The sequence below is a fragment of the Gastrolobium bilobum genome, unplaced genomic scaffold, assembly GCF_033153095.1.
Source record: "Gastrolobium bilobum isolate Gb01-03AN ecotype WA unplaced genomic scaffold, APGP_CSIRO_Gbil_v1 utg17055, whole genome shotgun sequence".
NCBI classification, from domain to species: domain Eukaryota; kingdom Viridiplantae; phylum Streptophyta; class Magnoliopsida; order Fabales; family Fabaceae; genus Gastrolobium; species Gastrolobium bilobum.
In genome coordinates, this window is record NW_026899394.1 from 369,495 (window position 1) to 441,583 (window position 72,089).

The following is a 72,089-nucleotide window of genomic DNA, read 5'->3' on the forward strand; positions in this document are numbered from 1 at the left end:
AGGGAAATTTTTTTAAAAATTAACAACACCCACAGTTTTAATGATCTCAGATGATTTTCACAAACACAAATCCTCAAATTACGTCAATACCATAATGTCTTTTACCATGTTGCAACTTCCCATACCTGAGGTGCATCGTTTCAATGACCCAGATATCCTCCCACCTTTCAATGACCCAGCCAACACACTGTCTTTTGAAATTCCAATTTTAAAAACTAATTTTAAATCGCAGTCAGATAAGAAAATATCTCAAAAATGGTATCTGTTGTTATGATATATTTAAAATATATAGTTACATTGAAAGTTAATGTTTGAGATACCTTTAAACTTTAAATATTAAAAAAATCGTTTTAAAAAAAGAAAAGAAAATATGGTCTCAAGATACAGTGAGCCAAATATAAATTTAAAATGAGTTAGTTTTAAGTGAGCTGTAACACCCCGTATATATCCGGTAATGTTATCATATCATCGTATTAAGCTGCGCTTAATTAAAATTGCGGAATATCTTTTTCTTTTCAATTATGACGTCATTAATCATTACCAACTTGATTACTTAATCATTTTCAAAACTTTGCCTGTATGTAAATTGCAAAAGACAGCTAACTGAAATACCTCATTTAATTAAGCAACAGATATAAGTCTCTAATCACAGAACTACACATGTAGACCGGACAAATCAACTCGACTCAGAAGTGCTAACAACCAAGTGGCATGGACAAACCTCATGCTCACCAAAATAAGGCAACAAAGCCCAACATAAGTCTCAACAACAACTCAATAATCATAAATAGCAGAAAACATAAACAGCATCCAAATCCAGTCATGACAGCATATAAGCAGTAATAATCATCAACTAAGTTTTGGCCTCCTGCCGCCAGAGGCATCAGCCCCCATATTACCTGAACCTGAAATAAGCATTCCCCAAACGTGGGGTGAGATCTATAAACCAAAAATCTCAGTAAGACAAGGGGTCCTCAAGGATCTTTCACCCCAAGCTCACTTACATGTGCAATATAAGTTCAAAAGCAATTTATCATCGTCAGTTCTAAAATAGTGCAATGCAACATATAATCATGTCATGTGTGTCAATACTATTCTACTGGCCAGAGAAATGCAGGATTTATATACGTCTAATACCCACAAATAGTGCAAGATGTTATTTGCATCCACCCCGGATCACCGTCTTGTATGACGCCACATACTCAGGTTTACCGTCAAAATGGAACAACACATGCATATTAAAAGCCATTACACATAAAGCTCAACAGCATTTCAAATATTCAAAGCATGTAACGCAGCATGCATATAACCATACCCCCATGGGACATGGTGGAACCACAACATGGCTAAACCGAGGACACGAAAGCTTACCTCTTAAGCTAACTATCCAATGCCAAGAGTCCACAAGCTCAAAGCTCAAACACAACAGTATCACAATCTATTATGGACCAATAATATATCAATAATCATACTCTACAAGTATACAACATAAAGACCACGCCTTTCCTTTTACGTTTTACGTCTTAAGGCTTCTAACAAAGCCACAAGCCCTTAATCACCGAATTCTGACTTAATTCAATTATTACAGAAGTTCAACTTCATCAATCTAGGGTCCACAAACCCCCAATAGCCTACTGTATGAACAATGCAACTACTGTTCTTCAAAATCCCAGAATATCCGGATATTTGTCGGGGACATATCCGGATATCCACAGACCCCATATCCGGATATCAATATCCGGATATCATATCCGGATATCCATATCCGGATATCATATCCGGATATCCATATCCGGATATTTCACGACAGAATGCAGTTTCTGCATTTCGTGAAGATATCCTTCCAAGTTCCAACTTTTATCGTATACAGAAGCCTAAACATGCATTTCTAGGTGTGTTTAGCATTACCCAACCTTAGGTTATCAACTTTAATCCATTACATGCATCAAGGTTCCATTTTAAACCATTAAACTCAAGAACAAAGGTGATGATCATACCCTTAGCTCAAAACAGCAAAGGATGATGCTCTTGGAGCTCACTTGAAGCTCCCACAGTCCAGCACACTCAAGGACACGAAAATGGTGGTCAAGAGTGATCCTTTCACACTGAAGGTCACTCCTTGAAGCTTCCACAACCAAGACAAAGCTCCAACCACACAACCTATGAACTCAGTTCCACTCTTCCACACAAAACAACTCCCTCAACTCAGAAGATGGTACCTTTTACCCTCACCAATGCTCACACCCAAGTGTTTACTTGTTTAAAGGTGAAGAAATCAAAGAAAGGAGATGGCTTGGAGGTTTTCTCATGCAAAGGTGACCAAGGAGAAGGGTGGCAGCAGCCAAGCTCTCAGAATTTCACGTAGGAGGCACAATTTCTGACCTAGAAATGTGTGTCATGGCTTTATATAGGCCACTTAAGTTTTAATCGCGCAATATTGGCATTAATATCTACGCTTAGCATTTTAATCTCAAACTCAGGATTCTTAACCTACTCAATTTTACAAGAATTATCATATTTTTCTTATGTTTTTCGTAGCAACTTTCCGATTCGCGCTTTTCCATAGCCAGTATCAGTTCTGGCACCAGTTCTCATTATTTTGACTTGAAACTTGTTTTCACAGTCCTACATATTATTCTAGGAATATTCATGCACTTATTATAATTTTCCGGGATACTTTATCGGTACGCATTTATACCGACTAGCAGAACCAGTATCTGCACTTTTCGTCCGAAAAGCGACTTTCAACATTATTACCCACTTACTACAATTATTAGAGACTTATAATAATTATTAGGGTCAATTATGGAATTATTTCCTAATTTCACATAATTAATTCATTAACTTCCTTAATTAACGGTGCGGGTTCTTACATTCACCCCACATTTTTAGGATTTTGTCCTCAAAATCAGAATATACCTGTCTCGGAAATCGGGATACTGCCGGAGAAGCTCATCCTCTCGCTCCCAGGTACACTCCTCAGGAGTCTTTCCTGACCACTGCACTTTGACCATCGGAATGATCTTACTCCTCAGCTGCTTCTCACCACGATCGAGAATCTTTAGTGGTCCGACGAGAGTTTTCAAGTTCTCCCGAACCTCCACATCGTCCGGTTGCACCACGTGCGAAGGATCCGCTACATACTTGCGAAGCTGAGACACGTGAAACACGTCGTAGATGTTGGCTAGGTTCGGAAGCAAGACGTGCCGGTAGGCAATAAGTCCTACTCTACCAAGGATCTGGTATGGCCCAATATATCGCGGGCTCAGCTTCCTCACTATGAGTGCCCGTCCAACACCGGTGACAAGTGAAAGTTTCACAAACACGTGCTCACCCTCACTGAACTCCAGTGAACGATGCTTGACATCGTAGTAACTCTTCTGGCTATTCTACGTCTGCTTCAACTTTTCTCTGATCATCTGGATCTGCAGGGTGGTATCTTGGACAAAGTCCAAGCCAAACAACTCACGATCCCCAACCTCAGACCAGCAGGTAGGTGTATGACACCTTCTGCCATACAACGCCTCGAAGGGTGCCATGCCCAGGCTAGCATAGAAGCTGTTGTTATACGAAAACTCAACCAACAGAAGGTGCCTATCCCATGCCGAGCCCTGCTCCAACGTGTAAGCCCACAACATGTCCTATAAGGTCTGGATAGTCTGCTCAGTCTTACCTTCAGTCTGAGGGTGATAGGCTATACTCAGTCTCAACTGAGTTCCAAAAGCTTCCTGCAGCGCCTCCTAGAATCGAGATGTGAACTTCAGGTCCCTATCACTGATGATACTCTCGGGAACCCCGTGAAGCCTCGCGATCTCGCGAACATACAGTTTGGCCAACTGCTCAGTAGTGAAGCTCACCTTCGCTGGAAGAAAATGGGCAGACTTTGTCAGTCTATCCACGATGACCTATATAGAGTCACAGCCAACCTGAGTCTTCGGCAAACCCACAACGAAGTCCATGGAAATGCTCTCCCATTTCCATTCCGGAATCTCAAGAGGTTGAAGTTTACCAGACGGCTTCTGGTGTTCTAACTTCACCTTCTGGCAAATCAAACACTTGGACACATACACAGCTATGTCCTTCTTTATTCCTGACCACCAGAAATTTCTCTTCAGGTCTTGATACATCTTTGTAGCACCAGGGTGAACAGTAAACTGTCCCTTATGGGCCTCTACCATAACCTCTTCGGTCAACGGACCTCGAGGAATCACCACAGGATTCTGAAACAACAGAAGTTTATCCTCATTCCAAGACACACCGTCTTGGTTCTTCACGTAGTCGAGATACTCTCTCTGCACTTGCGCATCTTGGATCTTATCCATAAGCTCATTCCTGACTCTCACAGTCTCCATCTCGAGAAGTGCACCCCCAAACAAGGAAGTCACCTTCAGATCTCGAAACTTCTCTATGATGTCGAAGTCACCCATCATCAAAGTGGATAGACTCACGGATTTCCGGCTCAGAGCATCAGCTACCACATTGGCCTTTCCAGGATGGTACTTCAACTCAAAGTTGTAGTCCTTCAGAAACTCCATCCATCTCCTCTGATGCATGTTCAGCTCCTTCTGATCAAACAAATACTTCAAACTCTTGTGGTCATTGAACACAACAAACTCCAAATCTTGAAAGCAAAAACAATCGCAGCCAACTCCAAATCATGAGTCGGTAGTTCTCCTCATGAGGTTTCAACTGCCTCGAAGCAAAAGCAACAGCTCTACCAGACTGCATCAAAACACAGCCCAGCCCCTTTCCAGAAGCATCACAGTAAAGCTCAAATTGCTCCTCAGGATCAGGAAGGATCAACACAGGTGAAGTCGTCAATCTCTCCTTCAACTCCTGAAAGCACTCCTCACACTCGTGAGTCCACACAAATGGAGTCTCCTTCCAGGTAAGGCGGGTCAATGGAAGAAACATCGTGGAGAATCCCTTGATGAACCTCCGATAGTAACCTGCCAAACCTAAGAAGCTCCTCACTTCCGTAACTGTCTTGGTCCTCTCCCAATCCAGTACGGCCTCGATCTTGTTGGTATCCACTACAACTTCATCTGCTGAAATCACATGCCCAAGGAACTTGGCTGATTTGAGCCAAAACTCACACTTTGAAGGCTTAGCATAAAGCTTTTTCTCCTTCAGCACTTGCAGAACAATCCTCAGATGCTCCGCATGCTCCTCCTCAGTCTTGGAGTAAATCAGAATGTCATCTATGAAGACGATCACAAACTGATCCAGATACGGCTGGAAAATCATGTTCATGTAATCCATGAACACTGCCAGCGCATTGGTGAGTCCAAAAGGAATCACCAAATACTCAAATTGACCGTATCTCGAACGAAACGCGGTCTTATGGACATCCTCCGGCTTCACCCGAATCTGATGGTATCTGGACCGGAGATTAATCTTCGAATACACGTAAGCACCCCTGAGCTGATCCAACAGATCATCAATCCGGGGAAGGGGATACTTGTTCTTGATCGTCACCTTGTTCAACTGCCGGTAGTCGGTGCACAATCGCATTGTCCCGTTCTTCTTCTTCACAAAGATGACCGGTGATCCCCAAGGAGACACACTCAGCCGAATGAAATCCTTCGCTGAAAGATCCTCAATATGCTTCTTCAGCTCAGCCAACTTCGGTGGCGCATCCGATATGGAGCTAATGAAATAGGCCCTACACTAGGTAACAAATCAATGGAGAACTATATCTCCCTCTGTGGAGGAAACTCAGGAATCTCCTCAGGAAACACCTCGAATAATTCCCCCACCACAAGAATGTCATTGATATCCTCCTGTGTTCCACTCACCAAACCTTCCAACATGACATATCTGAATGCCCCTGCTCGCAAAGGTCTCCTGGCCTGCAGCAATGAAATATATGGCGAGGAACTAGCTGTAGAATCACACAAAGACATCACCACGCGCTTTTCACAGCAATCAATCAATGCACAATTTCTAGACAACCAATCCATGCCCAGAATAATCTCCAAGTTGGCCATCGGCAATCCTATCAGATCTACCGAGAACTCACGGCCGTCCCACTGAAACGCTACATCGCGATGTACAGTAGTAGAATCACATATTTCTCCGGTGGCGGTAGTCACCCGCAACGGTGGAGAAAACACAGCAATGGGCAACTCAAGCCCCAAAGCAATCGGGGTTGTAATAAAAGAATGTGTAGCCCTGAAATCAAACAATACATCAAATGATGAATCACCAATAGACACAGTATCTCTGACAAGGTTCGGAGCTCTATTCGACTGCTGGCGATCCAACGTGTACACACGTCCAGTAGCAGGTGGCACTATTTAAGAACCCGCACCGTTAATTAAGGAAATTAAGTAATTAATTATGTTAAATTAGGAAATGACTCCATAATTGACCCTAATAATTATTAAGAGGCTTTAATAATTATGATAAGTGATTAAGAATGCTGAAAGTCACTTTTCGGAAGAAAAGTGCAGATACCGGTTCTGCTAGTCGTTATAAATGCGTACCGAAAAAGTATCCCGAAAAATTATAACAAGTGCATGATAATTCCTATAATAATTTATAGGACTTGTAAAACGAGTTTCAAGTCAAAATAATGAGAACTGATGCCAGAAACTGATATTGGCTTTGAAAAGCGCGTACCAGATAGGTGCTCCGAAAAATATAATAAAAATATGATAATTCTTGTAAAATTGAGTAGGTTAAGAATCCAAATTTGGGACTAAAATGCTAAGCGTAGCAATTAAAGTTAATACTGTGTGTTTTAATTTTAAGTGTGCTATTTAAGGACCCTTGCACATGATCCTAGGTCAGCCACCCTTCATTTCTACGTGAGAAATTGCTGAGTCTTGTGAGCAGCAGTCTTGCACCTCCTTCTTCCTCCTTTGAGACCTCGAAGAAACCATTTTCTTGGTTGTTTCTTCATTTAAACACCTTGGGTGAGTGGGAACTATCATGGTGAGAGTGTTGTGAGCTCCATTCTGAGTTGTGATGTTGTTGTAGTGAGCTTGAGGTTCTGTCTTCTTGGGTTGGGGTTGAGGGAGCCTTTGTTTTGGCATTTTGAGGTCCAAAGAGTGACCTTTGTGGAGAAGGAACCAACCATGGTATGCCTTTTTCGTTTTGGAACCAAGTCAGAACCTTGGGGTTGTATTGTGAGCTCCAAGAGCACCTTTTGTGCCTGGTTGAACCTTGGGTAAGTGTTACCACCTTTGATCATGAGTTTATTGGGTTAAAGTTGATGTCTTGGCATGTTTAATGAATTAATCAAGTAACCAACAGTTGTATGAACCTAAATATGCCTAAAAATGTATGCTTTAACGTGTGTAAGTGTTAAAAATGGAACCTTGGAAGGATATCTTCACGAAATGCAGAAACTGCATTCTGTCGTGAAATATCTGAATATTGGATATCCTGATATGTGAATCTGGATATCCGGATATAAATATCCGGATATGGGGATCTGGATATCCGGATATTGATATCCGGATAATGTCAGTGAGATATCCGGATATTGGATATCCGGATATGTCCCCAAGGAATATCCGGATATTCTGGGATTTCGTAGAACAATAGTTGTGTTGTGTGTATAGTAGGCTATTGGGGGTTTGTGGACCCTAGATTGATGAAGTTGAACTTCTGTAATTAATGAACTAAGTCAGAATCATGTGATTAAGGACTTGTGGCTTTGTTAGAAGCCTTAAGACGTAAAACGTAAAGGAAAGACGTTGTCTTTAAGTGTATGCTTGTAGAGTTTGATTAATGATGTATTATTGGTCCGTAACAGATTGTGATACTGTTGTGTTTGGGCTTTGAGATTGTGGACTCTTGGCTTGGATAGCTAGCTTGCAAGGTAAGCTTTCGTGTCTTCGGTTTAGCCATGTTGTGGTTCCACCATGTCCCATGGGGGTAGGGTTATATGCATGCTGTGTTACATGCTTTTGATGTTTTGGAAATGCTATTGAGCTGTTATATGCTAGTGCCTTTATGATATGCATGTGGTGTTCCACCTATACGGTAAGCCTGAGTATGTGGTACATACAAAATGGTGAGGCTGTGGGTGAGGTGCAAGCGGTGTTCCTTGTACTACATGTGGGTGATAGACGTATTCCTGCATTTCTCTAGCCAGTAGAATAGTTTAAACACACATGGCATGAATATTTGTTGCACTGCATAGTTTTGGAACTTATATTGATATAAATGCTTTTAGAACTTATATTGCACATGTAAGTGAGCTTGGGGTGGAAGATCCTTGACGACCCCTTGTCTTACTGAGATTTCTGATTTAGAGATCTCACCCCACGTTTGGGAAATGCTTGTTTCAGGTTCAGGTAATGTTGGGGTTGAGACCTCAGGCGGCAGGAGGCCGGAGCTGAGTTAGATATTGTTGTTATTATATGCTGACTTGTTGGATGCTGGTTATGCGTGCTGCTTTTATGCTTTTAGCTTCTTTATGATTTTGGACTATTATGTTGAGACTTGGTTATTTATGTTATTGATTTGGTGAGCATGGGGATTGTCCATGCCTCGTAGACTTGGTTATGTCTTGTTTTATTTAGAGTTGTATTAATATATCAAGATACTGTCCGGAGTACGAGTTTTAGATCCGTGACTTTGATACTCACTTTATATTTATATATTGAGGTATTTCAGTAGATGTCTTATTGCAATTTACATACAGGCGATATTTTATGAAATTGATTAAGTAATCAACCTGGCTAAGTATAATGACGTCATAAATGATAAGAAAAAGATATTTCGCATTTTTAATTAAGCGCAGCTTAATACGATGTAATGATAATATTTCGGGTATACACGGGGTGTTACACACTGCAGGCGCCGAAGTAGATACCATCAGAACCATCTGAAGTGGAACTGCCTGAACTGCTGCAGCCCTCGCTGTCGACGACAGACAGTCTCTAGAGAAGTGGCCCTCCTTGCCACACTGGAAGCAGACCAGCTGACCCGTAGCACAACGACCAGCATGCTCCTTTCCGCACCCCGCACACCTCGGAGTGGAAGGAGGCCTAGCAAAGCTCCCCTGCTGTGAAGCAGTCCTCTTGAACTGACCAGGCGCCTTCCTAGTCACTAACTGTTTACCTTTGCCCTTCCCAGCAAACTTTCTGTCTCTCCAGGAAGTGGAACCACTTGTTCCCTTGGTCTCGTCAATCTTGACCCTCTTAGCCTTGCTTGTGATACAGACATCCTCAATGTCCTTACACTGCTGAACCAGTGTACCAAAATCCCTCGAAGCAGCTCCAGCAATATGCTCTGCAATCACCTCATTAAGTCCTCTGCGGAACTTAGCAGCCAGAAACGTCAGAGTAGGCACTGCCATCTGAAAATGTGCAAACTTCACAAGCTCATTGAACTTGGCCAGGTACTCGTCAACAGACAACAAGCCCTGAACCAATCTATTAAACTCCCCTTGCTTCCTTTCCTACGCGTCATACGGGAAGTACTTGCCTAAAAAGCAATCCTCGAAGAATGACCACGTCATCACATGACCCTGCATCTCATAAGCACGAGAGGTGTTCGTCCACCACTCATGGGCATCGCCCTCCAGCATGTAGGTCGAGAACATCAGCTTCCGCGGGTCTGTACACTGCATGACCTGGAAGATCTTGTCCAAAGATTGCAGCCATCTCGTTGCGGCAACAGGATCCAAAGACCCATTAAAAGAAGGCGGCTTATGCTTTCTGAAAGCGTTCAGCCGACGGTCAATCACGTCACGGTCCTCAGCAGGCTCCAAATAGGGTTCCATAACCCCAGCGACATGAGTAGCACTACCAATGTGACTCAGGGTCTCATCCTGAACACTAGGTGGAGGCGGTAGCGGCGGCGGCGGTGGCGGAAGGAACTGACCAACAGCAGGACCAGCCCTCATCTCCTCCAACATAACCCGCATCATGGTCATGTTCGCCAGCCGATTTGCCTCAAGAGCATCCTCTGTGGCCTTCTGGTTCGTCTCTCTTACGGCGTCCACCATTGCCACATTGGCCAATCTAGCGGCCTCTTGCATCTCAGCCAATGCAGTCAGGATTGGGTCGGGTTGACCCTCGACAGTCTCTCGTGTTCTCCTGGATCCTACCATGACTCTGCACAAGTTACACAAATTATGAGTTGATCAGGCTCACACAATGTGATCATATACGCATCATCATAATAAAACCCAGTGGAGCAAACACACAAGACATACACAACCAAACATCTTAAGTTATGCAATACATACAGGCTTTTCCCTCGAACCATTGCTCTGATACCATAAAATGTAACACCCTATATATATCCGGTAATGTTATCATATCATCGTATTAAGCTGCGCTGAATTAAAATTGCAGAATATCTTTTTCTTTTGAATTATGACGTCATTAATCATTACCAACTTGATTACTTAATCATTTTCAAAACATTTCCTGTATGTAAATTGCAAAAGACAACTAACTGAAATACGCTCATTTGGTATATTTAATCGATTAAATATAAGTTTTAATCCATTAAATCAATTAAGAGGGAGATTTAATTGATTAAGAGGATATTTAATCGATTAAATATTCAAGTCAACCATTTTTGCCAGTTTTGACCATTTAATCGATTAAATCTTCAAGTTAATCGATTAAAGAGGGACAGATTGGTAAATAGTTTCGAATAAAGGGCAAAATAATTATTAATTAATTAATGAAGACAAAAGGGTCAAAATGCCATAGACCTTTGCAAATAAAGTATTTCTTTATGTTTGTCATTTATATATGCGTATTTTATATTTCTTGGTAGTTGAATTTGAATATGTTATTTTTATACATGTTTATAGTTACTGAAAAATTATTATTCTCTTAAAAGTTTTATTTTTTATTTTTATTTCATCTATTTATTTTTTAATAAATTAAAAATAATATTTAAAAATATATTAAGAATAAAATAGAAATCGAGCACCTATTAACAAATCTATTAATATATAAAAAAATTAAGAATTTTACATTTTCCAATCTTAATTTAATTACATAATACAAGTGTAAAAAGAATATAACAATGTTGATCTCAATTTTCATTTTTTTCACAAGGCAATAATTTTTTTTTCTAGGGAAACAAATTTTAGTGGATGATGAACAAAACACTCTTTATATGAAAAAACTAGCTTATTCAGTCTGATATTTTTTGTCACATTAAGTTTTTTTTTTTTTTTAATATTGTTGTAAGGGAAAAGTTCACAAACCATCCCTTGTGGTTTAATTTTTTATTATCCAATATTTAACAATAGATTTATGGAAATAAGAAAAAAATCAGAGTAAAAAAGTGATAGGAAAAAAAAAAGGATAAGAGATTAAGGGGATTGTATTGGATTGAGATTTTAAAAGATTTTAATAGATTATTATTGTAGCAAAAAAATCCATTGGTATTCAATTAAGATTTTAATGGATTGAAAAAAAGACATGTGGTATTCGATTAGGATTTTAAAAGATTATTTTAGAGTCTGTTCAAAATTTATTGGTATTCAATCAAGATTTTAAACAATCTTGTGATATTAAAAAATCTAACGATTTTAATGGATTTTATATTAGTGTATACTTCGTGAGACATTTTAGTAAGAAATATAAATAGGATGTCTCTCACAATCTCACCCTAACCCCTAGAATTTCTTAAAATTTCTCTATTGCTATGTTTTCTTCTTCCTTTGGCAGATTGACTCACTTGAAATCGGGTATTTTTGAGCGCTTTTTATCACAAAATAACGCAGAAACAACAAATCAACGAGATTTTAATATATTCTATCTCAAAACAACATATTTTTGAGAAATTTTGGATGTTTAAAAAGTGAATTTTCAAGCTATGGGTCTCTATTTTTCTTGGCACAAAAATGTGTGATTTTTGTATTAAAAACAACATAAAATAGTGAAAAAATAACCGGGGAACTAAAATCCTCAAACCAATTTTCATTTTGCATCAATGAAACAATATCAATTTAAATAATGATTGAAACTTTCATAATATGAACCCCATATTTCGTAATAATACATTCATGAACGAAATTTCTTCAATATAGAAAACAATTTCAAATAATTTTTGTGTCAATAGATAACTAAAAAATTATTTTTCAAAAGCCCCAAAGCAATTTAATGTTTCAATGTATCGATCGAATTTTTTTTGAGAAATATTCTAAACTTTCTTGTAATAAAACTCAAAAGTTCAGATTCGAAATTTTCTTAGAATATTCAATGAAAATATGCATATGGTATATGGTTAGAAAACTCTCGTTTACCAAAAAAAAAAAAAAACTCTCATCATGTAGAACAAAAATCCCAAGGTTTTCAAGATCAATTGCAAAAAATTCTAAACTAAATTTTATCATGAACTTTAGGTTCTATATGCAAATTTAGAATTATTTTAATAATTAAAAAATGGGTCTTATAATCATATATGTATAGCTTTGATACCAAATGAAGAAGATAACTTTCAACCCATTGATCAAACCCAAGAGCAGGAATGAGTAAATATTCTAATGCATGGAGGACTAGTTTAACTTTAGATATGTTAAAAGTTGTTGCTTAGTAATTTTGAATATTTGTTAAAAGTTGTTGCTTAGTAATTTTGAATATTTGTTAAAAATTATATTATGTTTTACTGATTTAAAAAATTATACTAGGTTTTTACTTCTTTTTATTAATTTAAAAAAAGATTGAAACTTTCATAATATGAACCCTATATTTCGTAATAATACATTCATGAACGAAATTCCTTCAATATAGAAAACAATTTCAAATAATTTTGTGTCAATAGATAACTAAAAAATTATTTTTCAAAAGCCCCGAAGCAATTTAAGGTTTTATTATATCGATCGAATTTTTTTTGATAAATATTCTAAACTTTCATGTAATAAAACCCAAAAATTCAGATTCGAAATTTTCTTAGAATATTCAATGAAAATATGCATATGGTATATTGCAAAAAATTCTAAACTAGATTTTATCATGAACATCAGGTTCTATATGCAAATTAAGAATTATTTTAATAATTAAAAAAATGGGTCTTATAATCATATATGCATAGCTTTGATACCAAATGAAGAAGATAATTTTCAACTAATTGATCAAACCCAAGAGCAGAAACGAGAAAATTCTTATGCAAAGAGGACTAGTATAACTTTAGATATATTAAAAGTTGTTGCTTAGTAATTTTGAATATTTGTTAAATATTATGTTATGTTTTACTGATTGAGAAAATTATACTAGGTTTTATTTTTTTATTAATTTCATTGTATTTTTTTTATTGACTCTTGTAATTTTGAATATTTGTTAAAAATTCATATGATTTTTTAAAATCTAATAAATCCATATCGTCCTTTCAAATCTTATAAATTCTATTAAAATCTTTTAAAATTCAATCTTATGAAATATTGATTGTAAAAAAAGGTCTTTTAAAAAAGTCTTTAAAATACCTCCAATTTTAAATAGTCTTTTAAAATCTATACGATTTTTTATTTCAATTTTTTTTAAAAAAATCATAATCCAATACATCACCCTGAATGATTATGGAACAAATCACATGAATTCCTTTATAAAAAATAAAAAAATAGTTGTATTTAATATTAAAAATTATTTTTTAATAAAATAAACAATATAGTATAATAATAGACCTGGATTTTTTTTTCTTAAATAATATTTTTTAAGACCTAAACGTACTCTTGTTTGTAGTTGTATTTAATGACAGAGTAGGTAGTACGGTAGATAGAGCGGACTCGCCTGTTAACGCCGTTTGGAGTAGAGCCAAAATCTCATTTGGGGCTTCTCCTCAAACGTGAAGAAGATGGATGTCACTGTCACTCCCACACTCCTAGACGAGTTGATAGTAGAAATTCTGTTGAGGTTACCGGTGAAATCTCTCGTGCGTTTCAAATGTGTGTGTAAGTCATGGTTCTCTCTCATTTCCGATCCCCAATTTGCAAAATCCCATTTTGACCTAGCTGCCGCACCCACCCACCGACTTCTTGTTCAACCCATAGACGAATTCTTTTATTTTGACAATTATTTGGATGACTTTTCTTTTCCTATATCCATAGATATAGAAGCATTATTTCATGATGATTCTGCTGTAGCACACCTCGCTGCCCCACTTCCAGTATCACCCCGTGATCCTGATGATCTACCCCTCGACGCTGAGGGAAATCCATATTCACACCCTGACTGTTTTGAAATTTTGGGATCCTGTCGAGGGTTTATACTCTTACGGTATATTTGTGATAATGATTTTATTATATGGAATCCATCAACCGGTGCCCATAAATCAACATATGGCTCTTTTAAGTACTCAACGTTCGAAGTTCTATGTGGTTTAGGGTATGACGCAGCAACTGATGACTACTTGGCAGTTACTATCATGCCGAATCGTAGACATAGTTCTTCTGCTTACATTCGCTTTTTCTCCTTCAAAACCAATTCATGGAACCAATCTGAGGCTATCAATTTTTCATTTTTGGTGAAGGACGATGATGCCTTTCCTAGATTCGAAGGTGGGTCACTCCGAGTCGGGTTATTCTTGAATGGGGCTCTTCATTGGTTGTATCGCTATCATCGTGCTCGTAAGGTTTACAAAATTATATCATTTGATTTGATAGAAAAGAGTTTGTCAGAGATTCCTCTGCCACATGAATATGATCTTGCCATGAATCAAGTGGATAATTATTATTTCATGGTAAACGGAGGATGTCTCAGCCTGTATAATTCTTGGGAGACGGATTCGGGTGGTATGATGGTAGAGTTATGGATGATGAAAGAATATAAAGTGCAGTCATCTTGGACTAAGTTCACTGTTTTGTATTCTTGTCTGAGTTGTTTCACGCCTAAAGTCTCATACCTTAAACCGATATGCTTAACCGAAGGTGGCGGATTTTTTGTTGGATCACTTCTAAAAGAAGTATTATTGAAACTTAATGGTGAAGGAGAGCTGCTTGAGTCTCGCGCAGATATTCCAAACTTCATAAAACTTATACCTCTCAGAAAATTCGTTAGGTATAGAGAGAGTCTGCTATCACTCCCTGCTGACTTTGGGGAATCAAGTAAAGATGACCAATAGTAACAAACAAGAAGACTTATGGTATGCAATGCTCTCCAATCCTTTTGACCATTTTATTCTTATTAATCTTGCATTATGAAAAATGAAAATTTTCTTGCATAATGCATTACACGTGAAAATGATACCTTAACCCATATCGTACTCTCCCTTTCCCAGTTAATAATATTTCTTTTCCAATAAAAAAATGATACATGAAAATGCAGGGAAAGATGAGGTTGGGGGTGGATTGAATTCACCAATGGTTGGGGAAAATATTCGATGTCTTGTTTACTCAGAATAATCAAAGGCATTTTCAATGGAAAAATTTAATAGAAGAACAACTAATGTTTGGTGTAAAATATCTAGGACTACTAGTTACATTTTACAATATCACAGTACCATTTACAATACCCTCATGGCCTCATGTTTCCTGCAGGCCTTAAAGTATGGAAGAATATTTAATTCGGTTTCCTTGATGTGGTAGGTTTCCTTCAGGTTATGGTGATACTGCCTAGCGGAAAGCACAGCGTTTGGAAGAGAATTTCATTTATTTGGTATTAAATATTCTCGTGTCGATGCAAAACTAGTGTATCTTTTAATGATAATTATTGTAAGGTTGGAGTATAAATAGACTTAAGTATTTAATTATGTCCCAACGTAGGATTTAACAAATCCTAGTTGGAATTAGTAGGTGCTATTCAGCATCATTATCATTTTTCCGCTTAATGTTATTATGTTTGGAGTTTGTTTCTGTTACACTCTTTTACATGTTTTTCCAGTATAAGTCGTTCTTATTTTACTATATTTCGGGGTCTCTTCCTGCAAAAATAATCCGTGATTTGTTCAAGTTAATCTGTTGTTGCTTATATTACTTGAAGTTGTGGAGATGTTGTTGATCTTAATCATCTGGGAATTAATAGAAGGGATGGGATGAAACAGTTGAAACTAATCAAGTTTTGATACGAGTTGATCTTGTATGTAGTTGGTTTAACCTGTTTCATCATACTGATCTATTTTTGATAATGTTTCTGTCATAGTTTCACGATATCCCTGAAGATATACTTTGGTTGCCTTTGGCAAGGATGATGCAATGCATGAATATATTACAGCTTCAGCAACTTGCTTATATTTCCATCCTTATTTTCTCTTCCCCTGTCCTGATTATATTAGCTGCATAATATATGATTTCAAGGTAATCAAATAGATCAATAATCTATAGCTATAGTCTTTCACAATTAGCAAACTTGTTTTTAATCTTGGACTTCTTGATATGAGAAAAAATTGAATGGAAGTGCAATTTTGGGCTCATGGGGCTCTGTTTGTTACTTTAATTTTCTGCTCTGCACTTTGGATTTAACATACTTTTGCAGCAGGGTTGTAATGTTATTTAGTGTCTCAAATGGTGGTTATGGGCGAAAGAATCAATTCCAGTGGTTTTCGCCTTGGTTCAATGACGTTTACAAGCAATGATTTCAATTCATTGTCGTTAACGAATGTTATTTCCTGATCCTGATCGTATTTTCACATTTCTTTTAAACTTGAATAAGATGTTAAACATTTTATGAGTTTGGAAAGACACAAGCACCATTTTCATTGATAAAAGGAACAAGAATGGGATGCCAGTGTGGTAAGAATGGTTTTTTCTCCTGAATAATTGAATGCACTCTTACAACAGGCTAAACTTCTCTGTTCTATTTCTTTCTACTCTTTCCTTTCAAAATGGCTTTATTACAGCGTATAATTTTATTTCAAATGTTTAAAGTTTAATTGGTTTGGTAAAGTATGCTAATTCAGAGGAAGAAATTTTTTAACGAGATATTTGTGAAATTTCTACAGAATGTAATATGCATCCTAGGCATCAAAACTGGCAGTTAAAAAAATGATTAATGGCCGTATGATATGGTAAGTAGGGGTATTTTAAATTAAATAGGTTAAATTTGAAATCAGATTAAGTGGTACTCGATTGTCACTCCTAGATTTTTATCTTTGCTCGGGGGTGAAATTATTCTTCTCCCCCAATTTTCTTTCTTACTTTTTTATGGCTTAAACTCCTAACATTTGGTAGATCTCTCTCTCTCAATAACCAAGCCCAGTTCTATTTAGGTGTTTGACCTTGTGTTTCAGCATCAGAGGAAGGATCTATCACAACACTTAAGGACAATTAGTTGCAATAACCCCCCAAGCAAAATCTGGTGAATGAAAAAATGATGTGAACCGAACAAAGACCTGATTTTCATTCATAGCATGAGATATTAGACCACCTAATGTGTGTTTTTCTTGAGTTATTTTAATCAATTCATTATTCCGCGACTAGTATGATTCACGATGAGTTCCGGGATTAAGACTTTAAATACCTCTCAAAGACGATACTGAGGAGGATCGAATACATGCTCTCACCCTTTAGCTGCTCAGTTCCCTAGCGTCAACTAAGCTAGTATTATTTAGTAAGTGGTACTAGCTTTTATATTCAAACCTCATCTCTCAAGGATGTAATGAAATAATCCACATCAAATATATCTTAAGTCACTGTCACATCAATGGGACAAAAATGATGACATTTCTATCAAGAAATATAAAAGCATAATTGAAGGTGTCAAAATACGTCATGACAAGTGGATTGATCACACAAAAATTTGTGTCGTGTTTGTGTTAAGAAAAATAATCCGAAAAAAATTCATGTCGTGTCAACCCGTATTTTTTAAATATGTTTTATTTTATTTTTTTATATTATTTTGTCCATTACAGTTTTGACTCATAATTTGCATGTTATTATATCGTGTCAAATCGTAAAATATTCGTGTTTATTTGTATGAAGATTTTGACACGAATAAAAAATCGTATCGTATTCGTGTTACGTGTTTTCATGTCGTGTCGACCCATTTTTACAGCCCTAATGATAATGTGCAAACCTTGAATCAGCCCGGAAAGAGTTTTTGTCCATCTCTGGAACTATGAGAGTGACATTTAAATGTCTGGCAATAGCAACCATGTCACGTATCTGCAGGGGGAAATCTGAGGAATAAAGATTTTGTAAAAAAAGAATCAGACTTTCAATGTCAAATGATGATGTTGATTGCTGTTAAGAAAACCAAGAACAGAACTTTCTGCTGCTCGCATCTTGTTGAGTCCTCCATTGCATGAAACCATGAGATAACCATTATTCTTATAAATCCCTGAAGACAAGGATTATCAAATTCAGGAGAGACATGCTAAAGAAATCACAAAATGTTGGCAGTAAGAAGCAATTGAAAGGAGGGAGAGGAAGGTTCAATCTTCAATGAGATAAAAAAAAGGAGCTCACCATTCAAAGAAGAAAATCATGAACATTTTAAATAGGAGCTACTCAAGATACAGTTGGATCCACAGCATACTATCACTCAAAATATTGAACTAACATTGCAAGTTACACGAGGATCCAAATTTAGGAGCAGGAAAATGAGATGAGAAAGAGAAATAGTTTTTTTTTTTTTAAATGACTATTCATATGATAAATTCCTAGCGTTCAGAAGAGAATTACAAAGAATTTTGTTCATGTAAATAGTCAAGACTTACTTTTGGGTAGGAGCACAACCTTGGCTGGAACCAAAAACTTTTCTACATGTGGAGATGCAACTGAGGGACTAAAACAATAATGCATGCCCTTTAACAAACTTGGACCCAACAATTCTCCAAGTGCAATAAGCTGAACAACACTTGTCCAAAGTACCACAGCTGTAATGGCCCTAGTCACCCTAATCAACCTCCTATGCTTCTCAACTTTTTCATCAGCCAAAATTTTGAGCTTCGTGTTCATTACCTTACTGTCACTCTGGTTGCCTTTTGCCCATCTCAACATCATTAATTTTTGTTTCACTTTAGCTTGACTCTTCAAAATCTTATAAAATTCCTTGTACTTAGTGATGCTTAATAAATATCCAGAACCCACAACTAGGGGTGTGCATGGGTTAGATCGGGTCAGGTTTTTGTCCGACTCAACCCAACTTGGTTTTTATAGGTCAGATATTTTGACCCGACCCGCTTTAATTTGATCCAAGTCAGGTCTGACTTGGATTGGATTTTGTTGAACTAGTTCAGAACCAGTTTGGATCTGACTTGGTTTCTGAACTGGGTCAAATCTGACCTGACCCATTTTGACTTGGTTTTCTCACAAAATTTTGTCGAAATTTTTACGTTGCAAAATACGAAAATTTCGTCACAAAATTATTTTTTCGTCGAAATTTTTACAAAAAAAAATTTCTATTGAAATTTAGTTTCTGTCAACAGTTTTGACGAAAATGATTTCTTCCATCAAATGTTTTACACGAAAAAGAATTTTGTCAAAAAATTTGACGGAATGTTTTTCGTTCAAAATTTCGATATGAATGTGTTCTGACGAAAATTTTGACGGAAATTATTTCGAGAGAAATGTTTAATTTGAAACTTTCGACGAAATTTAGATTCTCTAAAGAATTTTGACAGAATATTTTTTTTGTCAAAAAAAATTACTGAATTTTTTTATAGAAATGTGTTTCGTTGAAAATTTTGATGGAAATTTTTTATCAAAAAACTTGACGAAAATATTTAGTTGAAAATTTTCGATGGAAATGTGTTTTGCTAAAAATTTCGACGAAAATTTTTTTTTGTCAAAAAATTTAACAAAAATTTTTTCGTCGAAAACTTTCGCCTAAATTTGAAATCTGTAAAGAATTTTGATGAATTTTTTTGCCGTCAAAATTTTTTGATGACGAAAATGTTTCCGTCGAAAACTTTCGCCAAAATTTGAAATCTGTAAAGAATTTTGACGAAATATTTTGCCGTCAAAATTTTTTGATGACGTTGATGACGAAAATATTTCCGTCGAAAACTTTCGCCGAAATTTGAAATTTGTAAAGAATTTTAATGAAATTTTTTGCCGTCGAAATTTTTTGATGGAAATGTGTTTCGTCGAAATTTTCAATAGAAATTATTTTGAGGAAAATGTTTCATTTGAAACTTTCGACGAAATTTAGATTCTCTACAGAATTTAGACAAAATATTTTTTCTGTCAAAATTTCTTATCGAAATATTTTTGTCAAATAATCTTACGAATTTTTTTTACATAAATGTGTTTCGTTTAAAATTTTGATGGATATATTCTTTATCAAAAAACTTGACGAAAATATTTAGTCGAAAATTTTTGATAGAAATGTGTTTCGCTAAAAATTTCGACGAAATTATTTTTTGTCAAAAAGTTTAACGAAAATGTGTCCGTCGAAAACTTTTGCCGAAATTTGAAATCTGTAAAGAATTTTGATGAAATTTTTTTCCGTCAAAGAATTTCGATGAAAATGTGTTTCGTTGAAAGTTTTTATGAATATATTTTTTTGACGAAATTTAGATTCCGTAAAAAAATTTGACAAAAAAAATATTCCGTCAAATCTTTTTACCAATATGTTTTTAGTCACAAATTTGGATGAAAATATTTTTCGTCAAAAAATTTTGCGAAAATTTTTATGAAAATATTTTCCATAAAAAATTTTGATGTAATTATTTTACGTTAAAACTTTTCTTTTAATGTAATTGTGATTTTTTTTTCACGTAATGAGTATGGGTCAAGTTTTGGGTCAGTGGGTTAATATTAAAACGAGTCAGGTCTAAAACTGACCCAAATAAAAATGGGTCAGTATTTAAACCAGTTCAAAAAATATGGGTATTTATGGGTCGGGTCAAGGTCGGATCAAGGACAGGACAAGTGAACCAGTTTTTTTGCACACCCCTAAACAAGACTATACCACATAATGCTACTTCACCTTTGGATCTTCAAAGCTAAAATTAAATGATAATCAAATCCGTTGCACCAATGGTTTTTCTAAAGCCAAAAATGTTATCCACCCACCAGACAAGGTGATGCTCTACTGCACTGACTCACATCAGCATGCACCTTGAAGTTCTAAAACCTCCTTGACCTTTGAACCTTAACAACTAGAACATTGATAATGTGGCTTGAAGACTCCAAGAGTGAAGAAAACACAGAAAAAGAAAGTGGTGGTTCCAATTGAAATTTTCTCAACTGGGTCTAATCAAATTGGGTTTTTGAGAGCATTGCTGAACAACAACACCCAATATAAACTAGAAAAAAAAAAAAAAGAGTGGTGTTCTGAGTCACAATTGTAAATTCAAATGTCAACCCTGGAAATCGGATGACAAAGAAGCGAAATTGAGACCATTAGTTAACTTTTCCGGTATGATATGACGGAATAAGCAAAAAGAAAAGCTTACGAGTAATAGGAACTAGAAAGTAATGCATTTACACTTGAATGGAAAAAAACGTTTGTAATTTCAAATAATATTACTTTGTATAATTTTAGATTCTAACAGTTGATTTTCGTCGATCAACCGTTATAATGTATTGGATCAAATTTATTAATTAATTAATAATTTGTAATAAATTATAATCATTAATCAATGGAAATCAACCATCTAAAATGACACAAATTTATATTTTTAAAAAGAGAAACTTTTTTCCATATAAATTTGTTGATTATATAATCAAATGAGTTTACCCTACCCTAACTAACTTAAACAACGACCAAAAGTTCCTTTGACCCAGGAGTCACTAAGATCCGACCGGATTTCAGAGGTTAGTTGTGTCAACGTACATACAAGGTCTAATTACTGACCTTAACCCTCAAAGATAGGGAATCGGGATTGACCCAGAGATCCAACGATTTTAAAACACTGTTCCCTTTGCGCATGCAATTTTTTTTTTGGACCATGAGATGTCTTCTAACTTTATGAGATTAATATTTATTTGAACATGAGTATTTATTTTAGCTACAAAGTTTTTTTTTTTTTTTTTTTTTTTTTTTGTAGAATTTGAACCCTTTGCAAATATTAGAGAAGACATTCAGTTTGGTCATTGAAATTAATGATATTAGATTGATCTTTAAGTAATTACTTTTTGTCATTGTTTATCATTAATTTGGTTGGAATAAAAATTAATTTATTTTAACGTCAAACAATTTATTCAAATAACTAAATTGATGTGATGAATATTGAATACTAAATTGAGATAAGACCAAAATAATTATATATGTGATGGTCTAGATATTATTTTCCTACTCACCACATTTCTTCATGTAAATTAATATTATTTTTTTTCACCTGAACTTTTCTTAAAAGTTAAAAGTATGTGAAATACACTAAATTCTTAGATAAAAATATATAAAATTAAATAACATTCAGTTACAAAACAATTTTAAACCGTGGAACGAATTAGCAAAATTTGTCAGTCTAAAAATATATCAAAATCAGTTTATTATTTTTATTTAAAGAAAAACTTAACATTTAACTCTTTCCTTTTTATGATTAAGACAAATCACAAATCTGAATTAACATTTATGATGTTATTACATATAACCTACAAATAAAAAATTTAGATTAAATCATACACTTATCATAAATAAAAAGTTAATTAGATAACTAACTAAGGTTGACTTTACTATTTTTATAAGTGAAAAGTAAAAATCCAAATAGGATGAGCTTGTGAAATTTAAAAAAAGAAAAGTTATATCTCTGCATTAAATGAGTTGATGATATTTTGATAAATTTTTTATTATATAACACATCTAATTTATTATATAATATCCCAATAAACGTAGATTACCAAAAAAAAAATATAATAAAATCCTATAAAAAAAAACATAAAATGATTGTTAAGCAAATTCTAAATAATAATTAGAGATAAGTTATACTTATAACTCTCTTTTTTTACAACCATTTATAACTATATCTTAACACTGTTGATTTTCGTCAATCAACGGTTATGATTTTCGTAAATTAAATTTATTAATTAATTATTAATTTACAATAAATGATAACCGTTGATTAATAGAAATCAACAATATTAAAATATAATTGTAAAAAAAAAGGTTGTAGCTCTGATAAGTATCGTATCTACTTAGACTCTTTGAGTCTTAGAGTCTGTTTGATTGTGTTTTTGTTCTTAAAACTGTTTTGTAGAATAATTATGGAAACAGTTGTTTTCTATGTTTTTTTATTTTGAAAGTTAAAAACCAAAACAGAAAACAAAAACAACTCAGACATGTCCTCTAAATTTGATTCTAAAAACAAAAAAACAGTTACAATTTTTAAAACTTTTTTTTACGAAACAAGCCTTATCAAACGAATTTTTTTATTTTTTTTTCTAAAAACTAAAAAATTGTTTTTGAAAATAGTATTCAAACATAGTCTTAGACTTTCAGTAAAGAAAAAAAAAATTACGATTATCATGTGAAACTGGCTAAAGGAAAAGACGAGATGACATATACATGAATATATCCATTTAAAGTTTTGCCACGTGCCTTATGACGGCCCACTTGTCCCCGCGTGTCTAAAAGTTGTTGACTCAGTGTACTATTTATTCAAATAAAAAACGATTGATATTCCTGTAAGAAATTAAAAAAAAAAACAATAATAATGATTTCATTTAAATAAGAATTAGTTAAACCTACGTCAGTACCAACTGACGAACGTATCTTTTCCCTCTCTCTTCCGATCTCACCTCCGCCGCCTCCACTCAACGCGCTACCGCTCCGATTCCGATCTCCCCATAGCCGGTGAGTTGTTATTATTTTTAGAAGAATTCATTTCCAGTGATTTCCAAAATATTCTTCAAATCAAATTTCTGTAACGAATCCACTCTCTCTTTTCTTTTTCTTTTTTTAATTTCTATGAATTTCGAACGGTTTGAACCATTTTTTTTTCTATCTTTAGTTTCGCTAGAATTAAAGTTTGTTTTATAATTTTCGTTCTCGTTGTTGTTGGTGTAGATATTGAGAAGTTAAAGTTGTCGACGATGGCCGAAGCCTCTGGTAGTAAGATTTGTAGCATGTTGACTCTTTCTGGAGGATGAAGAAGGCGAGAATTTATCCGATTTTATTTATTTATTAATTAATCTTTTCTTAAAACGGAGGTGGAATCATATTATTGTATCTGATAACATTTCATATTTCTTTGCAATGAATAAAATATATAAATAAAGCAATATATCTTAAATATTTGTTTTTATGATGCGGATCTCTGAAATTTTTGATTGTTTTTTATTTATAAGCCTTTTTAATTCAATCTCAATTTATTATGCAAAATAATAATAATGAATATAAGTTAGATCTGTGAATTTTCTTGTTATTTTTACACTGTTGGTGTTGTCGGATTTGGATCATATCATTTTCCTTAAATACATGACAGTGTGAGAACATAATCTGCTATTTTGTGCAGTGGTGGATCCGTCCGTGTACAGAAAAATTGTGTATTTTCTCATAGAACACGGAACTGTCGTGTTTCTAAAGAAAATGAGGATCCAAACATATTATGGTTGTAGTTGCGTTGAGATATTGATATACCAATTTGCATGATACATTCAGGTTTCACACATCATATTAGGTTGTGGACTTCAATCGTGAGACGGAGTATGGATGAAATTACTCAGGTGCTAGGATTATGGCCGGTTTCTCTGCTTTATTTTTTTATTTTTTTTTAATATAATAATGGTCGGTTTGTCTTTAGTTGAGTGGTTAGGGAAGTTGTCATCAAATAATTTTTAATTAATTAAGGTTTTGAATAATGTTTTTAAAATTACTTTTTTGGGTGGGCTGATTCGTATCAGGAAATGTAAGCAGTATAAATTACATTTTAGGATGTGGTTGAGATTTGAGATTAGGTTGAGCGAGGAAAATGAAAGAAAATTAGACCCCTTTGCCAAACTAAATTATATCATACTCTCACCAGGGAATGGTCACAATTCAGTTGTATAAGATCAAGTGCATCTTTTTCTTCTCTATTTTCATCAAGCACACACTATTCCGGTTCTTAGTGCCACTGATGGAGGTTAGGGGTAGCTAAAGTAAAATGTCTATTGAAAGATGTAAGGTAAAGTTTAAACATTTGACCAAACATTAAGATTTGGAAAATGAATTTGCCTTTATTTGTTTATCTCTCTTTGGTAATATATCTGTGTAGTGATTTTATTTTTTCCTTACAAACAGCTTGTATTATCAGATGACATCTCCAATGTAGCGGTTTGGTTGAGTGAAATCTGTTTTACAGAGTAAGCTGTTCCCGTGTGAGAACTGTTGTAGTTTTTTGGATTTTACGGTATTGACTATGATTGTTTATGGAAAAAACTCTTCTCTGCTACATCAAGTGCCAGCATTCGAGTTTGGCTTTTGCTTGAGAGAGAAACTCTCTGCCACTGCCACCTCCGCTGCCGGCATTCAAGTTTGCCCCTTTTCCTTTTCCTTACATGTATCCTGATTTGGACACCTGTTTGCATGATGAGATGGCTGTTGCAACCTTCAAAGGACCTCCTAGTGAGTGTTGTGGGAATAACAAAATGGAAAGAAAGCCTTCTGGGAAGAGACGTGTATTCGTTCAGACTGAAACTGGGTGTGTTTTGGGGATGGAATTAGATAGAAGTGACAATGCCCATACTGTCAAGAGGAAATTACAAGTTGCATTCAATGTCCCAACTGAGGAAAGCTCACTTATATGTGGGGACATGGTCTTGAAAAATGATCTTAGCGTGGTTAGAAATGATTCTCCACTTCTTCTCACTAGGAAATTTTTGCATAGGAGTTCATCTACCCCATGTCTTTCACCTACTGGTAGGGATCTTCAGCAGAGGGATCAGAGTGGACCAATTGAGATTATAGGTTGCCCAGGCATACTTTCTGGAACAAAAGAACTGGTTAAGGATATTGTGAAGGCAATAAAAGTTGGCATTGAACCAATCCCCATTCAGAGTGGATTGGGAGGAGCATATTATTTTAGAAACAGCCTAGGTGAAAATGTTGCTATTGTGAAACCTACTGATGAAGAACCTTATGCTCCAAACAATCCGAAAGGTTTCGTTGGCAATGCTCTTGGGCAGCCAGGCCTGAAACGTTCAGTGAGGGTTGGGGAGACAGGTTTCAGAGAAGTTGCAGCTTACCTTCTTGATCATGATCATTTTGCCAATGTGCCTCCTACTGCGCTTGTGAAGGTGACACATTCTATTTTCAACATTAATGACAGGGTTAATGGTAATATGCATCATAACAAGAAGCAAATAAGCAAGATTGCATCACTGCAGCGGTTCATTCCTCATGATTTTGATGCAAGTGATCATGGAACTTCTAGTTTCCCTGTTGCTGCTGTTCATAGGATTGGGATTTTAGACATACGAATTTTAAACACAGACAGACATGCAGGAAATCTTCTGGTTAGGAAGCTTGCAGGGTTTGGAAGGTTTGATCAGGTGGAGCTTGTTCCCATTGATCATGGTCTTTGTCTACCTGAAAGTTTGGAAGATCCATATTTTGAATGGATCCATTGGCCTCAGGCATCAATTCCTTTCTCAGATGAAGAGCTCAACTATATATATCATCTAGAGCCGTTTCGTGATTCAGAAATGCTTAGAATGGAGCTACCTGTTATTCGTGAAGCATGTTTGCGGGTTTTGGTCCTCTGCACTGTCTTCCTCAAGGAAGCAGCAGCCTTTGGTCTTTGTCTAGCTGAGATTGGCGACATGATGAGTAGAGCATTTCAGGGTCATGATGAAGAGCCCAGTGAGCTTGAGCTTATATGTATTGAAGCAAAGAAACTGTTGTATCAGGAAGAATTCTCTTCTTTTGAGGCAGAAGTAGGTGACAAAGATGTCACTCAGTTTCAGTTAGATTGCGAGGATCAGGATTTGGGTTTCACTACAAATATAGAAGAGAAACTGACTGTAGTGCCACCTTTCCAATTTCGAGCAAAAAGTGGAAACGGTAGAAACACACTTTCTAAACTAGAGGAAAGTGTGGAGGAGGAGGCTGGAAGTGAAGGGGAGTTACCATTAGGTGCTGGTGAATTTACTTGCTCTGTGGGAAATTGGGTGCCTAATATTTCAAAGCTGTCCATGTCCGTGAAAAACACCAGAAATGGTGAGAAAAGTTGGCTGCACTTGGGTCATAAGCAAAAGAGTGGTTTTTTAGCTGGGACATCATCTTGGAACACGAGTGTGAATGAGTTGCCTGCAAGCTCCAGTTTTGTGAAGCTGACAGATATGGATGAAGAGAAGTGGAACCAGTTTCTTGAGAATTTTCAAAGATTGTTGATCCCAGCTTTTGTTAATTGCAAACGAGGGAATGTGGGTAAGAGGCAGAGACAGAGACTTGGAACTTCATGTCAGTTTTAGGGACATTATCAATGAAATGTGTTGTTGACAAATGAAATTTTAGAGGCTTGTACAAACAATGTGTCCCATAATACACATTGTTATACATAAATAAATACGAAGGCCTTCTTTTCGCAACACTAGCGGGAGTATCCAGGAGTGATAAGTAAATGAAGAATGTCAGGTAGTGAGCTCTTGCATCAGCAAACAGATGGGAGAATTTACTTACCAGTAGATGCGAAGACTACGTCCTAATTTGCTCTTTTATATTTTTCCACTTTATGTTTGCTGGTTAGTTTGTTGAATTATTCAGGATATGTGCCAAAATAATATTGTGTATACCAATGGTTTTCTGGAGATTTAAATGGTGTTTCTTGTGTGGTTTCTTTATCGCCTTTAAATTATTCGGTTCCCCACTCCCCCCCCTTTTTCGGTGAGTTTTCATGTTATCATTGTATTATCGGTTAGGAGTGTGCAAAATAACCAAAAAATCTGAACTGAACTTAACCGCCCCTTAAAATAATCGGTTTTTAAAAACCAGTTCATGAACCAAACCAGTTTTTAAAGAACCAGTTCATGAACCGAACCGATTTTTAGAACCAGTTTAAGAACCGGACCATTTTGAATCGAACCGAACCGTTTTCAAATCAAACCAAATTGATTTTTATAACTTTATTTTTTAAATCCTAGTACTCTGGTTGTCCCCTAAGAAAACATGCATTAACAACAAGAATCTAAAGATTGCATAATTATCCTATGTCTATTCCTAGATCACAAGGATTATGATGAATTTATCAAATCAGGATTCATGCACCAATATCTCTATTGTCGTACAATTCCCCTAATCAATCTACAAGGAGTAAACTCATAGAAAGCATTAAGGTGGTGTTTGGTTGGGAGCTTTTCAGCGGATATCTATGTTTCTGAAGTATGGCTTTTAGAAACACCATGTTTGTTTCAACGTATTTTCACCAAAAACCCATCTATCCAATTTGTCTGGATTTATGAGAAACATAGATATCCGCACTGTTTAGAAACCCAATTTGAAGGTGGGATTTTTCGGAAAACCGGTTATCTGGCTTTTAATGCACTGTTGATTTCATAAAGTTACCTAATTTTTTCAGTAAAGTTTTTCTCCACCAAACAACTTTTTTTTACATTTTTCTACCTATCTCACTTTATCTATCTTTTCAATCATTTCTCTATCTATTACATTTTCCTACTATTCCAAAAAAATTTCCTCAACCAAACGCCCCCTAAAAATAGATAAATCCATATACCCTTAACTACATAAAAATCTAGCCTAACATAACAAAATGAAAGTCAAGATAAAGTAAAGAAAATCCCTCAAACTCCATTGGTGTGATGGCGTAAAGAATCCTCAAAACCCCCCAACTTGTTCTTGAATTCAATCTGCTTCCGATACTCCAAAGTATGAAAGACGTGTTTCTCTCTCCAAAGTAGGATTTGTTCTTCTCAATTGTTCAAAAAGCTCTTTTGTTTCTGAATGAGCCCCTTATTTATAATGATGAAACCGTATCTTCTAATTTCCAATAATCTCTTCAATGAAATCTTTACTATAATCTCAATCATGTCTTTAATCAAATCTTTAAAATCTTCTCATTTATATTTAAAGGAAACAATTTTCTTAAAAATGTTAAAGAGAATCTTCAATAAGATCTTCAATCAATTATATGATTCAGAAATTCAAAACAAATCTACTTAAGTTCTCTAAATTATCTTTTTATTGAGCTAAAAATTACTGTAAAATATAATAATTTTTATGAGAATATTACTGAGAATAAAATACCACTTTAATTATAATTCTCATAACTTTTAATTATTTTTAAATCAATTTCATGCTCATATTGACCCTTAATACATAATAAATTGGAGACTCATCATTAGGCAATTAATCTTGTATTAGTAGGTTGAATTTGGTAAAATATCTAATTAAATAAATTATGATCACATTTGAGGTAAAAAGAGCAGTAAATGAAAATTATGAGGTAAAAATATATGTAGGCAAACGTAACCAAAATATAAAAGTAAAATTAGAAATGTTTTTAGAAAAATATTTCAGACCATAGGGTAAAGTTTGGAAATGAACGGCGTTAAATAGATTGGTAAGCTTTTACCGGTGGAAGCGACTTAACTATGTTAAGTGGTGAAACAAAGCACACTTTCTCACATTTCTTTCTTCTTCTTCGACGGAAACAGAAAGTGAGAAAGAGATAATCCATTTTCAAGCAATAACCCTAACTTCCTTATTTCTCCACCAAATCAACCCATCCCAAAGCCAAAATCAGTTAGAATCTTTTCCTCATTCCAAATCCTAGCTTAGTTTTGAGTGGGGAAGCTTTATGTAAAGAGATATTTCCTTCCCAGTAATTCGACCTACATGGTGATTGGAGGGGTTTTATGGCATTTTCTTCCATTGGAGCTTAGGAGACCACCATTCCTTGGTTGTGTGATCTTTTAGGGTAATTTTTACTTCTCAAATTGTGTTTCCATGGGGATTGCGTGAGGTTGAAGATGATGAATTGTGATTTTGTGAGTTTCATAAGTTTGAGTTAGATTGAAGCTAAATCCTATTACAAATATTGTTAGAAATGACAAATAAACGGTAGAAATTGATTTAGACTGTCATTTAAGTTATTTTCAATATTCAAGGAAAATCTATGGTTGAAATTGTGATTTCTTGCATGTTGAGCAATTGGTTGGTAGTATGTTTGATTTGTGTTCATTTTGTGTTAGGATTTAGCCAAATGGACCAATTGTGAGTGACCAACCATTGGAGGAAGTAATGTAGTTTGATTAGCTCATTGAGATTGGTAAGTTCATGCCTGTTGTGGTGTGAATATGTTTGTTTGGTTGATGAATATATTGGTACTCATTGGATTGCTTTGATAGATTGTCTAGTACCTTGATATAGGTACTGATTGTGAAGTTTGATTGGTTGCACATTGGGTGGAACAAAGGTTGAGATTGGAAGCAATTGAAGTAAGCCTTTGGACATTGGGAATTGATCCCTTTAATTGTTCCACTAGCCCTGAATTAGTTGTGGTTATTGATAGTGTATGTAAATGCAATAAAGTAGTTTAATATTTTGTTATACGTATGTGTATGCACTCGGTGTGGTATAGGATGGTGTTTCCCTGTGTTTTGTATGTTGCATGATGATGCGTAATTCATACTTGGTAGTTTAGCTGGCCAGTAGGATTATTTGCATCTGAGTATCCTTAGGACGACATAAGAGCTTGAGAAATGTCTCCTGCAGATATTTTACACACTGTATGGATATATATTTATTGCATTATTTACAGTTATTGCTATTATATTGTGAGTGAACTATGAGTTGGATAAATTCTGCACAGACCCTTGGTTTACTGAAGTATATTCGTATATCTCAACTCGTGTTATGTTGCAGAAGCCTCTGGTGGCAAGTGATTATACTTGAGCTAGATGGTCATATGTGGATAGTCTGCTGTTTTGGATTGCATGTCATCTAAGATTGTTAGATGCATATGCCATTTATATTATCACATGTATATGTATATTTTGAGGCCATATGATGTATTTTTGGAGGACTTAGTGCATGATCATGGTAGTTGCATTTGTCATATTGTGTGTAGGCAATGGCTTTGATCATGTCTTTTGTAGCTACGTCCTATGGTTATGTATTAAAGACATTTGGATATTATGTACTATTGTACTTATCGAATATATGATGGAAGGGCATGGATGCCTATATTGATAATTGTGCACCTTAAAATTGTAAGGATTATGTCTGGCAGTATTTATCCAATTCCAATTAGGTGAAAGAAGACATTTAGGTTGGGAATCAATGTAAATATAAGGATATCATGCCATGTTGTCCATTTTTCATATATATGATAGATTTGGATCCTTTGATCTTCTTGTAAGTTATAGACCTTTTTCGTAGTTTTCCACGAGACTGAGATTGCGTCAATAGAATAAGTATAACTCAAATTATAGGTGAAATACTGAAGTAGAGTGTAATCTCCAGACCTGTGGTGTTGTTGGCTCCAAGATGGTGCTATTAGCGCCACCAAACAGTGGGATGACATTGTGGGCGCCAAGTTGGTGCTGATGGCATCGTAAGACTGTGGAAAACCAGTTTCATGGCACTATCAGTGTCGATCCTGCGAAATTCAGCACCCATTTCTTCAAAAATTCATAACATGAGCTACGGTGCTCCAAATTGAGTGCGGTTTGAACCCACACGTAGCTAACGAAGAGATCTATAACGTAATAGGAGATAAGGATCATAGAGTAAGTATAGAATTCCTTGAGTACTTAAAAAGTGAAGAGATTTAGTGTTGAATATGAATAAAAATGCAGTTTTAAGCCTTGTTGGTTTTAAGGGACTACTTGGCACTTTATGGGAGCGATGTATAGCATGGTTAAATAAACCTTAAGTATTTCGCATATTGTTTAAGTTATGGTTACGGCTTTTGAAATTGTTTTAATTATGGAAATTGATTTTTAACAGCCACATTTTTAATGCAAAAGGAAAAAAAAATATATCCGTATTATAATTCAATTGTTATTATTGTAACTGCTCTTAATGTCATACGTAATACTAACAAACCGATTGTAGCGAGTTAGGTGACGTGACATTTTGAAAAAAAAAATTGCAGAACGTGGCATTCAAGTAATGTTTTGCGAAAAGTGTGACACTTTGGTCGTTGTCCCAATAATCTGTACATGCAGTAATCTGTATAAAAAAAAAATGCATTAAACCCTTAAATAAATGCTCAAATTTCACATATCATTGAAGAAATTGGAAATTCCAGGAACACCAAAATACCATCTTAACTCATCATAAGTAAGCTTACGTCATAATTCTCTTACTAAATGATACTTCGTACTAAGTGCAGAACCCCTACATTCTGTGTGTACAATAATTGCATATAACCTGTAATATATTTTGTATGGCAGTATAATGTTCACTTGTAACTTTCTTCTTTCCCTTCGTAACCTTATGAAGCATATGAAAAGCATGGCAACTCCTCCGCTGATTCTCTGATGGCTAATGCTGCTTAGAAGCATAAAAAAAGAACACATCCATTTAGTAAGTGGGAGGATGGACAATGGAGCTTGTATCATTATAATGGAAAAATATATTTAATCCGATATTACTATACTACGTTCTAAGTGTAAAAAAACTCCTGATAAGGCACATGCCAAATGTACTTCTTTTACGGTGTGACAAATGGCATTACAGCTTTTGTATAACTATTTTGAACACTTGGGTTCATTCTTTTGCAACACGGCAATGTATTTACAATCAAACCATTTACCCTTCTATTCCTTTCACATCTATAGCCTGTGCTTTAGTTCTAATATACAAGGCAAAGAAAGACAAAAGTAGTTGACATGATAAAAATTGAAAATTAGTGAGCTCAAGAACAAGTCTTCTACAAATTTTATCAGCATAAATGATTGGTGGTCAAATATAGAATTTAATTATTCATTTATTTGATAATGAGCTACAAAAAACTTACAACACATGAATGATAATTCACAAATCATAATCATGTTTCTAAGTAACATTAGAATCCGCATTTGTTATCTCTCATTCTTGCCTTAGAACTGTAGTGGGTCAATTTGTTAATTCACCCTCCATTAGTTAAACTACCAGCAAAGTACTACATTTGCAAGAAACAGAGACATTCATTTCCATATTTTACAGTTGGTATTTGATTCATTCAATGTCATATCAACTTCCTTGGTTCCCAGAGGAGTACAAAAACATTATCCACCCCAAATATAAAAAATCACGTTCACCGAGTTTCTCTAAGGTTCATGGTGGCTATTCTACTTATCTCAACCTGTTGATCCTCTATTTGACTCACAGTTAGGGAGAAGTCATTGCTTGCAAATGACATGGTGTCTTCTTTCACAGTGCTCCTTTGCTTTATCCTCAATATACCCTGTGAAACCTCACCTATAGAGGGGCGTTTCAGAGGTGATTTGTGCAAACATTTGTGTGCAATTTTAGCAAGCTGCCTCACTTCTTCAAGGTTGCATTTTCCCACAAGTTGCTTGTCAAGTATCCCATCTATACCATCATGATCCATTGCAGCCTTGCAGTAAAAGAAAAATCAACATATGCAAAAGAAATTATCAGTCTACAGATTTATAACACTAGCACTGAGAATTGAAGACCAAGCAGTTCATTTCCAAAGCAAAAATAACTTACAAGGTTGATATATTCCATCAAATTTTGATGTGGGTGAATGGCAGTGATGAGCTCAAAAATTATTATACCAAAACTGTAAATGTCACTCTTCATGGTGAACTTGCTTGTGGAAATGTATGCTGGGTCCATGTAACCATATGTACCTTTAAGGCCAGAATTATGGTCATCAAAGATCTCCTCCTTTGAAAGCCCAAAATCAGAAACCTACATAATCATTATTTTTGGAGATAATCAGTTCCTAACAAGATAAGGAAGATATTGTACATTATATTGTCATCATGTCTATACTAAGGGTTAGACAGACAACTTTGATATCATATAACAAGAAATGATGACCATGTTTGATTTGATATAATATCAAAATTTTAAGAGAATGAGTAAAAAAACTGATTATTAAAAATCAATGGTAGGAACAAGCTTACCTTAGCTCTCATTGAGTGATCTAGCAATATGTTGGCAGATTTCAAATCGCGATGTATGACGGGTGGGACTGCCTGTTCCATGCAAATTCGTATTAACCAAAGACATTTTCACGTAGTATAAGAGAAAATATATCATTGTAACATACTCCTTCATGAAGGTATTCTATTCCATGTGAAATATCAGCAGCAATCTGCAACCTTTCATCCCAACTCAATTCCTTTTCTTCACCTACACACGTGCAGAGGATCAACTGCTCTCCATAGAGATTAAAGACAACTTTATTTGTTATATTGAAAAGAAGTTTCTGTATATTGATTTTGAATAATTTACATGAGTGAGTATTTATACAAGAAAAAATCGCTAAGAATGACTAAGCGATGACTAATCAATCCTAATCACAATCAATTCTAATCAATCACAATCAATCCTAATCAATCATAATCAATCCTAATTAATAGGAAATAAAAACGGAAACATGTTTGGATTCTGATTTTCTACACTCCCCCTCAAGTTGGGAGGTAAATATTGATCATTCCCAACTTGCCAATCAAGTCTTCGAATGCTGGACGGTGTAGGCCCTTGGTAAGGATATCTGCCGTTTGCTCTTTGGTTGGAACATATATCAAACGCACACTTCCATCATCTAATTTTTCTTTGATAAAGTGACGATCAACTTCCACGTGCTTTGTTCGATCATGATGCACAGGATTTTGAGCAATGCTAACAGCTGCCTTGTTGTCACAATATAGTTTTATTGGTAGGGAATATGAAATCTTCAACTCTTGAAGAAGTCGTCTCAACCAGATTCCTTCACAAACTCCATGAGATAAAGCTCGAAATTCTGCTTCAGCACTACTTCTTGCAACCACTGTTTGCTTTTTGCTTCTCCAAGTAACAAGATTTCCCCACACATAGGTGCAATAGCCTGAGGTAGATCTCCTGTCTACTAATGAGCCTGCCCAATCTGCATCAGTGTAGATTTCAATTGTCCTTTTATACCCCTTTTTAAAGAATAATCCTCTTCCTGGAGTATTCTTGAGGTATCTAAGCACCCTATAGACTGCACTAAGATGCTTCTCCTTGGGTGAGTGCATGAATTGACTAATCATACTCACCGCAAAGGCAATGTCAGGACGCGTATGAGATAAGTAGATTAGTTTACCAACCAATCGCTGATATTGTTCTTTATCCACCTCATTCCCATCTTCAATACCTAACTTGGTATTAGGTTCCACAGGTGTCTCAGCAGGTTTACACCCTAACATTCCTGTTTCCAACAAAAGATCTAGAACATATTTTTTTTGTGTTAGAGTGATGCATGTTTTGCTCCTAGCAACTTCCATACCAAGGAAATATTTGAGAGTGCCAAGGTCTTTGAGTTCAAATTGAGCTGCTAGAAATTTCTTCAAGGTGTTCAATTCCTAATATCATCACCTGTAAGAATTATATCATCTACGTATACAATAAGAATAGCAATTTTACCATCCTTAGAGTGTTTGTGGAAGAGAGTATGATCAGTCTGTGCTTGAATGAAGCCTCTTCTTTTGACTGCTTGTGTGAATTTGTCGAACCATTCTCTGGGAGACTGTTTCAATCCATATAGAGACTTTTTTAGTTTACACACTGATCTATTTCCCTTTTCAAAACCAGGTGGAGGATCCATATAGACTTCTTCATGTAACTCACCATTTAGGAATGCATTCTTCACATCTAACTATTGCAGAGGCCAATCTAGATTGGCAGCAAGAGATAAGAGAACTCGGATGGTATTGACTTTAACAACCGGAGCAAAAGTCTCATGATAATCTATCCCATGAGTCTGAGTGAAACCCTTTGCAACCAATCTTGCCTTGTATTTGTTGATGCTATTATCTGCATTGAATTTTATTGTAAACACCCATTTGCATCCTACTGCCTGTTTTCCTTTGGGTAGGGTCACTATCTCCCAAGTTCCATTTCTTTTTAAAGCATTCCTTTCTTCAAAGACAGCATCCCTCCACTTTTGATCATTGAGAACCTCATGTATATTTCTCGGTATCTTTGTACTATCCAACATAGTATTGAAAGCACGAAACCCTGGGGACAACTTTCCATATGAAATATGATTAGAAATAGGATGAGTAGTACAAGATCGAGTACCTTTTCTAAGAGCAATGGGCAAGTGTAGATCATTTTCACCATGACACTCAAGTATTGGGGTGCTGGAACTAGAACATGGTTCAGAATCCTGGCAGTGTAGAGGCTCTGGGTTATTCACACTTTGAGGAGGCTTTCGCCTGCTATAAACTTGTCCCCATTTTGAGGAGGCTCCTGATGGTGAGGATTCTGTAGCTCCCCCTGTTTCCAAAATTAGAGGTAATACCGTGGCATCAGTAGGTTCCCATGACTGATCTTCATCTACTCCTATCTCCCCCTGAAGAGAAGTCGAGGAGAAGAAAGGGTCATTTTCAGAAAAAGTGACATCCATAGAGACAAAGACCTTACGAAGAGAGGGTGAATAACATTTATAGCCACGTTGAGTAGGAGAATAACCAATAAAGACACACTGGAGAGACTTAGGATCAAGCTTAGACCGTTGATGGGAGGGAATATGGACAAATGCAACGCAACCAAATAACTTGAGAGGTAAGAAGGAGACACCTCGGAAGGAAGGGAAGATACGAACAAGACTAGAAAGAGGAGACTGAAATTTCAGAATGCGAGATGGCATTCGATTTATTAGATACGAGGCAGTGAGAACTGCCTCTCCCCAAAGATATTTAGGAACACTCGTGGTAAACATAAGAGCCCGAGCAACTTCAAGGAGATATCGGTTTTTTCTTTCCGCAACTTCGTTTTGTTGGGGTGTGTCAGGACACGAGCTTTGGTGAAGGATGCCATGTTGGGAAAGATATTCTCCAAGAATAGAGTTAAAATACTCTTTGCCATTATCTGTACGAAGAATTTGTATAGCAACTTGGAATTGGGTTTGAACCATGGCATGAAATTTTTTAAACACGGATGCAGCATCGGACTTATCCTTTAGAAGATACACCCAACAGACTCGAGAATGGTCATCAATGAAGGTAATGAACCATCGAGTACCTGAAATATTTTTAACACGGGCGGGACCCCATATGTCACTATGAATTAAGGAAAATGGGGAAGAGTCATGGTGAACTTTAGAAGGATAATGAGCACGAGTATGCTTGGCAAGTTGACAAATATCACAAGAAAACAAACTTGGACTTTTATGAATAAATAAGTTTGGCAACAACTTCTGAAGATAAATAAAATTTGGATGGCCTAGCCTACGATGCCACATCATAACATCATTACATGAATCAAAAGGAAACATAGAGTTTTTTTCTACGAAAACAGCTTCATGAGTCACATCCTCCTCAAAGTAGTAAAGTCCTTCATCCTCTCTAGCACTGCCAATCATCCTCTCCGAGTCCTGGTTCCTGAAAAACACAACCATGTGGAAAGAATTTAGCAAAGCAATGCAACTCAGAGGTGAGCTTGCTAATAGAAATGAGATTACAAGTCAGAGAAGGAACATAAAGAACTGATGTCAAAGTAATCAGCTCAAAAAGTTTAATGGTTCCGTGTCCCGCAATCTGGGAAAAACTGCCATCGGCGATCTTGACCCGAGAAGGTTCAGAATATGGAGTGTATGAACAAAACAAGCCAAGATTACCTGTCATATGATCAGAGGCTCCAGAATCAAGGATCCAATGATTTTGACTATCAACATGGAAAGTTGTACCTTGCTGGACCACATGACTAGTGGCCTTAGGAGGTTGAGTCAAAAGTCTCTGAAGTTGTTCAAACTTAGTCTTGCTAAGAAAGACACCATCAGAGTAAGAGGAAGAGTGTTTTGAGGAAGCCATGAATAGAAAGAGAAGGGTTGACCGTTGATGAAAAATCAAGTTTTGTAAATTTTTGATCTGACCTCTGGAACAGGAAGGGGAGAAGCCGGCGAGAAGGTCTGTGCAAGTCGCGGCGGAAAAATACGTTGGGAAGGCGGCGCGTGGAGCTCACGCGCCGGAAACTGGCCACACGTGTGACGGCGCGTGGCGGCGCGTGCGGCGGTTGACGGCGATGGGTCCAGCGGCGGTCGACTCGTCGGATCCTTCTGAGTCGAATGGTCACCTCACTTTCTTGATCGGAGGTCAGTAGACTAGGTTTCTGTGTTGGACAGATTCAAGGAGGTGTTTAGGAGGTGTTTGACAGTGATGGAAGTGTTTGGATGGTTATTTCAGATTTGAATTAGGGTAGGAACGAACCTGGCTCTGATACCATATTGAAAAGAAGTTTCTGTATATTGATTTTGAATAATTTACATGAGTGAGTATTTATACAAGAAAAAATCGCTAAGAATGACTAAGCGATGACTAAGCGATGACTAATCAATCCTAATCACAATCAATTCTAATCAATCACAATCAATCCTAATCAATCATAATCAATCCTAATTAATAGGAAATAAAAACGGAAACATGTTTGGATTCTGATTTTCTACATGTTAAAACTTAAAAAGGTTAAAATTAAGAAGAAAAAATTTCTCTGCTATATCTGATCCAGAAAAAAGGTTAAGATATATGTTACATAATGATTTATTTAAAAAAGGTTAAAAACATGCAAGCCTTGATATAAAGCTATCAAATAAAAAAATCTTGAGAGGAACATGAAAGATCTTCCACTTACCATATAAAAGGTTTGCTAAGCTTCCATTACTCATGAAGTCATAAACCAATATACGCTGTCCTTTATCTATGCTGTATCCTACCAAATTCACAAGATTCCGATGATGCAATCTTCCTAGCAGAAGCACCTGGACCAACATCTCATTAAAAATCATAAAAAGTTTGACAGGCTTATCTGGTGAGAGGTGACTAGTGTTAAATTCACAATGTAGTCCTTGGAGTTGCTTAAATAATAATCAATGTGATTACTTTACCCCGTGGAAGTAAGTGATCATCCTGCCGTTTTAAATTAATAATGTATTGTGTCTGGCAAGACAAAACAACTTATTGCATCGGTAGGCTTTTATGTGCCAATGACAATGATCATATTGCACAAGACAAATACAAACTAAAATAATTTGTCAGATTATTTAGGAATAATTCGTTCCAAACCATAGTTCAAAGCAATTGGCACACTATACCTTCTGTGAATTAGCATAAGTGTGGTTAATTAGTATACCACTTCCCATTAAATCTCGACTGGCAAAGGTAGGGTAGAGGGCAATCTTTGTGTGCAGCCTTACCTTTATATATTTGTAAAGAGACTATTTCTCGGATTCGAATCAGTGTGACCTTTCAGTAAAAAAGGAGCAATTTTCCCACTATTCAAGGCTCGTCCTCTTCTGAAGTTTGGTTAATTATGAACAATAAACTCTTTAATGAACAAGGTAATAAAAGAAAGCATGGATTAGCATTATCTACATGGTTCCTTCAAATTTGTCATTTTGATTCAGGTCTAATCAACAAGCATCAGCCATCAAGCCATGTTGACTTGGTTTAATGCCTTTAAAAGTTAATGTTTGTCTCTCAATCAAAAGAAAACAAAGAAAAGTCTAGCAATGGCATCCTTTTCCAATATTATATAAATCAGTAGTGAATATTTAAAAGCAAAAGTCCTGCATTCCACAAACCTATAGCCTTATATCAACTGGCACCAAGTCCCTTTGGGACTTCTTGGTCCTAGCATGAAATCCTAGCCAGGCAGTTTGCCTACAATTTAGCCTACCATCTCAGCATCCCTCTATCCACAGCAGGTTATAAATCTCCTTTGCAACCAAAAAAAGAAAAAAGTTAAAAGTTATTCACATATACCTCTGTTTGGAATTCTTTCTCCCCTTGTTTGGAATTGGGCGAAAGCATCTTCACAGCTACCACCTCTCCTGTAGGCATTGTGGCTTTATAAACTGTGCCAAATGAACCTTGTCCCAATGTATTTGTGAAATTTTGTGTGGCCTTTTGAATTTCTCTGGAACATATAAAATGTCAGATATACCATTATAAATGTTAATGTCCCTGTATGTAATAGCTTTTTATCTGAGCAGTTCCAAGTCCTAATTTATCTTTTTCATACTTTCTTTCGAACTAATGTAAAAGGTATTGCCAACTGGTTGCTCTTACATAGAACAAAACTTCATCACAAAGTACAATAGAAACTTCCCAATTCCAAAAATCAAGTAATCAACACATTTTTAATTCAATAACTATATGATTTATGTAAAGAACCATTTCAACCCAAAACCTTAAGGTGTTGGATGATAGCTTTTTTAATGGTTTATATCATTCTTTAACACACCCCCTCACGTAAGAGTGGATATTGCACAAGCCTAATTTTTTTTTGGTTTTATCTTGTATTTATTTAATTCCACTTTCAAGCTCTAATACCATGTAAAAAAACCATTTCAACCCAAAACCTTAAGATATTTAATGATGACTTTTTTAATGCTTTATATTATTATCTCACCGTTTACATTCTCCTAGTAGTTATCTATAAATAGAGATACATTGGAAGAAAGAAAGTGTAAGACTCATGCCCAAGAGAGGAATGTACATACTTGTAGGAGTACTTTAGAATGCCTGATGGTGAAGCAAGTTTATCTTTATTTTGATGATTCCACCAAGTTGAATGGGAATTTTTTTGTAGATTTCCTGACCTTGAAGTGGCTATGGAACTGGTAAGAGAAGCACTGAATTCAGTGCTTGTTCCCAATCCATTTGTTCGTATTGGAAGAGTTGTTAAACTAGGCTCATTTGCAGATCGTCTAAGATGTACACTCTTCTTGTACCACCTTATGCCAAAACATATGAGGCAAGCTATCAAAACTCCAAGGGCCACACCAACAGAGACACAAATGATAACTAAATCAGCTTGACGAACCATTCTTCACCTCTCTTTATATTCAAACAATGTAATCATCTTGCACAAAACTAGCACTGGAGAGGTTCACTGTCACAAAGTTGACACAATTTTAGGTTAATTCAATACTTCATCTAGCTAGAACTGTCATAAATTAAATTGCTAATTTCGTGATAGAGATACATGGAGGAAAGGGTGTACTACAACCACAACCAACTTGAAAGATGAATCTCAACAAAAATGAAAAAACATCCAACTCTTTCTTAAAATCTCTGCACTAAAAGTGTGACACAAGCAAAGAACAAGACATGGACACCTTATTAAGGACAAAGCAATTCTTCAGATTTGATTATCCATGAATTTAAGGAAAGGCATGATAACTGCATGGTGTGCATATTCATATTTACTACTTTCCCTGACAGATACATCACACGTCAAAAGAAACACAAAACTTATCCTCTTCATGATTCACATAAAAGTTATAGAAGCAGGGTTCAGGAAACAGTTTACAATTCACAAATGACAAACCCTTTAAGAGCAACCGAAACCTTGTGATAATTTTGTTTTGTCTATTTATTTATTCATCAATTATTAACATATCAAAACAATTTTCCTCGTTAAAGATGGCACCCCAATAAGTTACTTTACTCTTAAAAACATCAGAAATGAAATTGTCCAGCAAAGAAACCCATCATCTTTAAAACTCAAAACCCACCACCCCAAATTCAAAAAAAAAGAAAAAAAATGATCTTTTCTTTTCAAAAAGCACATGATGAAAAACTCCCACATAAGGCCATTACCAACCCTGCAGAAGAAAACTGATTGTGAAGTTGACCCTTGTCTGGTTAGTTCTACTTGTACTATGAACTATGTGTGTTTATTAAGGTACATAGGCAATGGCATGTAACAAAGAGGTACCAAGTTGAAGAAGAAAGTAACTAACTGTATATGGAAAACTGAAAAAAGTGGAAGAGGTCTCAGTTGGATGCTTCATGCTTTGGAGCCGAAAGAAAGTTAAACACAAACGCGGATTTGGTGGGTATTCTTTCAACTTCAACTTTTCAAACAAAGTGGTTTTTGATTTTTGAACTTTAAAAAAAGGATGGCACTAATTCGCCAAAGCCAGTTATGTTATTACCAAAGAGTTTAAAATTTCATCTATTTTTTTAATTTTAAAAAAAAGCATGGCAGTCATTTTTTATGAATAAATAAACAATTTGGTCTTGACAAAAAAAAATACTAAAATTTTAAGTACACAATTGTATTATAGTGACAATTATTTTTAAAAAAATTAAGAATTTTAAGTTATAGATATATCAATCTATATTGCACCAACACTGATACGGGACACGAGATACGACACGACATTCTGATACGTTAATTCTAAAAAATAATAGATTTTGACATATTAGGACACCTTTTAATATTAAGTAATATTTTTAATTTATATAATATATATTATATTTTTAATATTCAGTAATTTAATAAAAAAATAAAGCTAAACTTATAATGCCCATAAATTTCGCAAAGAAACATAAGATATCCTAAATATTTATATTAAACTCAATAAAATGTTAATCATAATCTAACGAATCTAATAGTTGAAACTTGAAATTAAAACTGCAATGCAATAACAACATTCGAACCATTTTAAGTCTTTGTAACGCTGGTTGGAGTATCAAAAAATATCAAACATGACAGGTCAAGTATTTTGAAGTATCGATGCACCGTGGATATTAATAGATATAAAATTTAGTACGAAATCGAATTGGTTTAATAAAAATCTTAAATAAATGATGAAGCCTTAGCCGGTGATGTTGTGTTTTTAACTTTTTATAAGATCTCATTGTTGTGGGGCCCATCTATACTATTTAATTTATTTTTTTGGTAATCTCTATTTAATCTTTATTTGTGCCTCTTAATGCCTGCAGCATTGCATTTGCACCTTGTTTTTTGTTTAGTGTTTTAATAAATAAATGTTTGTTCCTTGTATGTAAACATATTTTGGCGTTTTGACGTGACTTACAATAAGTGATTTTAGTAATTAATATGTAACACGGAGGTACGTTTGTGGCTCTTCTTCTGCAGTTGCATTTATTTAAACTTGTGAAAAAGTATTTAATCTATTAAGAAAAAGTATTCATGGAACAAACAATTTTTTTATTTTAAATAAAAATTATTCTAAGTACTAAAGAATAAGTACACATCATTTAATTAAAAAAATTTGGTCTGAAGCTAATCGCGCTTTTTTTCCAAATTGAGGTAAAACATTGGGTTATGATTTGTTTTTTAAAATAGTTTTTTATTTTCTAAAATCAAAACTAAATTTTTTTTTTGAAAACTTATTTTTTATTTCATTATTTGAAAAACTCTTTATTATTCATTTTTGAATTAGAAATTTAAGAATATATTTTAGTTGATTTGTTCTTTTTTATTTTTGAATTTTTAAAACCTATTTTCAAAATAAAATTCATCAAACAAAGTTGTTGATATTTTTTTATCTAGAAAATAAATTTAGAAAATAATTATATAAAATAAATTAAAAAATAAATCAAACAGGCCTTATAATTTTTTGGGTTGTGTCGAGGAATGAGTTTGATACGGACAGTTACAGACGGCAGACCAGTAGTTAATTTGGTAATTTGGCCCACGACTTTTTTAATGTACTATTCATAAACGAACCCATGTAATTTATATATATATTTTTAGGAAAAAGTGTTTGTCCTTTTAAATGACATAACTTATATATTTTCACTCTCACAAAGAGGTTGGACCCACATCTTTATATTTTTTGTCCACTTTCTCTCCTCCTTTATTTATCTCTTTCTCTCACTTAAAATGACATAATTTTGCATCCTTTGAAATGATACACAATTTTCTCATATTTTTAAGAATAAGATTATATTGACAAACTTATAAACTACATTATGTTTGACCGATAATATTTTAATCAAGAGTGTATTACCAGTCAGATATAGTATAGTTAATTTGTAAACAAGAAAATTATAAATATAAGCTTCTTCTTTTTTTAAATAAAAATTTAGATGGAATTAGATGCTGGTTCTCAAATCCAGAGCTTAGTAGTAGTTGTTGAGTGCATTAATTGACGATGTAAAATTTTGCCATGTCAGAGCATTGCAATGTTGGAGGAAAAAAAAATCCATTTAGTAATGTAAATAGAAGTCTCAAATTCAAGTTAGTATATAAAGCCATTGTGATGAGGCATATATATATATATATATATATATATATATATATATATATATATATATATATATTGCTTAAAAGTTCAAAGTCATAATTCACATTCGTAAAGATATTATAACGATACACTTAATGTACAACGCTCAAACTGCATGCGTTCTACATATATATCTATTTTTAGTATATGGAAATAAACTAAACACCTTTTTAAGTCCTATGACTGCTTTTGTGACACATAAAAAACTATAATATAAAGCAAACCTATATTATATATATCTATCTAAGCCATTACCAAGGTAGTTAGTACTTAGTTTCTAGCAACTTGGTGCAAAACTGTGAGCCAGAAAATATATCTATCGATCTCAATTTCTAGGCTCATGATTATTGATGGGTGGCTTGTGACTTGGCCTTCCCTTATAATCCTTATATATCAGATTTGCAACCTCTTTTGCAGCATCAACAAGACTTTTGGTTTCATCTTTCGGAGCAGCACCTTGATGAGGTTCTTCAGACCTTGAGGAACTCTCTAAGCTGGCTTTAATTGATGGCACGCCATTGCAACCTTTTGCACACTTCACAAACTTGGTGAATTTCAAATAAGCCTTTGACCCCATTATCATATGCTTCTGTTTGAATTTAAAAATAATTAGGCCAGTAATATTGAATATATATGTGTAAAACAACTAGAGATTCATTATAGGATTATATTTATCTTATGTTGCATAAGATAAACAAATTTTCTACACACACAAAGTAAAGGTGGATCTCACATCTATTTTCTCTCTCTCTTCTTACGTGTGGGTCCCACTTATAATTTTATTTCTATAACATGAGATAATCAATTTTCTATAACATAAGATAAATATAACCCTTCATTATATATGAAAGGCTAACTTTTTAAATAAGAACTTGAGCCTCTATATGGAAAAAGAAAAAAGAGAGAAATTTTATGCAATATATAAATATCAGCAAATTAATAGAACCTGATGATCATTCTCTTGTTCTTCTAAGCTTCCGAAAGGCTTCTTCAAACCATCATTCTCCTTACCTGCTTTATGGAAGCAGACATAAGAGGAACCCTAAGTACAATTTCTTTGACAAGTAACACACTTTTAATAAGACCATTTGAGAATATATAATAAGATGACTTTAATTAAGTCGTAGACAACATTTTAGCATAAATATTTACAATTTTGGTTAACAAAAAGACAAAGATATTGGGTTTAAAAGTTTAGGAAAATGCTGCACATGAATTCACACAAATAAAGTATATACATGAAATCTACAAACAAGTTTCCACTAGCTAGCAGACTCACAAGGGCTTCAATTGCTTTTCACTCAGTTATGTTTTGGAAGGTGTTGCCTTGGCCCATGATAATCATCAGTGAAAGCTACAAAATCAGCCATTTTGAGCTTTCTTTGTTTAATACTTTTCTCCCCTTTACATTTTACAAATTTTTCTCCCTCCCTTTCATATTCACATATTCCATCATCAGAATAGGTTGCACCTGAAATCTTTGAAGTTCCTCCTTCATATGCTCCTTTTCCATTCTTAGAATCCATGCTTGTCTCTTCTTGTGTAGTAAGTTTCTTACCTCCAAGCCCTAGCTTCCTCATATGAACAGCTCCACCTCTCTGATCAAATGGTTCCTGCCCATGACTCACAATCATTATATATGCTGAAATCAAAATAACATGAAACAACATTGGAACAAGAGTAGTATTTCACATACCTTTTGAGCAGCCATGGCTGTAACTCCAGTCACCTCAAACTTGTTTTTGTCCCCTTCATAACCTGAAGTTACAATCAGAGAGATTTTAGCCATTTGCACCAAAAAGGGTATCTATTGAGTTCTTAATAATCATAATATTTTTTATTGGTATAAAATATAAATGACACACAATGATTAACTTTTTTTGTGATGTTTTTGGAAAATGAACTTTAATAATTGATTCAAAACATTTTTTTACTTGACCATGCAATCTTTAGTTTGATCTTTTAATGGAAAGTAATTAAATGGAGAATATTATTTTTTTACCTGGAACAACGCTTGGTGATGATGAGTCCCCTTGGACAGTCATGACCAAGAGATATACTAGTAAAAGGCTTGAGAGCACACTGAACTTCATCCTAGTGTTTCTTCTTCTCATGAGTATGTGTTTTCTTTTCTTAAACAACTGAAAGAGAGAAAACATAAACTAGCAGAACATGAGTTTTATAGAGGGTTCAAAGTTCAAACCCAAGTCAAAACTAGGGTTCCGACACCTTTTCTCTTAATTATTATATTATTCCTTGGTATGTTCAAAATTTTGGAAAGCTCAAAACAAATGTATAAATTAATAAAAAATAATAAATAGGTAATTTTTTTAATTGTAGGAATTATTTTATTTTATTGTATTTTTAAAATGGTGTTACTCAATCTCTGAAGTTTGAATGTGTTTATATGGCTGAAGCTGAACAAGCAGTCCGAAAAAGTTATAATTTGGTCTTGATTCGCATGTATATTGTCTGCTTTTCATGCTTGCTAAATAGCATAAAATTATACTAAATATTGTACGTAAACCAAGAAAAACTAAATATTCAAATAAAAAACAATGTATAAAATTGAACTTAATTAAGCAACAACAAAAAAACTAGTGTAATATTGTAATATTAACAAAATTGATTTTTTTTTTCATATAACTATTATTTGAATTTATTCCACCTCGTGTACAAAAGTCATCTCTGAACTAGCTAATCTTATGGAATATGATCAATCAAAGGAATTTTTAAGTGGACTAAATTTATTTTTAAGAAAATGCAATCAACTATATATATATATAATATATATATATATATATATAATATATATATATGTTATTATATAAATTTCATGCAAGAACACAATCCTTCAAAAATTGGAATGGAACTGCTGATGATCACTTTTCAAGTCAAACATGCCATGTAGGCTTGTAGCTATATATATAGGCCTGACCTAAGTTAGCATGTCTAAGATTATGCCAGCTCGGCGCTTATGGTATCTAATTTGTGATTGTCATGGAAACCATGCCTCCAAACTATCAATTATTCAATGAGAAAAATAATTGTTTCTGTGACATGTTGAATATAGATATCGAACCACCATCTTACCTCCTTGGAAAGATGATTCATTCAATTTACACAAAATGGTCAAGTCAGGTGAAGGTCTTTGTCAGAGATTGATACGCTGCAAATCAGTTAAACAAGAATGAGATAAGACAAAATCAGAGTTCTTTCATTGGATGCCTTATGCCTGTTTGGACTCATCTTTATTTCAGGGCAGAAATTTTAGTTATGTTGGCATTAAGCTCGAAAATATTTTCACAGGGAGAAGGAAGCAATAGTGTAACACAATAGTAGGTTAATATGTAGATCAATTTTGAAGAATTCTCCAAGATTTTTTTATATATAAAAAATAATAAAGACAAAAATTCAAAAACTGAGTCTAAGAGCCCGTTTGTTTGGGCTTCTAAAAAAAGTAACTTTATCTCTTCCTTATTTTAAAAGTATTTTTTATAAAAGTTAAAACTATTTATATTTTTATTAAAATATTTAGTTTTTGAAAAAAAAAATTGACTTTTAACTTCTGCTTTTTTTAGAGGTTAGAATTGTTAGCTTCCGAAAAAAAATAGGTTTTTGACTTTTTTTGTGACTTCTCTTTTTTAAAAAAGCAGACATCCAAACGAACTAAAAACGAGAAGTGTTTTTTTCTTGAAAAAAAAAACAATTTTTGAACAGAAAAAAACTCATCCAAACAAGCCCTAAGAGTGCGAACTTATATCATCTTTCTCTTAAATCTGAATGAGATACCATTGCCATCCCAGCATCAAAATAAAACTTTGACCGGAACTATTTCTTACTCTAAATTATTTCATATTTGATTACTTGAGTTTTTTTTTTTTACATTATTGATAATAATTTTAGAAAATTGAGTTTAATTGGGTCCTATTAATTTTTTTTTTATTAATTAGCAAAAATTTGAATGTATTAAACTATCATTCTATTTTGAACATATATAACGTAGAGTTACAACTTTGATCAAAGAGTGTAATTAAGTAATGAAATAAAATCATCTTCACAAATTTTGTAAAACATTATATTAGATAAGAATGGAGGAGGAAGGTAATGAATAACAAAGACGTAAAGGGGTAATCAAATTAAGAGCCACTGGAACATGGGCAATTGATTTTATGCATTGAACTGTGAAACCATATACATAGCCTTTTTTAACTACCAATGAAACCATTACTTAAACTTCAAACTTGTGTTTTGTACGGGTTTAAGAACACGAGGGCGTGACCTCCAACCTCATGCGAGTGGTCTCTTTTTGAGAACGGTGTATGGTATTAATTAGATTAAAACCAATGGCTATAATCTCATTGAAACAGCTTAGTTTATAGAATTGTGGAATACGTAAGAAGAGCATGCAAATATACTATTTCTTTCTTTTTCGTTTTCCTAGGTCCTCTTAGCTTCTTACCAAACTTAATGAGTCACCGACACTAAGCATATTACTGTACTGATTATAATCTATCTTCTATTGGAAACGGAAACCTTTATAGAAAGAAAATCACTTTAAAATATATATCTTGTTAGGTTGGTAATCCATTTTTATAATATTTGAAACTATGATATTTCGAAAAAGAAATTACATCCAATTTTTTAATGTTAATATTACGTTATAATTTGAATTTTTTTATGTTTCCTATATTTATACTTTAATTTTCATATAAGTTAATTTATGAGTGAACCAGTTAAAGTGGCTGCTATATATTTGAGGGCTTTAAAATATGGTTCAATTTTCAAAGAAATGAAAATCTGTTTAGCTTTTAAGAACATAAGCACATGCTGTGCCACCAAAACCGTAAATGGAAGCACTACAAGAGGACTATTTAACAACCCAATAAAAGATTCCCCACTTTATTTATCATTTCACTAATCTATTGACTCAAACTCTGACAATAGTGCTTCCACAATTTTGAAAAAGCCATTGTTGTCAGCAGCTTGCTTCAATATGCTGCTATATATTTCATATAGATATGGCCTTGGAAATTCAACAAGCATTCCTTGAGACTTGCTGCTCCTACTGCTACAATTATTGGATATGATGATGTTATAAAATCCCAATATAAACGACCATCATTTGATTTTACAATAGTTTCGCAATTCTTGAAGTATATTAATTTAGGATGCATGTACTCCATTTTGAAAACGATTAATTGTTGAACTTTAATCATTTCAATGTGTGATTTTATACTTATATGATTTGTATTTGCTTGAACCTTCCTTATTCACGTGGGATGAAGGAAAATATAATTTCATTTGAAAATTTATCGTTTGAATTGTGACATTATTTATGTAATTATAGCTTGGTAGGATTAGTATATGAACTAATAATTACATGATCATTTGTTTCAAATAAGCATGCCATTTTCTTTTTCTTTTTTCTTTTTCTTTTTTTAGTTTGTCATTTTCTCGTAGTTATTTTTACTAAATAAAATGAACGAAAAAATTACTAGAATAACAATATTTTAAACATTTTAATAAAAGTTAACTTAGTTCAATGCAATATAATAGATATTGTTTGATAACTTCTTTAATTTTTATGCAGTATCCCTAAACAAGAAAATAAATATTTTAAAGCGTGAAAACACTGAGCATATATGCGGTCGAGGTTTACAATCATTGGATTTATTTATTTTTTTGTGACTTTGAGGACTACAATTTGAGAGTTTTGTAGGACAACCCTATTTTAGAATGGAGGAAGTCTAATATAATTATGGATATTGGGTAACCCAAGGATTGTCAATTATTATAGTTTTGTTGCAATAGCCTAATTTTGACCAAGAAAACTGATGCCCAATGCTCAGTGTGAATGAAGTTCACCTATCTTGAAAACTTATTGGTATGTGAACAAAGAGCATGTGAATACTTATTAGGTATGCGTATAACCTGCAACATTAGAAATATTACAGAAAATAAAATGTTACCTAATAGTTTGAAGAAGAATATGCACATATAAACATACGTAAGAATCATTACCCCTTCAATTTTCTGTGGCACCTGACAATCAAAGAGTCATGCAAGTAAACTGTCCAATTTCAAGCCCACCAAAAAAAAAAAAAAAAATCTGTCCTAATTCACATCAATATCCTTCGTCAAAGAACCAGCACGTGTTTAAACATCCACCAGTGCTAAAATATGAAACTAATGGATTAATAAGTAAAATAAATATACCAAACTCCTACAGAACAAGAAATAACAAATTATATATTGAATTCTTGTAGTTCTGGCTATATTTTGATCCCCATATAGGCTTATTTTAGACTTCACAATTTCTTATGGTGGTTGCAGTTTTTAGTGTCAAAAACCAATGTTCTAAAAAAACTTAAGTTCTTATATGAATATCAAAATTGATTATACTTTGCTATCTAACCCTTTGGACTTGAAGCTTGGTCAATGTTTATGCACAGGCTCAGGCTAATTTTATATCATGCTAAAAATAATTTCATTAAGAAAATTGGGAGAAGCTAGGATCAAACCTCCAACCACTTGGTCATTCAAGCTATGATACCAAGCCAAGAACTAATTAACTCTTCTAACTAATCATTGAGGAAAATAGCCAATTTAAGCATTTGCACAAAAATGACCATTCATCGTGATGCACTCAGCTGTAAGTAAATTAAATTATATATATGACTACTGTCCAAACTGCTCATTATAGAAACCTCGGCTTCCTGAAATCACAAGATACATTATGTTTCTGCAAAAGAACACTCCGCCTCAGTCTAGGCCCAAAAAAATATTCAAAAGAAACTGTCAATAGTTTATCTTAAACGCAGAAATCACTGAGAGATCTGAACCCTTCCAATTAAAGATTGCAAGGGCATACATAAAAGAATGAAAATGGGTATACATAGATCAATTTGCACAAAGTTACTAATGATAGAATCTATAGAATAAATTCAGGAAATCAACTAAAAAAAGCTTCAAATGAGTTATATTTCCAACTTTCAACCATTACCATGGCCTATCAATCCACAATTTTAGAAACAGTGGAATGAAAACTTCCAAAACTTCGCTCTTGACTAAATTTGACACAGAACACTACTAGATGCCTGCATAGAGGTGAGAGGGAGAGAACGCTGAAATGAAAACATTACAGAAAACAATGATGGTAGCAAGAAATAGCAGATCTAGCATTCATTTGAATATCATATCTCAACTTTAAACAGTTTTTTGTATAACATCAGAGACTAGAACAACAGTATCCATAAATAACAAATAAGTAAGATGAATTTTATAATCTGATCAAGATCACAAAATTACAGAGTAAATCATGTTCTTAATCAGTTTTTTTTAATTAAAAAAAGGGGGGACAAAAAACAGCAAGTGGGGAAGAACCCATTTACATGAGAAAGTTACATAAGGTTAATGTTCAAGACAAGCTTTAAAACAGTTACATTAAACTGGTAAGCCAGCGAGCATGGAAGCAGTTAATGTTTAAGATGCACAATTTCAATGCCCTGAAAATTCCAACTGTTGTGTAGAAGTTTATAAGCTTTCTGGGCAGTACACATCAACCAGTCACGTTGTCACATTACCTCTTGCATTGTGTTTCACCTTCAATTCCATTCACAAAATCTGTCTACGGAACTGCACCAGTATTGACAGTCAGGCATGTTCTTCATAGTAACTTATAAGATATTTAACCGATAAACAAATCAGCCCATTGTGAAGAAATAACATTTTGAATGGTTAGAGATTATGTCATTGCAAAGAAAGCACATCAAGAACAGAATCACTGGTAGAACTCTTTTTTGTAAATGTTGATGTACATCTGACATCATGTCATAAGACTGTAGCTTAGTAGATAGAAGCATCAAACCTTGGCTCATAGAAACAAACTTGATTGTTGTATGACTGAAGAGCACACCCACCAATCCAAGACCAGGTCTTTTTATCCACGTCAAATAGAAGGCCCTTCCCTTGGTTCCAAGACGTGAAACAGATTAAATTATCCTGCCCAAAGCATTCAAATCTCTCAGCTGATAATCTCAATAAAGCACGAAAATACTTGGGGGGCATCCTACTGATCTCCACCCACATAATTTTGGCATGATCCAATTCCCAAATTCTCATACTCTGTAGAGTGCTATAAAGGCCAATCCTTCCAACAAGAAAAAGACGCTTCTGGGTACCAGCAACCAAATAACCATCCAGTAATGATCGTGGGAATTTAGCCGGAATATGTTCCCAACGACCTGTGTCTAGTCCATACATCATCAATCCAAGTGGTGAAAGGGTTTCCAAGTACAATCTGGAGTCACAATATGCCATCTTCGAAGAGCAGAGATTAACTGCTGGCATAATCTGATGAACTGACCAACTGTCTGCCTTTGAATCATAAACTTCAGTTGGCAATGACTTGTCACCATATATATCGTTAGTGGCGATCACTTTAAACGATTGATTGGATCGATCAACAACCATCATCAGTTGCCTTTGCTGATTATAATGCATACTAGGCAGTGTCCTCCAAGTCTGAGTGAGGGGATTACAAACCACGGTTTTAAATGTTAGCCCATCGCACCCAGAAAAGCAAACAAGGCCACCAGAAGAACCAACTAGCCAGAATGCCCACTGAGGCAAAAATGTGAAAGGTATTCTATACCAAGTTTTCAGGGGCAAGCTGAAGACTGAACATTGTGGGATCTGCGAGTTCTTCCAAAAGGTAAGAAGACAAGGCCCATGTGATGGCACACTGGAATGGAATTTGAGAAAATTACTGTCTTGAAGCAGTGAATTCCACCTTTTACACACAGAACGAAGCCGAAAAATCTGAAATGGAGGGACCCTAGCTAAGATCTCATGCAACAAATCCTCAGGCAACATTGCCCATATATTATCCTCCATCTGAACATCAGCATGTACAGCTTTACCAAATGTAGCAAGTGTTTCCTCATCCAAACCTCTTGGTTTGGTCTTAACAACCTTCTGCCTCGAAGGGCTTGTGTTCCTGGACCCAGCACGACCCATTGGGCTAGTATTCCTCGACCCACCACCCCTTGGAGGAGAAGCTTGCTTACAGCATCTCCCATCTCCACTAAGAACCCCCCCATTTTCTACTGATTGAGCAGTACACACTCCAGACCCTGATTCAGAAGAATGCCCAATACAATCCATGTTCTCTCTATTATCATTCAAACCCCCAAATCAAACAAAATTTCAGATTCAGACTTCTTTTCCACCCTCACACCAACCAAACAATATAGACAGATAACGTTTCAATCACTGATACCCCACATCACAAAATTCTGAAGCAATACCAAAAAAAATTCCCAGATCAAGATCCAAAATTCTCATTTACAGTTAAAAAGAAGATCTCCAAGCCCAGATAAACATGCACAAAACTCAATCAAAAAAGCTTATTTTTTTTAAGCAGAGAGCAGAGAACAGCAAACAGTAGCTATGGTGGTGGTGAAGATAATCAACTACCTCAGATTTTGGAACCATGCAGTCTCCATTGACGAGAAAAACCTTGCTAGAGCTTGAAGAGCAGAGATTCTGACATCAACATGGAAGAAGGAACAACCTAACTAGGTTCGGGTGGTAGTCTCTCTCTCTCTCTCTTCCGTTGGATTTGATTTACTTTGTCACAATTTGACAAAGGCAACAACAAAATTCAAGATTACTATGTGGTACTTATTGCAGTTCTCGCTGTGTTCCTGTGCGAACAAATCCACAATCCTCACAAGTAAGTTATCGCCACGTCAGTGTGCTCTAATTAATTAAGTAAATGGGTTTTATAAGAGTTATGTTGTAGGAAAAGTGATTGTGTTATGTTATAGAGATTCGTTTTGCGTGCCGAAGTTTTTTTTTTTTTTTGCTGCGGGCCCCACAAAATATTGTGTGTGTAGGAAAATTTTTGTGGTCATGTTAAATGATAGATGATAAACCCATACTATATTATTATTATTAATTATTGTTATTATCAATATCACACTTACTTTATTTCACTATTAGATCGATTATATTGATTCATGATTATGATTTAACTTTTTAAAAATCTTCTTTCTTCTTTTTATGTTTATTTCTATTTTTGTATAGTTATGATTCCTCATATTTAATACTTTCACATTAAATAAGAAAAATTATAATCATACAAGAATAAAAATAAATTAATCGTTGGATCAACATAATTGATCTAATTATAAAACAAAATGATAATAACATTGATAATAATATTAATTGATAGTAACAATATCATATCTCATACTTTTATCCTTCAATATCCCCTATATTACTTTTGAAAGACAATACTTGAATTTAGTTAGAAATTTTTTTATCATTAATTGTATTGAGTTTAATGTTTTTTATATTGTTATCTTCTACACATACATAAAAGTATATTGAGCTCATATTTTTTTTCTCTTTTCTCTTCACGTAAACTCATATGAGCTCTACAAATTTTTACATTTATATAAGAGATAAAATTATCTCGTACAATATAAAAAATATTAATTTAATTGTATTTTACCGATTTACTTTTTTTCAATGCTATGTTAATTGCTTTTATTTAAATTTATGTTGACATCAATGACAAAACCATGAACATAGGTATGAATGATTATTACCCCGTGATTAAAAAACAATCAAGGATTCGGCAGTATTCATGATGAGTGTATGATTATTACTCAATTTATATTAGGCGAGATGCACCAACCCATGGATCGTTTATCGGACGGTCAATATTCATGTATGACTATACATGTAAGAATATAAATGAAGTTTGGTTGATGTTGGGTCCACCATTGGTGGTCCATTCAAATGATGTTACACTAACTTGTGGTTGATCGTTGCTCTGGGTTAAACAAATTCAAGAAATTCCAAATTTTATAAAACTGTATTCATAAATGGAATCATTTACTCCGTTTGAATCCTTCGAAGACGTTTCCATTAAAGCAAATGAAAATAATTTCCATACAACTTTAGGGGAATATGGTTTTTTTATTATTATTTGAAAACTTATTTTTTATGATTTTTTTTAAATAAAAGAAGAATAACACTTTTTTAACTTTTTTTCCCTTCATTTTATGAATTTTGGTTTCACTTCAAATTATTTTCACAAATCGTCATCGCGGTCATCACTATTACTGCTATTATTATCATTCTTGTCGAAATTACCAAGATTTCAAATTTTATTTTTGAAAAACATTAATCAATCAATTTTTTTTAACATTTGTATCATATAAAATAATTTAAAAAAATATTTTATATAATAATTTTCAGAAAACAGAATTCAAACATGCTTCACTTTCTGATTTGCTTATTCTGTGCTCAGACCATGACCCCCCCTTCCCATTGTATTATCTACTAAAATAGAAACCTTTTTCAAACATATACCTTTTGGGTTGTCTTGTTGTTTGTAATGCATTATAAATAAAATATAAGGGAAGTTAAGGGAATGGAATAAAATTAAAATATTTGTTAGAATTTGAAGACTGAAGAAATTTCATGGGCCCAAAAAACTAGAAACTTCTCACTTGTGAGGATGACAAACAAGCAAATATCTTCAATGCATATATCCTACCAATAATGTTTTGGATTGTGGCCTAGAGCCCAAAACCAATCCTGGGCTGCAAGTTATTTATATCGTTTTTGTTTCTTGCCACCCACAATCCACCACTTTGATTTCAACTGACTGACTTTCCAAACTTCTTTTATTCTATGAAATTTCTCGAAGGTAACAAATCAAAGTATAAGAATAGCAGTTCCAGTAATTTCATCCATCAACAACTGGAACCATCTAACTTGTATTAGCCAGGTTATCTCCAATCTTCAATCTTTTTCCCTGAGCTTTTCATTTGATTTCTATAATTCTTTCATTGTTGCATTTGGTTGTTAGGGATGGTGGTAGCTCCACCAAGATAACAGTGTGGCGGACCCAAGTGGCTAGCACCCTTATAATGGTGGATTCCTTATATGTTTCTAAGTTTAGTGGTTATGATGGGGAAAAATGATAGTCTTATAACTTGGAAGAATCTTTAACAGATTGTGTCTGAACCTGCCTCTGATTGAGGTAGTACCCATAAGGCCTTAAGGCACAGTTATCTCCTCACAATGAAAGCATTACCTAAAGCTTGTACCTTTGCTGCTACCATATGCCTTTTCCTTTAGGACTTAGGCAACTGTCTAAATTATTTGTTTGTTTATCAGTTTTTTGCATTATTTGATATGCATTTTTAAATATGGAAGTCATGAAAAAACAAAGAGTCACATGTTATGAACCATGTGAAAGGTCATTCATAATCCATGTGAAAGACCATCCACCTTTAGGTCTTAGGAAACTGTCTCAATTATTTGTTCGTTTATCAGTTTCTTGCATTATTTGATATGCATTTTTAAACATGGAAGTCATGAAAAAACAAAGAGTCACATGTTATAAACCATGTGAAAGGTCATTCATAATCCATGTGAAAGGTCATCCATAACTCATGTGAAAGGTCATCCACCTTTAGGGCTTATGCAACTGTCTCAATTATTTGTTCGTTTATCAATTTGTTGCAGTATTTGATATGCATTTTTAAACATGGAAGTCATGAAAAAAAATAGTCACATGTTATGAACTATGTAAAAGGTCATTCATAATCCATGTGAAAGGTCATCCACCTTTAGGTCTTAGGAAACTGTCTCAATTATTTGTTGGTTTATAAGTTTCTTGCATTATTTGATATGCATTTTTAAACATGGAAGTCATGAAAAAACAAAGAGTCACATGTTATGAACCATGTGAAAGGTCATCCACCTTTAGGTCTTAGGAAATTGTCTCAATTATTTGTTCGTTTATCAGTTTCTTGCATTATTTGATATGCATTTTTAAACATGAAAGTCGTGAAAAAACAAAGAGTCACATATTATGAACCGTGTGAAAAGTCATTCATAATCCATGTGAAAGGTCATCCATAACCCATGTGAAAGGTCATCCACCTTTAGGGCTTAGGCAACTGTCTCAAATATTTGTTCGTTTATCAATTTGTTGCATTATTTGATATGCATTTTTAAACATGGAAGTCATGAAAAAACAAATAGTCTCATGTTATGAACCATGTGCAAGGTCATTCATAATCCATATGAAAGGTCATCCACCTTTAGGTCTTAGGAAACTGTCTCATTTATTTGTTCGTTTATCAGTTTCTTGCATTATTTGATATGCATTTTTAAACATGGAAGTCATGAAAAAACAAAGAGTCACATGTTATGAACCATGTGAAAGGTCATTCATAATTCATGTGAAAGGTCATCCACAACCCATGTGAAAGGTCATCAACCTTTAGAGCTTAGGCAACTGTCTCAATTATTTGTTCGTTTATCAATTTGTTGCATTATTTGATATGCATTTTTAAACATGGAAGTCATGAAAAATCAAAGAGTCACATGTTATGAACCATGTTAAAGGTCATTCATAATCCATGTGAAAGGTCATCCACCTTTAGGTCTTAGGAAACTGTCTCGATTATTTATTCGTTTATTAATTTCTTGCATTATTTGATATGCATTTTTAAACATGGAAGTCATGAAAAAACAAAGAGTCACATGTTATGAACCATGTAAAAGGTCATCCATAATCCATGTGCAAGGTCATCCACCTTTAGGGCTTAAGCAACTGTCTCGATTATTTGTTCGTTTATCAATTTGTTGCATTATTTGATATGCATTTTTAAACATGGAAGTCATGAAAAAATAAAGAGTCACATGTTATTAACCATGTCAAAGGTCATTCATGATCCTTGTGAAAGGTCATCCATAACCCATGTGAAAGGTCATCCACCTTTAGGGCTTAGGCAACTGTCTCAATGGAAGAAATTTGGCCAGAATGAGTAGGTCTGCCACCTTATCTTACTGAGGTGATGAAAACTGTGATGGGCGCGGTCCACATTGACCATGTCAATATTAAGGGTGAAGACTACTATTCGACACTATACGATGAGATAATTGACAAGTTCTTTCGTCCCTTTACATTCATAACAGACTGATTTTTTTTTCTTTATTTTTTTCTCTCATTAGACCTTGTTATTTTACATTCATAGCAGTTTGAATATTAGTTGTTTGTAGTGCAAAGAGTATAAAACTCATTGCTTAGTCTTGGTATTATTGTTTTTAAAATATTAGAGTGATTTTATTGCATTTAGACAAATTTTAAATGTTAATCACATTGCAAATGAGGTGGTAGAAAATATCAGAAGGAGGAGAATGAGAGGGGGTTTGGTTATCAAATTGGATTTTGAGAAAACTTATAATAAAGTGAGTTGAGATTTGTCTCTATATTACACTTAATAAAAGGTCTAGGCGTCTACATAGGAAGCTTGAGTGGCTAGCTTGATGGTTAGTAAATGCTATTTTGACATGTATGTAGTGTTTGTGGGTCATTAGGGAATGACATATATTTGGTTGATCTTAGTTCCTTCCCACGTGGGTCTTTTGGGATTACTATATAACAAAGACTGAACATTGAATTGAGTACTGAGAAATAAAACTTGTTCACTCTTCTCTGTTTTCTTGCAATTTCTTCTTTTTTCTTCTTCTTAGGGTTCCTAATGCTTCTATTGTTCTTCGTCTTCCAAAATGTGTGCACAAGAAGTAGTCGAAGAATTGAACTCTTTTCAACAACGCATGGATGCTAATCTTGATGAGAAGGAGTAGGTCTGCCACCTTATCTGGCTGAGGTGATGAAAACTGTGATGGGTGCGGTCCACTTTGACCATGTCAATATCAAGGGTGAAGACTACTATTTTGCTGATCTTAGTTCCTGCCCACGTCGATCTCTTGGGATTACTATATAACAAAGACTAGACATTGAATTAAATAAAACTTGTTACTTTTCTCTGTTTTCTTGCAAGTTCTTCTTTTTTCTTCTTCTTAGGGTCTGTTTCTATTGTTCTTGGTCTTTCAAAACGTGTACGCAAGAAGTAGCTGAATAATTGAAACCTTGATGAAATCAAATCAAGAATGAAAAAACATCAGGATGCAATGAATTTGATGATGAATGAACTTAGAGCGATGAAAGGAGAAAACAGACAGTCTTCCCCCCACCATCACATGTGCATGAGGGAGAGGGTAGTCATCGTACTGAGGGTACTAGCGGAGAGGCCAGCCACCATATTATTGTTTCTCAATCTATTGTTGATGAGGAGGTGAATGAGGAGTAGGAAGTGAATGAAAGAAGGTTGACTGCCTTTCGGAAACACAAACCCCCATCCTTTAATTTTTCTATGACCCATTGGGAGCAGCTAAGTGGTTACAGGCAATGGAGAAAATCTTTAGGGTTATGAGATGCACAGATCCACAAAAGTTGATTTACTCTGTATACATGCTTGAAGGTGAAGCAGATGACTAGTGGTCTAATACTGTGCAGCCTTTGGAGGCTGAAGGGCAAGAAATCACTTAGCAACTATTGGAAAATCTGTTTCTGGGAAAATATTTCCCTAGGGAAACTAGGGAGAGAAAGCTCAATGAATATAATTTGAAACCATTATGATTACAAATTTTGCTGACAATTGCTGAGCAATTCTTGACCGTTTTCGTTGTGGATGTCCACCTGACCATTATGAAAGTATACATTGCCTTCGCTATGTAAGCTAATATACTGTCTAAGGAGATTACAATGCTAAATGGTGGTATCTCTCTTTCAAACAGTGGCGGAGCCACATACGAAAATTAAAAAATCTAATACTTATAGTTAGTGAAAATATATCAATCAAAAGTTAAAAAAAATCTAATACTTTGGGTTTGATTTTTAAATTTTATTTTGAGTTTCATAATTATATTAAAAAGGAAAAAGAAGAAGGAAGGAGAAAGAAAAAAAGATACTTAAAGGGAAGTACTTTCTGACCAAGGTAGTGAATTCAGATAAATTTGAATTGCGTAAGGTTGTATTGAGATTGAAGAAGTATGCAAAGCATTTACCAAGTGAGAGAATGCGGGGTATAGTTCATATTTTGCGTTTAGATATCTCATTGTTAACTCATGGCTGACTCATTGCTGACTTTTTATTTATTGTTGGAGTATTCAAGTGTGATGAGTCTCACATTGGTTGAAAATGAGCTAAGTGAAGTGCATATAATTGGGAAGACCATGAACTCATTGCTTAAGATTTTGTGCTGTGACATGGTGTCGGATCCCTTTGTGTGATTGGTCTAGCTTAGCTCATTGGTGGTAGTCCTCAACCACATGCTCCCTCTGCAGACTCGTCGGATAGTGGTATCAAAGCCAGATTGAGCTCCAGCTAACCTTGTGATTGACTAGTGTGATGAGTCCCATATTGATTGTTAATGGGCAAAGTAAAGTGCATATAAATGAAAAGACTCATTGTTTTAAGGTTTTGAGTTGTGACGTGGTGTCAGATTTCTCGCTCGGCGCCTAAAGCACATTATGCTCTGCTTCAACAAATTAGAGTTTTCTCTATTTAGTCAAGCTCGTACCCATTTCATAGTTTTGATCGAAACACTGGCTAACCAGCCTCCACTTAGTGTGATCGGTCTAGCTTAGCTCATTGATAGTGATCTCCGCCACGGGCTCCCCTATATAATAACCTTAATCTGTTAAATGAATAATTATGAATTATTCTATGATAAATATGATGGAATTGGATTAGAAACATGATTTTGATATTTTAGGTGACTTTTGTAAAAACGTGCAAATAGTGAAAATTTTGGGATAAAAACGTAATTGCAAGAAATTACCTTAAAACTTGAAAATGGTCTATTGAGAGACTAATTATGGAATTGGTGAATGTTATAATCATTATTAGATGATCACAACTTGGATTAGTGAAAGTTTAAGTGAGAGACAAATTAGTAATTGATTAGGCAAAACATGTATACTTTCTCTCCCTTCTTCGTAACATTATCACTTGTAAACTCAATTGCATGACACATGCATTTATTGTTGAAATTTCAATGCCCTTTCATTAGTAATTGCTCTCATAATAATTAAAATTTGAAAAACCCAGATAAAGGAAATCCAAAAATACAGCAAATAATGGAGAGTGAAAAAGTAAATTAATTTTTTCTATCAAGAATAAAATGAAAAAAATTGCATTAACACTCACCTACTGAGAAATAAGTTCCGTTTTCTTTTTGCAAAGACCAACTAAGAGCTTGTTTGACATATTTGATTTATGCTAAAAATTACTTTTAAGTTAAAGTTAAAAAAAAGTTTAAAAAAATATAAAAACTATTTGATGATTATATAAAGCTAAAAGTTACTTAAAAATAAAATTATTTCTTCACCAACGATCATCTCAGGGACGTTGATATTATGATACCACGAGACATAATTGGACTTGGACTCTGTTAGGAAGCTATTTTAACTTGTTCAGATAATGGGATTTGTTGGGATTTTGTTTATTATTTTTAATCAAATAAAGCATGTGCAGTAGATTGTTATTTTATTGCTATTTTTCTGCAAAGCTATATCTTGTATTGCTTATTTAAGAATCAATGGAATAAAATGCAATAAGAAGTTTTATGTCAAAGGCACTTGTGCTGTGAGGTCAGAGTTCCCTCGATAGAACTTGTTTTCTTTAAATTATTTTCTGCCAAGATAGGTCAAAACGGGCAAGACAAACCCCTATACCTACCAGATTCCTTGAGCTTTTATATATTCCCATAGTTTGGAGTTGGAACTTGGATGATATTCTTTGTAATTTCAGCGCAGCTACTGTTATAAGCAAAGCCACTTTTCACAATTTAGTTGCTCCCTTTTGTTAGAGCTTTTTCTTAAGCCTTGAATTCTGTTTAGAAGAATGATACTACAAATTTGTGTCACGGCTTGATAAAAGGGTGGACTCATGGTAGTAAGTGATATTTTGAAGGCGATTTGTTGTGTTACGTGTCGATAAAGTGTCGCAATTTTTTCTTATAGGTATTTGGTATAGAATAATGGGTAAGGAATATTTAATTATCATGTTTTGTATGGATAATGGTATTGTGAAAAAAAATCTCAACAAATATTTTTTCCGATATTTCCCTTTTCAACTACACAAAGGCAAGTAATTATCCTACTGATTATTTCTTTTTTTTTTCCCTATGGTCTTGGATTCTGAATATAATATCTTGAGTCAAAAACACCCTTCTGATTTATGACCACATGTGTTCAATAGATTTACCACAAAAGCATGCCATCGTCACTTTTGCGTTCCTGGTCTTCGTCTGCGACAAATTCGGTGGTGTGGCTGGTAGGTAGGTGGTATTCAATATGAATGTTTGCTCCACAGAGACAGAACCCTAAAAATATGAACATTTGAATATAAATCACTTTCATATTCAAAAAATTAAAGGGTATTTTGGTATTTATGATTCACATTCTCATCAATATTTTATCATCAACCAAACATAGTATCAGTAAAAGAATCCAACTTTTTCGGCAAAAATTTGGCCAACCAAACGCTTTTTTGTAACTTACCCGGACTAAAAAAATTCCTACCAAATCTCCAACCATCTTTTTTTTTCGGTAAAAAAAATATCTCTCATATCAAACGCCCCCAAAAGACTGAATGAAATTGGCTTTTTTGCTTCAAGATTGTTTTTTCTCATAAAAAGAAGTATTGACAACTTTATGAGGAAAATAAGAAGGAAAGTGGAATAAATAGGAAAATAATAAATTAGATTTCCTTTTACATAATCTCAACAATGATTCTCAGATGTTTGCTTTTCCTCTTGCAGTTATCTGAAACCAAAGTGGAAGTAGAAGCTTAAAAATAAAAGTGAAACTACATTAAGCACTTAAAAGGAACTAATTAAATACCCTTTGCGTCATTTGGATGAGAAAATGGCCGGGTTTTTTTTTCCCATTTTCGAAAACTTATTTTTTATGATTTATTTTTAAAATAAAAGAAAAATAACACATTTTTAAATAATAATTTTCAGAAAACAGAATCAAAGATGCATCACTTTCTGATTTGCTTATTCTATGTTCAGATTCAGACCATGACCCCCTTGCATTATCTACTGAAATAAAAACCTTTTTCAAACCTATACCGTCTAGGTTGTGGGGTTGTTTGTAATGCATTATAAATAAATGAAAGTTAAGGAAATGAAATATAATTAAAGTGTTTGTTAAAATTTGAAGACTGAAGAAAATTCATGGGCCCAAAAAACTAGAAACTTTTTTTTTTTTTTTTGGTTACATAGAAACTTTTCACTTGCGAGGATGACAGACATGCAAATTTCTTCAATGCAAATATCCTAGCAATAATGTTTCTGATTGTAGCCTAAAGCCCAAAACCAATAATGGGCTCCAAGTTATTTATACCGTTTTCGTTTCTTGCCGCACACAATAGTCTAGGCCCACCACTTCAACAAGTGTCACAACCTCTAACATAGCTTCTTTTATTTTGAAATTTTAAACAGCAACAATACCAACCATTTTTTATCTGAATTAAAATTGAAATATTATTTAAACACAAATGCCTCAAATTAAGAGATGAAGTAAATTATGTACAAAATATAGGTGTTTCAAATTAATTTAATTTATTTTCGGTGGAAACTTTTAATGGAGGGTCAAGCTTTAACAACTGGTGATTCTCAACTACATTACAGAAGATCATGATGACCCTTGAAAAATAGAGATCTGTGTTTGATTCTCTTGATTGAGTTTTCACCGCAACCACTGATCGGATTCAATTTTGATTGCGGTTTAATTCTAATTAAAAGGAAAAGTTTTTGGTGGGATTCTTAATAATATACGAATTTTTGTTTGATTGTGCTCTTTACAGCAACGACACACCACAAAAAAAGGAAAAAAGAAGAAGGAAGAAACAATGAGAAAGAGTGTTACCAACCTGGACAATGGGCCACTTCTTCACCTATTCTGGTAAGTAGTTGGTAGCATAATATAAGATAGAACAATAATTGATGTCTGGGGGGGCTAAAAGCATTAAATCAAGCAATGAAATATAAATATGAGATTGATTATTTTTATTTTTATTTTTATTTTTCAATTAAAAGCTTTGATTAGGGGAGACATGCTCCCTTATAAAGTCAAGGAAATCCACTAAACCCAATGAAGATTTACGGTGGGCTTATATATCTCCTACCGGAGATTTTTTGTTGTTGTTGATAAATTAATAAAGTATATCAATCCTCATTGATAAATTAATTCAAATTTTGATTAAATAAAGATCCAATATTACTCATTATTTGATTTCTTAATCAAATTTTATTTTTTATTTGAAACACATCAGATTTAAAATTTAATTATCAGATAAAAAATTTAAAAAAAAATTTATTCATTGATAATTTTAAATAATTTTTTACTGTTAGTAAATTTATATTTACAATAACCATTTTAATTTACTAGCTCTCCATAATATTAAAATTTGGGAAATAATTATCTCATGTTACGTGAGATAATTATTTCATGCAACAGAGGTAAAATAGTAGGTTCACTATTTTTTCTTTTTTTGAAAATAAATAATTGATTTCACAATCTTGTTTTTGTTGCATGAAATAATTATGTGATGCAGCATTAGGTAAATAAATCCCTTAAAAATTACACTAAATCACAAGTAATACAATTGACATTCCTCTTTTTTTTTTGATAAACATACAATTGACATTCCTATTTACTTATTTACACTCCTTTTTGATTGCATAAAATTCAATTATTAGAAATATCCTTTATTAACTTATGTGTATATTCAGTCAATCTTTTTTCTTGAAATACATGACTATTTACTCATTTGAATTTTCAGCATATTTCTTTATTACTATTAATAAAATTCTTAATCATGTTATCACTGTAGGAATCAGAAACTAATCTTTTATTGAGAGATAAGAAATTAAGTTATGGATGCGTAATTTATAAGTCTAGTTATATATTTTAATATCCAAAAGGGATTAATTTCATGTTTAAAAATGTAAAAACATAATAGAAACTGTAGCTACTCAAAGTTTCAAACATTGAAGTTATGTGAGCTCACTGGATGAGAAACAACATATATCAAAGTGATATATGGCTCATAATATTTTTCCTCGACAAGTTTTTTTTTTTTTTTTTTAACTTACCTTTTTTTTTTTAAAGTTAAAATTATGATAGAAAAATTAAAATTTAAAAACTCAAATATTTTTTCAAAATTTAAATTTATCTTAATCATTCAAATACAAGGCATAAAAATTATTTTTTCAAAAGTCGATCCAAGCTTCCCTCAAATAATCTTAATCATTTGCATGTGATTTTTCACACGGTAAGCTATGGTGTACATGACACTCTTTCTAGAGTCAATTTTTTAAAATTTAAATTTCAGGGAACAAAAATAGTTAGAAACAAACTAAATTGATTTTTTTTCCCAGAATAAATCGGATTAATTAATTTCTATTCTGGGAAATGAAAAAAGAAAAAAAAAACAACTTTTTTCTCATTTTTTTATTTCATAAAAGAGAAACATTTTTCTCTCGCTGACGTGCCTCCCTCCCTCTGTTTCCAACCAGGTCTTATTCTACCCATCAGGTAAATATTTCTCTTCTTCTATCCATGATTTTATCTCTTCAGAAAATTGTTTCTCTTCCTCACCCTTTTTGTTATGTTTTTTTATGAAAAAAGTTGCAAAGTTTTTCAAGCATTCGTGTTTATCTTCCATATATTTTTCCTTGGTTATCTCCCAGTTATCTCTAGAATTTCCATTACGTGCAGTGGTGAACTGAGAGTTGAATCTCTTTTGGTTTTGAGAATTGAACAATAAATCCTAATTTTGAGTTTTTTGTTTAAATTATATCATCTTTTTTGTTTGAGATTTCTGGTGTAATATAATACATCTGTGCTGGTTTTGATTTTAATTTTTTATGTTTTTTTGTTTGCTCTATTTCTTTGTTAGTTTATATATTTTATCTTGAAATAGATTTGTATTATGTTGTGAAACATAATTTTGTTTCTTGTAATAAAAATACAATGCGTTATTAATTGGAAATAGAAAAAATTATTTATTTTCAAAAAACAATACTAGAGAATAGAATTACTATCATGTACACCCCTAATCTCCGTGTATTTTCGATATCAGATCGTAGTATAACCAAATTTTGTAGCATAAATGTTGATATAGGTAAGTTGCGATACTATCTTGGGGGCATTTGGTACAGGAGAAATTTTTATTTGTCCGAAAATCTCAATTTTTAAAAATATAATTTTTACATAAAATTTAAAATTTAAAAAAATTCAGTTTCCCGAAAATTCGAAAAAAATCCGTGTACCTAACGGCACCTTAAAGATATAAGAAGAATTATAAAAAAAAACTATCTCTTTCCTCTTCCAATTTTTTCCCCCAAATCCTTTATATTCCTTATTTTTTTTCTTCTTCTCAATTTATTTTCTGTTTTCACTTTAATCTTTTTCCTGAAATTTTTTATTTTCCTCTTTCTCTTCCTTCCTCTCCTCGATCTATTTTCCATTGTTTCTTTTATCTATTTCCGCGAAATCCTTTATCTATGTGATTCTCTTCCTTCTTCTAGATTTATTTTCTCTTGTTTCTCAGCTTTTTTATTTTTTCATCTCAATCATTATCTCTGAGAAATAATTGATATAATAAGTTAATAAAAAAAATAATCATTATTAATTTTTTCAATTTTTTTGAGATATCCAAAATATCTTGAATCCTTAATAATTTAAATAATTCTTCATTATTAATAAAAATAATATTTTATTCTTTTTATGAGAAAAATATTAAAGGGCTTATTTATCTTATGTTGCTGCAAAAATTTTAATTTTTTTACTAATACATCGATATTTGTGTTGTATTTTTTTATTTTAAAAATAACGAACCATTATAATTGTCTCTATAGTCTAAGATAAAAATTTTGCAACAACACGAGACATATAAAACCCGATATTATATATATTTTTTTATACTTACTTTACATACTTATTTACAATATCATATTATCATTACATCACTTCATTTTATATTTTTCTTTGAAAATTAAGATTATCAGAGAATTACAATTACTGAAAATATGGTGAAAAAGTGAATTTTTTGAAAAAATTAGACTGAAATATTACAAAAACGTAGACTCCTTTTTATATTTTGCTGATAATCCAAAAAATATCACCTTTTAGGTGATATTCTTAGATAGTATTTTTAATCACTATTTCCAAACAAAAGACAAATTTTGAACAAATCATTTTCCTTGATAAATTTTTTTAAATCTTCTATTAAATATGAACAAATTGAAATACCATTTTTACTTGCTCGAATATGTGCAAATAAAACTCGGCATTGAAAAGCCCAGTTAATAAATTGAATAAATAGAGCCAATTTATAGGATTTTTGACCCTTATAACCCTTAATTAATAATTAATTACCAATTTGACCTTCATTTGAAACTAAGTCGAAAATTTAACCCCCTCAAAAAACATAACACCAATCTGCCCTTATTTGACCGTTGACCACCAAGCCTACCCGGGTAGGGAGGAGTGTACCCGGGTAGAGTTCTTGAATATGGGAAAATGGTTGAATTAGTTACCCGGGTAGGGAGGGGTGTACCCGGGTAAATATCGACCAGAAACCCCAATATCAATGGGTTTCGGCCATTGTTGCTAGGTTTAGGTTTTGTGCCCCCAAATCTCTCTCCTTGACCTCTCTATTCTGAAACATCACACATATATTTCATATCATCATTTTAGAAAGCTTAATCTTGGTAAGACATTGGGATTACACCTCCACACTCTCATTTTGTGCTAAAAAATTCGAACCAACCTCCAAACCTAAAACCTAGATCTAATTTGCGTGTGAAAGATGAGTTCAAGTCCAAACATGGTTCCTATAGTTATTTACTACAATGGAAGGCATTTTGAAGGTCCGAACGGTGTCAGATTTGAAGGAAAAACAAAAATGATGAAAATCAAACTGAGCACTACATGCAATGAATTGAAGGAGAGAATTCTCCAAAAATTGGGGTTATAAGGCATATAATCCATCCACCCCATGATTGCCAGGTTAGAAAGTGTAATGGATATGGATACAATATACTACATTGGTAACGATATCAATGATGATGAAGATGTGGAGTTCGTAACAGATGCGTTTGTTGGATGGAAAGTATTAAAATATATTGAGATATATGTTGAAGTTGATGTTGGTCAGTCTTCATCTTTTCCGGTGCATACAACCACTACTGCACCCTGTACTGGTCAAAAATATACAGTTGTACGATCTTCAGCACCTCCTCAGGTAGCATTGGATGAGGATGAAGAGGATGAAGATGAGGAGTATGTGGACAACGAAGATGAGGGAGAACCTGAAAGTGCTATCCCACAAGATGATTCGTCAGACACTGACGTGGACGGAAATTTTGACGCTGACATGAGCGCGGTAAGTCTGGGTACCCCAGCCTTGTCACCACTTCATGTTGACCCAGTCACTAGTGGTAAGTTGTTAATTTTGGACATTTGGTTTAGACAATTTATTATTTGTGGTGGTATTCATTCAGACAAATGAGAGTTGATCTTTAGATGCAGGGACTGCGGTGGAGCCTTTCTGGAATGAAAGCCAACATTATTCATTCATTAATTAGGCGCACCCTAATGACGAGTTGGAGATCCTATATGGGGGATGATGACTTGCACGGAGGTTGGAAGTTAGGAGATCCGTTATTTGTGCAACAAGAATTTGGCTCCAAATCTGAAATGCAACATGTTGTTAAATTACATTGTATGAAGGGGCGCAGGACAGCCATAGTCGAAAAAAGCGACGAGTCAAGATTTGTTATGAAGTGTAAAAACCATGCTGAGGGTTGTTCCTGGTATATGAGGGCAATCAAGCCGAAGAAGGGAGCTAATTGGGTGGTCCGTAAATGGGGTCAAGATCACACATGCCTCAATCAGGGCCTATCACAAGGTCATCGACAATTGGATTCAGATGTCATTTGTGCGGCTATAATGAGTATGTATTCTACCGTGTACTTAATTAAGCTTCTTATTGAATGCATGATAATATGGTTTTTTTTTTTTTAACAGATATGTTAAAGGAAGATCCATCTACAAAACCGGTTCTGATACAAGAGAGAATACAGGGAATGTATGGATACAACATAACGTACAGGAAGGCCTGGAAGGCAAAAATGAAGGCCATTGTTAAGTTGTATGGTGACTGGGAGAAGTCATACGGTTTCTTGCCCAATTGGCTGACGTATATGACACAGGTGAATGTGGGTTCTATGTTCAAGCTTGATATAAATCAATGTTTTGACGAACATCAGGTTTATACAGACAGGGCCATATTACACAGGGTTTTTTGGACATTTCACCAATGCATTGAAGCATTCAAATACTGCAAGCCTATAATTCAAATTGACGGCACTCATCTGTATGGGAAGTACAGAGGAACTCTCTTGATTGCAACATCTCAGGATGGAGATGGATATCTGCTCCCTATTGCCTTTGTTGTTGTTCCTCCAGGTGAGAGGTTGGAAGATTGGTCCTGGTTTCTTAGCCTTTTATGCTTCCATGTCACACATAGGCACGGAATTTGTCTAATCTCTGATCGTCATCGAAGCATCATAAGGGCGGTGAAAGATCACGCTGGGTGGCAGCCTCCATATGCTTATCATGTATTTTGTCTACGTCACATCGGAAGCAACTTCAATACCCGCTTTAGGAATGTGGAATTGAAGAAAACATTGATGAAATTAGGTACTGTACGGTTTAATTACTCATGTTTATGTTTTTAAATCGTAATTAACCAATTGCATATGTGATGATTGATCTGCAGGGTACACATGTTCAAAGATAAACTTTGACATTAGATACAAGGAATTTATCGACAACAATCCTGAAGTTGCTTTATGGTTGGATGTTATTCTGAAAGAGCAATGGTGCAGATCGTATGATGAGGCAGGACATAGGTTTGGTTATATGACAACCAACCTATCTGAGTGTGTGAATAAGGTGCTTCGTGGAGCACGTAATTTGCCGATAACTGCATTGGTGAAGATGACATTCAGTAGACTCGTTGAGTATTTCGTTAAAAGACGTGAAACGATTGAAAAAAGATATCTCACAAGGATGGATAATTTCAAAGAAGGTTGAGGCAGCTTTGAAAAAAAATGATGAATTGGCCGGCACTTATCGTGTAAGGATATATGATAGTGAGTTGTTATTGTTTGAGGTTGAGGATGCCTATAATCAATCTACACATGAGGTTGGTGACATTATGAGAGTGGACTTAATCAATCGTACATGTCAGTGTGGTAGGTTTACAGCAAAGAGGTATCCGTGTAGCCATGTATTAGCAGTTTGCAAGGCAGCCAAGTTAAACCATTATGATTATGTGGATCAAATTTTCAAAATCCCAACCATTGCTAAAGTGTATGTTGCACACTGGTTTCCTATTGGCAATGAATTGTTGATTCCACATGTTATTGGACCTATTGTAATTCCGGATGCAAGGTTGGTACGTGCAAAAGGAAGACCAAAGTCATCAAGGATTCAGAATGAGATGGATTGGGTTGAGTCTCAACCCTCGAGCAGTCAGAGCAGATGTAAGCATTGCAAGCAAGTTGGACATAACATTCGTACATGTCCTTTTAGGCTAAGACAAGCGTGATTGTGTTTCCATGTTGTACTTTGTTTTGTAATGACATACGGTTTACGTATTGTCTTTTCCTACTGACTTGTATTGTTGTGTATTGTTTATGGTACCATAAACCCTATCTTGTATTATTTATGTATTGTGTTGCATAACATACATTGTAGACAACCGTTATGTTAAGCATTCCACTCGTTTCATATTACACAATGTCTGAATGTATACCATACCCATTTACCCCGTCCCCAAGTCAGTTAAGGTTATGGTATACCATAACAATAAAAAAAAAATACACAAAAATCGGGTGGACCAGCTGCTGTTGCTGCAAAACCAACTGGTCTACCCGGGTAACATGTAATGGTATACCCGGGTAGCCCATACCCGAGTACACCAGTACGTGTTACTCGGGTAGACCAATTGGTTTTGTTGCAACAACAGCTGGTCCACCTGGTTTTTGTGTAGTTTTTTGATTGATTTCGAAAGTCAACATATAATATGACTTGCGGGTGGATTCAGTTCGTAAAATAGGATGCCGGAGGCACGATGTGCGCTAAACTTATTCCAAATTTGCGAAATATCAAAATGAACATTCAAACCATTTCAAAGACACAATTGAACATTCAAACCATTGAACATCGAACTACAAGTACATATTTCAAAATGTAGGTAAATAACCTAATTGTACCAAAATAAGTCATGACATACATCCAATACACCCTGCTAGTTTACAAAAATACATCCACTACTGGCTAAACCCTATCATATGAAACCCTATCTACTGGAATCCGATTGCGTGTCCTCCCCATTCTCATCATCCTCCTCCACATCATCATCATCCTCAGCATCAGCCTCCTCATAACCCTTCCTGTAGCCAGCCTCCAAGCATGTAACCCTTGTGTCCAAGCTCTAAACCCTTGTGTCAATCTGGTTTCGCCACTTGCTTGTGCTCTGTCTATATCCTCTAAAATTAGTAGTCAATGAGTCAAGGCCTACTGTCAGACTATACATGGATGCCATGACATGATCAAGTGTCCATCCATCCTCAGGAGCTGTCTATCCACCTTCAAGAGATGGAGTGGCTGGTGGTCGCCGATTGCGGGTGGAACGTGTCCGTCCGTCATCAACAGGAGCAGCGCCATCATCATCGTCATCAAGGCCTGCGTCATAAGTCATGAAAATGGACATATTATAATTAAGAACCAAAAAACAAACCAACAGTAATGCATAAACCCTAAACCCAAAAGACATCACCTGCAGGTGCATCCTCCATCTCAGCATCGTGGTGGACTGGGATCTCAGGTGGTTCTAGTGCCTTCTTCCAGTACCAGGTACCCGCTCTGCTCCGCATGATCCCACACTGCTTCAGGAGCCTCTCACCAAATATAGCATTCCACCCTGTGGCGGTCTTCAAGGTCTCTGTTGCCATGGGCACACCAAATCTATGCAGAATCTTCTGCACCAGGAATGCAAAAGGAAATTCAACCTTCTTTGACTTGGCAGCCTTCCACATCAGTATGCATATATAATGCCTCCAGTTCACCTGCTTACGGTGAAGGAGGGCCCACAAGATGACAAAGTCTCCTTCCAGCACCTTCGA

At 34.3% G+C, this 72,089-nt stretch overlaps 5 protein-coding genes and 1 pseudogene across 5 annotated transcripts; 2 read left to right on the plus strand and 4 right to left on the minus strand.

Moving 5' to 3' along the window:
- Window positions 1-136, minus strand: part of LOC133290200 (uncharacterized) — a 1,821-nt pseudogene extending 1,685 nt beyond the window's left edge.
- A 13,643-nt stretch (window positions 137-13,779) lies between these two features.
- Window positions 13,780-15,045, plus strand: LOC133290201 (F-box/kelch-repeat protein At3g23880-like). The gene has a single exon (XM_061488259.1). The coding sequence runs from the start codon at window positions 13,780-13,782 to the stop codon at window positions 15,043-15,045; it is 1,266 nt and encodes a 421-aa protein (XP_061344243.1).
- Window positions 15,046-24,401: 9,356 nt separating this feature from the next.
- Window positions 24,402-27,553, plus strand: LOC133290212 (phosphatidylinositol 4-kinase gamma 5-like). The gene is made up of 2 exons (XM_061488271.1): window positions 24,402-24,472; window positions 25,029-27,553. Exon 2 carries the CDS (start codon window positions 25,286-25,288, stop codon window positions 27,197-27,199), a length of 1,914 nt encoding a protein of 637 aa, XP_061344255.1. The 5' UTR covers window positions 24,402-24,472; window positions 25,029-25,285; the 3' UTR covers window positions 27,200-27,553.
- Window positions 27,554-32,988: 5,435 nt separating this feature from the next.
- Window positions 32,989-41,666, minus strand: LOC133290202 (calcium/calmodulin-regulated receptor-like kinase 2). Its single transcript, XM_061488260.1, has 8 exons — window positions 41,635-41,666; window positions 40,390-40,781; window positions 39,650-39,803; window positions 38,520-38,646; window positions 33,976-34,058; window positions 33,830-33,901; window positions 33,408-33,611; window positions 32,989-33,291 (listed from the first exon to the last, which is right to left on the minus strand). Exons 2-8 carry the CDS (start codon window positions 40,713-40,715, stop codon window positions 32,989-32,991), a joined length of 1,269 nt encoding a protein of 422 aa, XP_061344244.1. The 5' UTR covers window positions 40,716-40,781; window positions 41,635-41,666.
- Window positions 41,667-44,257: 2,591 nt separating this feature from the next.
- On the minus strand, window positions 44,258-46,046 carry LOC133290203 (uncharacterized). The gene is made up of 5 exons (XM_061488261.1): window positions 45,935-46,046; window positions 45,629-45,690; window positions 45,404-45,545; window positions 44,879-44,943; window positions 44,258-44,521 (listed from the first exon to the last, which is right to left on the minus strand). Exons 1-5 carry the CDS (start codon window positions 46,044-46,046, stop codon window positions 44,258-44,260), a joined length of 645 nt encoding a protein of 214 aa, XP_061344245.1.
- Window positions 46,047-51,199: 5,153 nt separating this feature from the next.
- On the minus strand, window positions 51,200-53,571 carry LOC133290214 (F-box/kelch-repeat protein At5g15710). Its single transcript, XM_061488273.1, has one exon. The coding sequence runs from the start codon at window positions 53,098-53,100 to the stop codon at window positions 51,781-51,783; it is 1,320 nt and encodes a 439-aa protein (XP_061344257.1). The 5' UTR covers window positions 53,101-53,571; the 3' UTR covers window positions 51,200-51,780.
- Window positions 53,572-72,089: the final 18,518 nt, after the last annotated feature.

Coding starts and splice junctions, on each gene's coding strand:
- LOC133290201 (XM_061488259.1), top strand. CDS start 13,780: ATGGATGTCACTGTCACTCCCACACTCCTAGACGAGTTGATAGTAGAA.
- LOC133290214 (XM_061488273.1), bottom strand. CDS start 53,100: ATGGATTGTATTGGGCATTCTTCTGAATCAGGGTCTGGAGTGTGTACT.
- LOC133290202 (XM_061488260.1), bottom strand. CDS start 40,715: ATGGTTCGTCAAGCTGATTTAGTTATCATTTGTGTCTCTGTTGGTGTG. Junction 39,804..40,389: donor ATTCTAAAGTACTCCTACAA/GTATGTACATTC, acceptor TATATGTTCCAG/AGAAATTCAAAAGGCCACAC. Junction 33,902..33,975: donor TAGAATACCTTCATGAAGGA/GTATGTTACAAT, acceptor TGCATGGAACAG/GCAGTCCCACCCGTCATACA.
- LOC133290203 (XM_061488261.1), bottom strand. CDS start 46,046: ATGAGAAGAAGAAACACTAGGATGAAGTTCAGTGTGCTCTCAAGCCTT. Junction 45,691..45,934: donor ATCACCAAGCGTTGTTCCAG/GTAAAAAAATAA, acceptor TTGTAACTTCAG/GTTATGAAGGGGACAAAAAC. Junction 44,522..44,878: donor AACAAGAGAATGATCATCAG/GTTCTATTAATT, acceptor AAATTCAAACAG/AAGCATATGATAATGGGGTC.
- LOC133290212 (XM_061488271.1), top strand. CDS start 25,286: ATGTATCCTGATTTGGACACCTGTTTGCATGATGAGATGGCTGTTGCA.